Source organism: Drosophila arizonae, chromosome 2, assembly GCF_054131065.1.
Source record: "Drosophila arizonae isolate 15081-1271.41 chromosome 2, UAZ_ARI_1.0, whole genome shotgun sequence".
Taxonomy (NCBI): Eukaryota; Metazoa; Arthropoda; class Insecta; order Diptera; family Drosophilidae; genus Drosophila; species Drosophila arizonae.
Genome location: NC_142922.1, coordinates 2,777,880 through 2,838,827, shown reverse-complemented (window position 1 = coordinate 2,838,827; position 60,948 = coordinate 2,777,880). Strand labels below are relative to the sequence as shown.

At 39.7% G+C, this 60,948-nt stretch overlaps 5 protein-coding genes across 11 annotated transcripts; 2 read left to right on the top strand and 3 right to left on the bottom strand.

Annotated features, from left to right (window-relative positions):
* Positions 1 to 213: 213 nt before the first annotated feature.
* Positions 214 to 5,358, bottom strand: rin (ras GTPase-activating protein-binding protein 2). Of its 6 annotated transcripts, none has more exons than XM_089463032.1 (5): positions 4,979 to 5,358; positions 4,705 to 4,903; positions 1,759 to 3,248; positions 1,451 to 1,698; positions 214 to 1,384 (listed from the first exon to the last, which is right to left on the bottom strand). In XM_089463032.1, exons 3-5 carry the CDS (start codon positions 3,158 to 3,160, stop codon positions 1,076 to 1,078), a joined length of 1,959 nt encoding a protein of 652 aa, XP_089319158.1. In that variant the 5' UTR covers positions 3,161 to 3,248; positions 4,705 to 4,903; positions 4,979 to 5,358; the 3' UTR covers positions 214 to 1,075. The 6 variants fall into 6 exon arrangements, with proteins under 6 accessions (XP_089319158.1, XP_089319161.1, XP_089319159.1 ...); XM_089463035.1 differs by having other exon boundaries at positions 4,705 to 4,882; XM_089463033.1 differs by having other exon boundaries at positions 4,983 to 5,358.
* Positions 5,359 to 5,651: 293 nt separating this feature from the next.
* Positions 5,652 to 17,527, top strand: sqd (RNA-binding protein squid). Of its 2 annotated transcripts, XM_018017740.2 has the most exons (8): positions 5,652 to 6,061; positions 8,787 to 8,827; positions 8,893 to 9,167; positions 9,234 to 9,471; positions 9,544 to 9,669; positions 15,048 to 15,155; positions 15,622 to 15,768; positions 15,834 to 17,527. In XM_018017740.2, the coding sequence occupies exons 1-7, from the start codon at positions 5,892 to 5,894 to the stop codon at positions 15,690 to 15,692; spliced, it is 1,029 nt and encodes a 342-aa protein (XP_017873229.1). In that variant the 5' UTR covers positions 5,652 to 5,891; the 3' UTR covers positions 15,693 to 15,768; positions 15,834 to 17,527. The 2 variants fall into 2 exon arrangements, with proteins under 2 accessions (XP_017873229.1, XP_017873230.1); XM_018017741.2 differs by lacking the exon at positions 15,048 to 15,155 and having other exon boundaries at positions 5,668 to 6,061; positions 15,834 to 16,808.
* A 70-nt stretch (positions 17,528 to 17,597) lies between these two features.
* Positions 17,598 to 21,082, bottom strand: LOC108620787 (uncharacterized). The gene is made up of 9 exons (XM_018017730.2): positions 20,869 to 21,082; positions 20,647 to 20,773; positions 20,432 to 20,575; positions 20,203 to 20,375; positions 19,494 to 19,700; positions 19,053 to 19,434; positions 18,777 to 18,987; positions 18,272 to 18,709; positions 17,598 to 18,204 (listed from the first exon to the last, which is right to left on the bottom strand). Exons 1-9 carry the CDS (start codon positions 20,902 to 20,904, stop codon positions 17,736 to 17,738), a joined length of 2,187 nt encoding a protein of 728 aa, XP_017873219.1. The 5' UTR covers positions 20,905 to 21,082; the 3' UTR covers positions 17,598 to 17,735.
* Positions 21,083 to 37,248: 16,166 nt separating this feature from the next.
* LOC108621534 (uncharacterized) lies at positions 37,249 to 37,949 on the bottom strand. Its single transcript, XM_089469298.1, has one exon. The coding sequence runs from the start codon at positions 37,822 to 37,824 to the stop codon at positions 37,309 to 37,311; it is 516 nt and encodes a 171-aa protein (XP_089325424.1). The 5' UTR covers positions 37,825 to 37,949; the 3' UTR covers positions 37,249 to 37,308.
* A 16,826-nt stretch (positions 37,950 to 54,775) lies between these two features.
* Positions 54,776 to 55,529, top strand: LOC108621547 (uncharacterized). Its single transcript, XM_018018954.2, has one exon. The coding sequence runs from the start codon at positions 54,894 to 54,896 to the stop codon at positions 55,326 to 55,328; it is 435 nt and encodes a 144-aa protein (XP_017874443.2). The 5' UTR covers positions 54,776 to 54,893; the 3' UTR covers positions 55,329 to 55,529.
* The last annotated feature ends 5,419 nt before the right edge of the window (positions 55,530 to 60,948 follow it).

Sequence of the window (60,948 nt, the reverse complement as noted above, 5' to 3'; positions counted from 1 at the left end):
TTTTCTCTTTTTTCATATGTTTTTAAGTCTTTATTTTGCTTTTTTTATTACATTTTTAAAAACGTATTTTGCTTTTTTTGTTTGTTTTTAGTTGGTTTTTTAGCTAAGTTTTATCTTTTTTTTTAGTTTTTAATTGTAATGATTCGCAATTAATTTAATTTAATTCATTAAGTGCTTAAGTAATTTGTAATAAAATCAAAACAAACAAAAACATGCGCTTTTGCATTTCCTTTCTATTTTTATAGCATTTCTCTTGTTAACTTATAGTTAAAATTTTGAAAATTACGAATTTAAATGATAGTTGAAAATTAAAGTTTACATTTACACTAAGTTCTGTGACACTGTGTGAGTGTATGAGTTAGTTGTTTATATGGGTGAGTGTGTCAGTGTGGGGGTGAGTGTATGTGTGTGTAGGCGAGTGCAGATGTGTGCATGTATTTGTGGTGAGTTTACTTATAATAGACATGTTGGCGCGATCTTTTTATTATATAAATATATTTCCTTTTTTTTGCGTAGTTTTTAATATTTATGGAGGTCGTGCTGCAACTTGTTTGGTTTTTAGAATTAGGTTTACAACAAAAATTTGCACAGAATTTAGCTTTTTGGCACGAGCTGGCTTATAAAAGGGAGAAGAGAGGAAGGGAAAACAAATTGCATAAAAGCAAGCTTAATTAAAGGACGATCCAATTGCATAAATAAATTCATTGCAGCACGACGCCTCCTCCAATGGTTGCTATTGTTGTAGCTATTAATGCTCGAAGGAGCGCGTTTAACATGAAGACAATTCGTTAATATATTTTATCCATTGCGTTGTCTGCTGTTCTTGCTGCTGCTGATACTGCTACTGCTGAGTGTGCGTGGATGTGTAGTGGATGTCAGTGTGTGCGCATATGTATGTGTGTGAGTGTGATTATGCGTGTGTATGTGTGAGTCGATGATGGTAATTGATTGTTTGCATTATGGAAGAAATCGATGCTGACGTTGGGTTGTTGTTGTTGCTGTTGTTGTTGGTATAGTTTTGATGTGTCGGCCATCGAGTGCCTGTGGCCAACTAGTGCAGATTTTACTCTGCATTTTAACGGCGTCCATAATTGCCGCCACCGCCGCTACCGGTTTGTCCATTGCCGGCACCGCGCAGCGGTCCGTTGGACTGATTGCCACCGCCGCTGCGATTGTCATTGCGCTGTCCAAAGCTAGCACCATTATTGCCGCCCATGCGTGGTCCGTTGTTGCCGCCACCGGCACGCATATTGTTACGACCCATATTATTCACATTGTTGCCGCCAATCGGTTGACGGGGTGGCATGTCATTGCGCATGCGTGGTTTCTTCTCCTCCACGTTCAGTTTCTGGCCCTCGGGCGAGTTTTCCGGGAAGTACAGGGGCTGCAAATGTAAGTAAGAGATGATTAGAGATATCACCAGGCTATATGAAATTCTCTAGCTACATACGCAATTGGCCAGGCACTTTTGTACCGCCTCGGAGTCATCGTAGGTGATAAATCCATAGTTTAGTGGACTGCGCGTGCCCGGCATCATCTTGCCGACCTTCGATAGAATACGCAAGTCAATAACATTGCCGAAGCGAGAGAAGAGCTGACGCAGCTCCTCTTCGGAGGCATGATGTGGAATATTGCCCAAAAAGAGCTGCTGATTATCGCCAAACTGTTGTGCGTTGCTCGGACGACGTTGCTCAAATTCTGTAGAGGATAAGAATAAAATGTAAGCAAATGTTTTTCACTCCTTGGAGTGTGACTTACCCTTGTTTCTAATCAAATTGTTGCGCTGTGGCAGTGGACCGCCGTTGTCTAAGCGAGAATTGTTGTTGGTGTTGTTGTAAGAGGAAGATGCAGTTGTTGAGTAGCTGGCCTGGCCGCCACTGCCGCCGCCAGATGAAGACGTTGTGTAGACAGTGCTCTGAGTCTGTTGCTGCTGCTGTTGTTGTTGCTGCAACTGCTGTTGTTGCTGCAGTGCTGCATTTACGAAGCCACTGGGCGACGATGAAGTGGACTTGAACAGATTGGCATAAGTCTTGGGCTCGTTCTGCTGCTGCTTAGCGGCTTCGTACTTCTCCTGCTGCTGCTGTTCATGAATGGTCTTGAAGTCCTCCACTGGAGTAGTTGCCCTCTGCAAGTGGCTCACCTTGGCGTCATTGTTGATTGGCTCCTCTGGCTCTAACGGCTGCTGCAGAGTCTGCGGAGGTTGCTGCTGCTGCTGCTGGGTCTGATGCTGCTGGGGTATTAGCTGAGGTGGTGCTGAGACAAGCGGCGAATGCTGGAAGGCTGCAGCTGGTTGCACTGGCACTGGTTGCACAATACCCACATTGGACGGCATCACGGGTCCACTCGGCTGCTGCTGCACCAGAGGCGAGACATTGGCCTGAACCAAGGCCTGTGGTGGTCCTTGCTGCTGTGGCAACTCGTCATGTGGCACAACTCCATTCTGGATTGGCGGCGGCGGGTTCGTGAACTGCGCGGGCAACGGCACCGCTGCAGCTTGGGGTGCAGCTGGTAAAACGGCCACAGGTCGTCCAGTAGCAGCGCCCGCTGGCAGTGAATAAAACAATTGCTGCGGCGCTCCAGCAGCTCCGCCAGCGGCAGCAACGGGAACGACCGGCTGTGGCAATACCACTTGAGTGGACAGCTGCTGTGGCTGTTGAGCGGCCTCGCCTACAACCTGGACGGCCTGGTCAACCCCTTGGCCCTGAACGTCATGATCCTCGTCGTTTTCGGAACGCGATTCGCCATCCGGCTCATCCTCGATGTACAGATCCTGGTAGCGAAAGATGTCATTGTGCACATAGTACTTCTTCGGCGATTGGGCTGCAAGGACAAATGTCTGGGTGAAGCGACGCATCGGCTGGCCATCGTTGGACAGCTCGCCAGTGACCTGGACGACAACGCCGTTGCCGAGCGTGGCCTGGGCATCCACCTGACTGATCTTGGCATGACAATCGTTGAAATTCAATTGCTGTATGCGATTGTGTATCTCGCGCTGGCCCACAACCAATGTCGATTCACCGTGAATAAAAGACGAGTTATTGTTGTAAAAGCGATGCAAATGATTGGGCGCCTTGTTCAACAGCGTGTAATACTGACGCACGAATTCGCGTCCCACCGATTGCGGCGAAGGCTGTTGCGATTGAGTCGCATCCATGACCATTGCTAGAGTTCCAAGCGTTTGGCTAAGCGGCAAAGTTTAGTCCCGGTAAGAGTGAGATGAAGAATTGCCGAGTTGAATTTGATTTAGTCTGTAAAACAATTTATATATATAAATATAAATATATTTATATATATTTAATATATAAATACATTTATGTATTTATAAAAAAATTATTAACCAGTCGAGAATTATTTGTAAATCAAAGTCTACTTAGTTGCTGAACGAAGTACATATAAATCTTACAGGAATGTAAATGTATTTATTATTCAGTCCAATTTTAATTCCTTTTTGGTGACATTCACAATCTTCGTATGTGTATATTTGCAATAACAGTAAATGTAGTGACGGAAGATCGGCAACACTGATTGATTGTGACATATACAGTTAATGGATATTCGAGCACACACAAAAACGTAAAAGGAGCCCAAAAATTTTACTGCAGCGCAGACAAAAAGATTCAATGCAGTTGCAGTTTGACCCACTTTCGTTCCCAGCACTAACTCACACACACATGCACGCATGCACCTATACACGGTCAGACGGCCCACAGAAAATGCATAAATGGGAAAATTTCGTGCATACTCCAAAACAAGACCAAATGCAGCTGTCACTGTCTCTGTCATTATTTTTGTTATTATTGCGATTCATACTCAACAGAGCATTTCATACTCTCTCATTTCTTGTAAAAAAATTTAAGGACAAAATTGAATTATTTTTAAAGTAAATGACCTCATACAGACACAACAAGCAACAACAAAGCTACCAGAGGCGCAGCAATGGGAACGTGAGCTGAGTAAACTAGTTTTAGGTTATGTTTGCGCTTCAAGGTTGTGTCGCAGCAGAGGATAGGACATTTTTGTTGAACGTGTTCGTGCACGTGCGCGAGTCTGCTGCGTTTTTGCTCAGGTAGCTGTTGTTTCATTGAACTCTAGAATTGAAGCCAAAAACTCCCTACCTACCTAAACGGCCAGCTGCGATTTCGCAACAAAGGCCAAACGCAAAAGAAAAAAAATAATAATAGATTAATAAAACCACTGTATGCAGGTGTGAAGTAAGCAGCACCTTGCACCTTGATTTTAATTCTAACAAAATTGATAACAATAACTCTCACAAAAACAAAAAAATTACCAGCAGACAGAACGCGAATATACGCACACATACACACATACGAAAAAAAAAGCACCGCCAAAAGTGCGTTGAGCTGTATGCGTAAACCGCGTGTGTGAGTCCGAACAAAGAAAGCAATAAAAAAAAAAAAGAGCAATATTTAAACAAACTTACAAAAACAAATGAGCGCAGCCACTTTTAGGTTATGACTCGACAAGCAGAAACGATAAAAAAAATGCCACTAAAGCGAAAATTAATACGTTTACCGGTAGCAAAGAAACAGGAAAGTATTTCTATTTGTCGTATATGTAAGTCAGTCAGTCGATTCATTTAATATTTGCCACCCCAACTGGAATTGATACATTTCTTTTTTCCTACGCGTAACTATGTAAATGTGCGGCGGCAGCATGTGGCGAACACCGGCAGTTGGTACTCACCTTGGTAGCAGTTGCTCGATGTCTGTTTCTAATGCACAATATTATTGCTTATGTGTTTTATGAGGTCTTAGTTTTCCTTTTCGCTGTTATACTCCGTCGCACTGGGATTTCTTTTGTTTTATTTTTTATTTTATGCTTGTGGTGTGTGGAGTTTGTATGCGGCCTAATTTGAGAAATGCTGAAATATATATATAAGTATCTATATATATGAAAATTTAGTTTATACTGTTATTTATTATTGATGTGAAGATACACAGGCACACGCAAAACATACACACTCACACGCGAAGCTTGTTGGTTTGGAGCAGCCGCTTTATTCTGCTTCTTCCTTTGCCGTCGTCTGCTTTGTTGCAATTTTTTGTTCAAAAATTACAAATTTGGCAATTCTTTTCGCACATTACTTGCTTGTTACTTTAGTTGTTGGCAATCACAGTTAAAATATTAAGTTTGAATGCGTTGTTTTTGTTTAATTTATGTAAAAAAGAATCGCAAACGCAATGAAATTTAACAAGTGTTGAATCAAGAAGAGAACCGACGTTTATTCGTTCCCCTTTTTCAGTTTTATTCTCGGTGCATTTGCGTTTGTGTATGTGCGCTTTTATGATGGCGGCGATGTCGTGTGTCTCAGTGTGACCGCAAATCGCGAATGGAACATAACCAAGCATTCAAAAGATACCAAACAAAAAAATATACGTTTTTAATTTTAATAAAAAATGTAGTCGTCTAATTAAAATAAAATTAATAACATACATTTTTGTACTAATTGGCAATGGAAAGCAAATCTGGAGTATTATATATTCTTCCACTAATTCGTGCCATATAGCGTTGCCAGACTGCTTATATTTTTTTACAAATATTCGATATTTCATTTACTTTATTGCTAGTAAAATTAAAAAGAATTACTTAATATAATTGTGTTTTATTACTTATGGTTGATTGGTATTAAAATAGGAAGAATAAAAATATTGCAAAAATATATTTAATTTCGGACTATCAATTCATTCAACTTGCTGGCAACGCGTCTACCATATACACACGCTGTCTCTGAATTTGTCATTTTCCGGTCGTCAGCGTTCGCGCGAGTTTTGGCGAGTGTGCTAAGAAAAAGATTGCTGAAAATCGCTAAATAGTGCTATTTAATTAAGTTTTAATTGACAATAGAATAAACATATACACCACCAACCAAAATGGCAGACAAACAAGTCGATAGCGAAATGAACGGCGAAGATTTCACCAAGGATGTTACCACCAATGATGTGGCGAGCCCTGAAAATGGTGAATCGACTCCCGCTGCCGGTGCTGCAAATGGCAGTTCTGAAAATACAGCCCCTGCGAGTAACCAGCGTGATGACGACAGGTATTTTAAGTAAAATATTAGACATCCAATTCGGTCGGTAGTCTGACAGCCTCAAGCGCATAAAAATCATGTGCCTAAATACAGTTTTTTTTTATTACCACCTACTCTTTGTTGTTACGTAAATGCAAAGTTAACGTCGTCGTCGTCGAGTGTAAAAAATGGTGTTTGACGTAGCGGTGGCAGCGGCGGGAGTTAGCGCGCCGCTGACGCTGACCCCTTCAGTATTTGCGCGCGTGTCTGTGTGCGACTGTACTTCGCGCACAATAGCCCGTCGTCCAACTAAACATGCATAGTTATAATAATAGAAGCTGTCGGAAAATTTTTGATTGCCTGTTTCTAGGAAGATATTAATTTGACAGATCTAAATGTATGACGCGTCGTATTTCATTATAAATTACGTTTTATTTATTATTGTTATATTTACATTACTGTGTATGTATGTACATATGAATGTATTCGGAAATATGTGTGTCTCTATACCATATCGATACTTATAATTGTATTGGCAATTTAAACAAAAGCACAAAAATTCCAGTCTCAACAAAGATAATTGAAGCACATTTCCCGCAGTTGTGAGGTTATGTTGATCAGACACATATTCATACACATCTAGGTACATATTCAGAAGTATCCATGTATGTGTATGTGTATATGTATGAGTGTATTCATACAGCGAAAGACGCAAAGCGTGTGCTATTCCCTCCTTCAAGCCCCACGTTTGTCCCACAACTGCCTGCCTTTCACTTGTATGAAGCTTTGTTTGTATTCGTACATATGTACATATTTTTTTTTGCAATATTTTGTGATATTTTTCGTTCGTTCGTTTTCGTGCTCTTCCAGTTTTGTACCCAAAATGGCGGTTTTTGTGTTTGCTACGCAGCGCGAGCTCGCTACGTGCGTATGTATGTATGTATGCAGTTTCTTTCGTTTTCTCAACATTCATTCCGTTTTGCTTGCCGGCTTCGCGCTCTGCTGTTGCTGAGGCCGTCACTATGCCGGCAGTGTTGTCGAGGCAATTCAAATACTACAATATTGTACCTTGTTTTTTCTTTTTTTTAATTTTCTTTTTTGCCCGCTTAGATACATATTTGTTTTTTGTTAAAAAACATGCGAGATCCATAGATGTTTAAAAATAATGTTGAAGGTTGATTATTGAATACTTTTCTACTTCTTATTTAGTTCAATTGATTTAGGTCGAGTTTTAACTATATGTCATTTAATTGCATATTTATTAATTGTTAAGTTAACTTTAAGTCACAGTCTACCAGTTGTACAGTAAAGAAATAAACAAAGGAAGAAAATTAATTAAATGGAATCAGCATAAAGCAGATGGAGCCATATCGTGTGTGATAATCAATAATAAACAATAAAAAAAATCCAAAAACAAATTCATAGCTTATCCTGTTGTGTTTGAGCGAACTAACCTTGTTCCTCTCCGGCAGGTCTTGAGAGAAGTTAAAAGCCATGTTAAGCTATTCTCAAGCAGCCGTGGCCCAAAGGAATTTACCCAAAGGATGCAGCGTGTGAAACGGATGCCGGCAATGTTGATGATGGTATTTATCTAACCAAAATAATACAAAAAAAAAAAAAAAAAAAAAAAAAAAAACCAAAACTTTGTACACACAAAATTATCAACAAATTATCTCGAGTTCTCAATTGGATCCTAAATAATATATTATATATCTCTATATACAAAGTATAATGCATTTTATTGTTTACCAAAAATTAAAGAGAAAGAAAGACAGAGAGAAAGAGAGAGAGACTCGCCTTTTTTGTTTGTTTTTGCCTACTTAAAGAAGCGCATCTGATGAACGTAACGTAACGATATTGATAATGATACCGATAACGACCCCATATATACCGAATCGCAACCGATAACGAGTCTAAAAACGTTTCATATAATGCCTACACGCGGTTACCGTCTAACTTTTCCACACTCTAAATTCCGCCGCCGTGATGAGATTGTTCCAAATTGCATTCCCCCGCAGTGATATTTCATAATCTTTATGAGTAACGTACGCCAAGAATATTTTAAGTGTATCAATAACAAATTATTTTTTTCTTAAATTTAGTTCAAATAAAGCAATTGCATAAATTTAAAATCAGCATAAAAATCCTTGCATTTTCTCATATTTAGAAATAAACAAAAAAAAAATTTTAATGTATTAAAAAACAAGAAAAAAATCGATATTTTTATACTAAAGCTAAAAATTCACTCTGCATATATTTATATATATTCACATATTATTCGCCCGTTTTGTGACTCTACTCCCTCGCCGTATCTTTCGCTCAGTTTTTCGATGCACATTTTCGAACCTTGATTGAAAGTTTAACTAAATAAAGTACAGTAATTATAAGCTCTATATTCACTTTGAATTTGGTGAGTTTACTTTCTTTATTTTTTTATTTTCGTCTTTTCTCTTGCTCCGACTCTAATTTATTTTTGCAGCTATTAACAAAAAAAACAAAATCGTAAGACAAAATGTAAAGTAACGTTTTTGTAAGCGCCAAATGTGCGGGCAGAAAACAAGTTCAAAATATTTTCTGATATGTGCAAACACAAATTTTCCACACTCATAAAAGAGAATAAATAGTTTTTGTCGTGCCATTTTTTCCAACTTTATGAAACCAGAGTTTTCTGTGTAGCAATTATGAATTTAATTTTGTAAACGGTTATATTTTTAATAATTGAACTAATCAATACTTTTTCCGTCAACTTTCGTAGGAAACTATTTGTTGGTGGACTCAGTTGGGAAACGACTGAGAGTAAGTATATATATCTTTCATATTATTGACAATTAATTAATATAAAAATTCCATTCGCTTTGCAGAGGAATTGCGCGATCACTTTGGCAAGTTCGGTGAGATCGAGAGCATCAATGTAAAGACAGATCCTCAGACGGGCAGATCACGCGGTTTCGCCTTCATTGTGTTCACAAACACAGATGCAATTGATCAAGTGAGCGCCGCTGAGGAGCACATCATCAACAGCAAGAAGGTGGATCCCAAAAAGGCGAAGGCCCGCCATGGCAAGATCTTTGTCGGTGGACTGACCACAGAGATTAGCGATGAGGAAATCAAAACCTACTTCAGTCAGTTTGGCAATGTATGTCTGCTTATTAATTTAATTATGTAGAACAAAACTTATTGACGCTTTACGTTGTTCTCACAGATTGTTGAGGTGGAGATGCCATTCGACAAGCAAAAGTCACACCGTAAGGGCTTCTGTTTCATTACCTTCGATTCAGAGCAGGTGGTTACCGATCTGCTGAAAACGCCCAAACAGAAGATCTCTGGCAAAGAAGTTGATGTGAAGCGCGCAACACCAAAACCTGAGAATCAAATGATGGCCATGCGTGGTGGAGCGCGAGGCGGTATGCGAGGTGGACGAGGCGGATACGGACGTGGTGGTCAGTACTATATATTAGTTTTACACTGTTTGAGATTTACAACAATTCTTCTAATTTTCATAATTAATGTAGGTTATTCCCATCAATGGGATGGCCAGGGTTCGTATTCGGGCTATGGCGGCTATGGCGGTTATGGTTCCGGTGGCTTTGCCGATTACTATGCCGGTGGCTACTATAATGGATATGACTATGGTTATGGTAAATACAACAAACAACATAATAATACTCATAACAATTATTACAATAACCCAACGTCAAGTAATTATCATCAAAACAAGAACAATAGCAACAACTATCAGCAGTTTTAATATAGCCAAATGCAGGCAACAAACAATGCAAATGAAAGCAAAAGCAAAAACAAAAACAAAATCAAACAAACAACAACTACAACAATAAACAAAAAATGCCATGATACAACATTTTGAAAACAAATTTCCCTTCTACCATACACAAAAGAAAATTATATATATATTTATACATTGTTGTTTGCCGTTAGCAAAAGAGACAAGAAACAAACAAAACGGAGAGAAAAACAAAAACAAACACGTTTTGCTGCATTTCTAAATAAGAACTTAGAAACACAAGAACATCCAACAACAAAACAACGTCGCTAAAAACAAGAAAACTTTTTAACTACAAATATATAAATAATAAAAAAAATATACAATATATTTTTAATGCCTAAATATAAATTTTAAAATCATTTTTAAAATTGCAATTATATGTTGATAAACATAATTTTATATACATTCAAATCAATAATTTTATATATGAGTTTATACTACCATAATTATTTTTAAAGTCTATTCAACAAAAATGCATATTTAAATTTTTAAAAGTCTTAAAGTATAATTTTAAAACAAGAATTCATTGAAAAGCTATCTATTTTTCAAGAAATTTAAAATCAAATATGATTTATTAGTGGTTTAGCATTTAAATATTATATAAAACTGACGAAGCGTGTGTATTAATGATTGTGTTGTTTAAGAAGCAAAAACGAAAGTTAGAGAAGCGTAGCGAGAAAGCTAGAGAGAAAGAGAGAGCGCGAGTGAGAGATAGAGATAGAGAGAACGAACGGAGAAGAAAAAGTAGACGGGAGCGTTCATCCCCTACACTTTGTAATTATTGTATACCAGACCAGACCAACAGGAACAACAAACAAAATTAAGAACAACAAACAGCAATGTGTGCGGCCGCCAGAGGTCGCTTTCAACAGACTTTCCAAAGATGACAAATACCTCAAACGCGAAGGCAGCAGCAACATCAACAACAACAACATATAGAAATGAAGACAGCAACAATCAGATAAGAACCTTAAATAACAAACAAACGAACACATAAACAAGATCATGTGCCAATTATGTGAAACAGTGTGAATCGCCAGCGTTTTGGCCTTTTGCATAATTGCAACTTGTGCCTTTAATTATTGTTAACTAACTGTTATTGTTTGAACAAACTGAAACCAAAAGCTGTTGACACACTCAATATAGGTACCACACACACACCCACACCCACACACCACATACCTTCACAAACACACACACACACACACACCCACACTCACACAAACACATTCAATCATTCATATTTATATATGTATATATGTAAATGTGAGGATCACATTACTCCATTATACCCGTTATCTTTATAATAGTTATTTAAATAGTTTTTCCATTTTGTTTTGTTGAACAAAACGCTAAACGAAAAGAAGAAAAGCAACAAACAAACAAACCAACACACATAACCAACAAACGAAACGTGTAATCAAAGCTTTGATTCAACTTCTATTTAAAATATATATATACCTATATATAGCATATAAATATATTTTTAGATGTATATTATTATTATTTCGGCAACGAGATAATATCTACGTTTTTGCAATGCATATGTTTTCGTATGCGAACGTCACTATATATGTGTACATATATATATACATATAGAAATGTTGATATATATATGTGTATATATGTATAAAATAAATATACAAATGTTGTATGTATATTTATGCATAATGATCACATTTTTACAAATGAGTACTATTTTTGATAGTATTATTTTAAGGCAAATCCTTGTAAAAACAACAAACAACAACAAATACCAACAACAAACACGCAAAAGCAACGTGACGTCAACCAACTTTTAGGGCCAGGCTTGAAGTTGAAGTTGGCTTGAGCAATTGATTATAAATCGATTGCTTAAGTCGATTCCCACGTCCACTTTGGCCTCGTCCTTTAATATGTTGCTTGACCAATCATTCTTTTATTTGCATTTCTGCTTTTTGCTTTCTTGACCAAACAAACAAACATGCATTTTGCTGACAAAAAGAGAACAAACAACAGTCCAAGAATAAGAGACAAAATTAGCAAAATTACAATGTGAGAAACATTGTAAACAACTGATGAAACGAAACAAACGCATGACATTCATTCACTTTGATTTGAAATGTAACGTGCGCACGCACAATGCGGCATTTGTTGATAACTAACTAACTAACAACAACAACAACAACAACTAGAGCGACAACAACTTTGACAAACACAAACTATACCAACAACAACAACATCAGTTAAAAACAACAAAATCAATGAAAATGTTTAAATACAAAACAGTAAAGAAAAACCAACACACTTCGTCAATTTTAGTAACTTTAATTAATAAATTTAGATAAATATTAATATTTCTTATTGTTCTTTTTTTTTTTAAAGTATTAAGTACAATAATTCACAATTATACACATACATACATATACACAAACACACACACACACACATACATAAATATTTGCATATATCTCTTATGTTAAATTTTGAATGTGGAATTCAGACCAATACCCTTTTAAAAATTATTGTCAATATAAACCATTCAATTTGACGTATCACAATACATATATACATATTTTTATGTATGTATATATATTTTACTAAACAAAAAATAATAAGATATGCATAAACTTGAGTAAATTATTTTAAAATTTGCATGTTTCTCAATGTTTTTAGCTAGTTGTCTATACAAAGAAAAAAAAAAAAATCTAAGAAAAAAAAAAAACAAAATTAAAAATTTACAAAAAAAAAAAGTAAAAAAAAAAAAAAAATACATATATGATTATTATAATACCACCATTTATATTACAAATTTATATTTATGCTATATTTTATATACCAATTATGCTGATTCGTAATCATATAACAATGTTTTACTGTGCAACAAGTTCTTTTTTTATACAAACAAAATACTTTTTGTATATTTTATAGCAATAATTATGTGCCCACTTTATATTAAAACTATAACTACAATATATACATAATTTTCTTTTTATAATTTCTCAACTAACCTATCACCAACAACAACCAATATAACATCTGCCAATGGGAGCCATAACAGAGGGCGAGCGCTGTTAACATAACATCAGCTGTTAATATACGAAACAAATGTTAACATTGCGCTAGTGACAAACTCGTTATGGGCCCCAAACGGCAGTTTTTACAATTTAAATGTTAGAGAAATACCCAATTGTACTATTTTTATTAACTCTAAATATTGTTACTTTTTTAATTATGATTTTTGAACTTAACGTGTTATATATTTACATTTTACAATATATCTATTGTAATGCCGAATTTTCCGATGTTTCGCCTCACAAAAATACTACAAGAAAAAAAAAATCACTTAAAAAGAGAGTTAAATTCAAAACATACAACAACCGACTACTCTATACCACCACTACCAAGCAAATATCCAAAAACGGTCTTGACCAATTTTCCATAAAACTTTCGTAACAGTTACCGGCTAGTGGTAAATGGTTATTGGTTAACGGGTCTCTGGTGTTTTGTCTGTCTGTGCGTCTGTTCGACTCAGAAAGCAATATCCAAGAATAATCACGAAACGAGATACAGACTAAAACAGCAAACAACCTGCAACCAACAGCCAAGAACCACCAAGTACCAAAAGAAACAACGACTACACAAAACAACAATTATTTCATTTCGCTTAAATGTAACGTATATTTTTTCTTATTTACTCCTTTTTATTAAATTTAAAGGTTATATATTTACAAGTAATTTAGCGTAATTAATATCTGTTTTTAGTCAATGAATTGAAAAATCTAAAAAAAAAGAAAAATAATAATAATATATACATTTAAAGTAATTTTAACCATACTTGAAAAGATATTTTCTGAAGCAAATTTTTTATCAATATATAAACAGTTTTCTTGTTTTTAACAACATATATTACAACACTAAGAGTAAATGATAACAATACCAATATTAACTCGTATCAAGTCAAATTTGCTGACAATTTGCATTTGTTTTTGTTTTTCGCAAGACGTTTTTACAATACTAAAATTTTGCGACAAGTCCCACACGAACTTCCACCCGCCCCCGAACCCGAGTCCCAATCCCCTTTGAAAAACTAAAAAGAAAAAAATTAAGAAAAAATGATTATAAGAATATAAATATTTGATTACTTTTTGCTGAGGTGAGACATTCAAACACACACACACAAGAGCAGCAGATTTATTCAGTTTAATTTTTTGGCCATTCAAATGAAATTTTTTGTCAAAAAACAAAACCAAATTTTCGGAAATTTTTTAACGAAAAGTAAAATCTAAAATTGAAATGCTGAAATTGTTGTGTGGAAAATGAGGTAAAAAAGAAAATTAGAACATAAAATGCATAAAGAGTGCGTCAAAATGAGAAACAAATTGAGAAATGAATTGCAATACATTGTGAAACATGTTTATAAGTCAAGAGTGAACAACTAACTAACAACATATACCCAGAGACAGCAGCAAATTAAGAGATATAACATCTGAAATAACAACAACACCAACAACAACAAAATCGTTCCGCATGTATGTGTGAGCGCCGTGTTGCGCCTGATTTTTGTTTCCCCACACTCAAATGAGGGAAATAACTAGATAGAAGGAGATGAACAACAACAACAACAACGAGACATGAATGTGTTTTTAAACTAAAACATTTTTTGTAATGCCTGTGCAAGAGTAAACAACAACACCAACAACGACAACAAACAGCAACAACAACATCAGCAGCAGGAAAAGTAGCAGCCGCAACAGCAGCCGCAGCCGCAGTCGCAACAGCAAGATCTACCAGATTAGATCATAATTTATACATTATTGATCTACAGTAGCAATCATTTAACAGCCAATCAATCTTATAATCAAAATCCGCAAATCGAGAAATGAGCAAATAAAAGAAAAAAACTAAAAAATTGTGTGTTTTCAGTGGAATTCCTTTTCCAGCTCTCTGTGGTGTGCATTTGAATTGTCTCGCCTCGGCGCGGTGTCGCCTCCAACAACGTACCCCAAAATCTCGCCCCAAACCCGAACCCAACTCCACACCTACACGTACATCTAGAACCATTCCTATCTCTGCCCACAAATTCTTAAAGAAATTTTGACCAAAACCAAGCAAAAACCCATTTGTAGAAAATACATATTACATATAATTTTTTTTTAAGTCTAAGCTTTGTTTGTGCTCACGATCAACAACAAATTTTTGTGTTTAAACCCCTTAAAAAAAATGTATCCAAACTCTGATCTATAAACAAAGACTACGGTTATGGCGGCGGCTTTGATGGTGGCTTTGGCGGTAATGGCTACGGGAGCGGCGGCGGCGCTGGCGGGCGCGGTGCCGGAGGTCCGCGCGGCGGTCCCAAAGGTATGCCACAACACATGGCCGTAAAAATAAAAAATAAAAATTGCAAAAAACAAAAAAGAAATCAACCCCAACAAAATTGAACTTTGTTATCTCCCATCCCATTTGTTATCTTTTTTCATGTAAGAACTATTATCCCTGCCTCTAGTAACTATTTATAACTGAGCATTTGTTACATTTCTTTTTGGTACTTTTACTAATATTTCCTTGTCTTTTATTTCGAGCATCCTCCATTTGGAGTCCAAAATTCTGTTACTAGACATTGTTTATCCTTAGATTTGGTCAAAATTTTCATCAGTCGCTTGAATCGCTTTGGCGTTGTAGTAAATCCTAAATCCTTAAACCAAAAACAAAGTGAACAACAAATTTACCCCAGCAGCACCTGTGCATGCCAATTATACAACAATCATTACTGAATCCAATCGCCAAATGTATCTCTAATTATTTTGTATTCAATTTTCTGAAACAGGCGGCGGCGGTGGCTTCAACGGTGGCAAGCAGCGCGGCACTGGACGCCAGCCACGACACCAGCCCTATTAATCGGGCGGCATTTGGAGCCCGACATCTACTTATAACTGCAAAACTATTTGAATTTTACTTAGTTTAGTTTGTTATGGTAAGGACGATGGAATTATTTCTTAAGATTCAAATGTCATTGTAATTGATATCCAATTTTAATAGTATACAACAAAATCAACAACTACAATAACAAGGAGAAGAACACACATACATACACTTTCGCATGCGCATCTATAAACTTCTATAAAGCGACTGCTGGGCAGAACCCGTATTCCCATGGCAAATTGCAGTCCAGAGGAACAGAAATACAACAACCATACACACTTTGTTGTGTAGCACCATTCCAACAACAACATCAACAACAAGAACAACAACCAAAACTACTATAGCAGAAGGCAGAAGGCAATTACATGTCCACAAAGCATCTATATATAATTAAATATATATATATATACATATACACGCAGCAAGGAAGAGAGAGAACTTAGAGTTAGGCTTGGAGAGATGTAATTTTTCAGCATGTGGCTAATTTTTCATAGCCACACGCTCGTTAAGCCAGCATTGCCCACCAAGAGAACCCACACTGTACCACATAACATTATGCCACACCTACTTATACTGTATGTGTGCGTAAGAAGAGTGTGTGTGTGGGTGTGTGTGTGTGTGTGTGTGTGTGTGTGTGTGGGGTCAAACTAATTTGTTTTTTCTCATGTGAAGTCTAATACATTATGCGAGGTAATTGTTTAACTTGTAAGCAGGGTCAAACACACATACATACACACACATACGCATAACGAGATAAATACAACACACATACAACAAGCTACACACACAAACACATAGAGATACGAAATTCAGAAATCATATACGGCAACCATGTTTAATAGTAACAGTAAATACATTATATAAAATACAATAGTCGTTAAGTATTTGTTTAAACTTAATTAATTAATAATTGTAATATGTAATACATAATAATTATTATCATAGTGCAACGCTAGGCAGCTGGCGCGCCAGCGGTGCGGGCGGGCGATCTTTGAAGCGGGCAACCGCCGCGCATTGTCCAAGTCCGCATTCAACTACAACAAACAACAAATCCACCAAATTACAAATAACAAATGATTTTTCCGATATAAATGGTAAACGTTTTTTGTGTATGTATTTGCGCTCATTAATAGTCTATAAAGTACACATATATATATGTATATGTATACAAATTAAAAGAGAATTTTATATTTTAATACAAATCTAATGCAGCATGACAAGAACAAAGTAAACAACTATTAAAACTTGCATCAAGCTCTATAATAATGATGAATAATAATAATTATTATTAAATCCAAACTGAACTACATAATGTATAGTTTTTTCCACGAGACTATTGCGAGTATATTTGTTAAACCTAAATAGGCATATATCTATATATACCTACATATAACTCTATACAAATAACTATAGCTATATAAAAAAAGAAAACAAAACGAAAACCTATTGAACAAATGTTATGCTAAAAAGAGAAGAAAAAAACAAACGTCCGTAAAGAAATGAAGTATGTCAAGATAGCGTAGAATGGGACACAATCGGTGTAGGCGTGGCAGCACCGTGTTCAGTTACCAGCTGCACATTTGCAGTTAATTGATATATACATATATATATATATATCTAAACTAGCAATAGTAGAATTTTCAGATTTGCATTCTACTTCAGATATTTTTACATCCGCTGCTGCTCTTACGGCAGCAGCTAATCGAGTCAGCCTCAAGCTAAAAAGCGATCAAAGCAAATGTTTCATTTCACACTTAATAATAGTTATAGTACATTCTGAAATTGAATAAATATTTATGTTTACCTTGGGATTTCAATATGGACCGGAAAATTCAAGCAACAAGTTTCAATTAAAAAAATTAAAAAAAAAAAAAAAAAACATCAAATAAAGCAATTTTTATTTACACATTTACAAACATGCTCAAAATGGGATTTCGATGTCGAATGCAGAACGCAGGGGACTTAAACGTATACGGAAAATTTTGCACTCACAAAAAGCGACACGGGGAATTTTTTTTGTTAATAATTACGCTTCATCTGGCCAGTGGCATAGAGCACGTCCAAGATTTTGAGGAACTCGCGATAGTTGAACTCCAAGCAGAGTCCGCGCTTCACAGCGAAACACTTGACAATCGCCTCGAACTCGCGACTGCTGAGCATGTTGTGCATTTCACGTAAGGTGATGGCGCGCAGGAATTGGTTCTGGGTGACCGAGCCGCAGCTCTGGCGATCGAAGTCCTTGAACACCTGGCTGAGGTTGGAGATCTCGTCGGGGCGTCGGGCGAGCTTCATCAGCGCCTTCGAGCAGGTGGTGCGCTCATCAAAGTTGAGGAAGCAGTCGATGCAGTCCAGATTTGGCAAGTGCAACAGCGGCACAGCCGTAACCAGCTTGTCGCCCATATTCGTATCGTATTGTATAAAGATCTCGTCCAGGGCTTTGCAGAAGTCCTTATACATGATGCAGGCACTGCGAGTCGGCGAACGGAAGCTACCCCAAAAAGCAACCCACATTGAATTGAAGGCTAGTGTTTATGGGGATTCCTAAATCTACTTACACATTGCACAAGATGTTGGCGTCCTCCTCGCTGAGTATGACCAAGGCATTGTCCAGGGCGCGCTTAAAGTCGCTCTCCAATATCAGTCCCTCGCGATGGCGATCGTAGTCGACCAAAAAGTCCAAGACCGAAGCACCCTTGGTCAGAGCCTGTCGCTTGGCGCTGGTCAGGATGCGCGTGATGACCTCCTCGCTGGCCTGCTCCGGCGCCTTGTTGTCGCGCGGGAACGGCGGGCACTCCTTCTGATCCTGCTTGGCCACCATGTTGGGCATAGCATACTCGGCCGGGTCGACGTCCTCCAGGAATTTGGTGTAGTAGAAGCCCAGCTCGTTGCCATAGCGATGCAGCACAGCATTCAGTTCCGCATCGGAGAGCAGTATGCCATTAATGCGAAAGATCTGATTGGCCTGGTGACAGTTCACATGGCCACAAAATAGTCTGGCGGGGTAAAAGAAGAAAGAGGAAGTAGCATACGCCTTCACTAGGCATTCGCTTTGTTACTCACTTGTCGTAGTTGCGGAAGAATGGATGCAGATATAAGCGACGATTGCGTATGCGTATACGTATCTTGGCTATGGCCTCCTCGCACAGCTCCCGCACATCCATTGGGGCCGCCTGCCAGTCCAGTGTGCCCGGTCGTGGCATCTCCTTGATATGCGCCAACGGGGACTCGACCACACACTGCGGCATCTTGTCCAGATTCTTCATGGTGAACACTGAATGGAGACAGAGTGGTTAGAGATTTGGCCAACTTTTTTTGAGGATATCATGCTGCTCATACCCGTATCGATTTCATCGACAAAATTGCGCCAGCGTATGCGATTCGTGTCCACCGGATCCACGTAGCGATCCATCACCAAGTCCAACTCACGGCGCGACAGATACTTGCCCACGCCCATGAGCGAGAGCCCGCGCTCGAATTGATTCTTGGTGATGCAGCCCACCTGCAGCGCATCGAACTTTTCCAGGAACTCGCAGGTGCGTATACGATTCTTATACACATAGTTCTGTATGCAGAATATGATATCGCATTCGCCGCGGTTCTTCTTTGGATGGTTACACGTATCTGGAAATATGGGGTGTATCATTTGGCAGCCATTGATCGCTGGCAGTTGTGACAGCTCCAGGTCCACCAGGCGACCCGGGAAATTCTCAATCAGATCCTAAATGGAAAGAGCTTATGTACTAACTGCATTCAAAGGCAGGTCTAAACGAATCTTACTCCCGAACCGTCAAGTAGATTGTGCTGACGCAAGTATTCAATAATATTGTCAATGTGCTTGAGAAAGGCCACATAGTTGACCAAATAGCCGTCCTTCATGTAGCGCTTGAGCAATAGCAAGTAATCGGCTTCCGATAATGGTATCTTCATAAAGTGGAGCACGCGCGAGAAGTGCGAGACGGTCACTACGCCCACATGTTGAGATACCTATAAATAAATTGTAGCTTTAATTTATCTTTTGAATAGTTTAAACATTTGGGGTTCCAGAAAATATGAGGTTTGGTTGTAACTCGAGATTAGCGTTAATGTATGTACTAGGCAGACAGATTCTATAAGCCAAATATTTGCTTGATTAGCATGATCAAGTTTAGTTGAATCAGTTATCGGTCTAAGTCCGTCCATCTATTCGCCCTTTTATATTTCACCCGTTCCTCCGCCATTTTACCTATCTTAAAATCTGTATTTCGAATTACTCTTTCGTTCTTTCCTTCTTCCCCCTTCTTCCATTCATTCGACTGCAAAATTGACCACTTGTCTGTCCGTCCTTTCGACTATCCACTTTGACCATTTGTCTGTCTGTCCGTCTGTTGGGTCGTTTGCTCTTTAGCTTTAGCATCCGTCGATTCGCTCACTTATTATTACAAAATGCATTGTTTTAGTTTTTAGTCGAAAAACAAATGAAAAGATTTTGGATACACTGCTAACTGACCAATTCGTAGTCCTGAAAGTAGGGCATCAATGGCAAGTGGGTTTCCTTGGCTATCTTAAACAATATCAAGCATAGCTTGCGCCGCTCTTCCGGCTGTACAATGACATTCAGATGCCAGGGATCATTCCACTCCAGTCCGGTGGCCAGTTCCTTGTCGGCAGTCTTGCTTAGATCTATGAAGCGAAAGTGTTACCCATTGTATCAATGCAGAATACCAATATGCACCCACTTTCCGAACAGACTGTCTTGCAGAACTGGCGATAGGCGACGCGTCCATCGCGTATTTGAAAGTAGTCGGTGACATCCTTCAGCTCAAACTCTGACATGCCCACCACCTTCCGGTACTTGCCCAGCACCGATGTGAATATAGACTCTGTCGGGGTCGTAAAAGGGACATAAAAACGCGGCAAGTGCATTGAAATGTGGCCAAAGGCTGGCGCTTACCCGAAACATAGCCGGTGCAGTCGGGATCGTGTTGCTTTAAATCGGCGCAGATGTCAAAGTTATAACGAAAAATGGCGCCTTGGATTTTACGACAAGCGCGCCAGATTTGATTCAGTTCCATCTCCTCCTGCATAGGTAGGTAATGTATAGACAAGGACCAGGGAGGGGCGGTGAATATATTTCATTTCATGTGACGAGCATGTGGCGCCAACTTCGACTTACCCGCTCATCGCCCTCCTTGATCTTGGTCGTGTGCATGCTGATGTGCAATTTATGAACTCTTTTTTATTTTATTTTTAACTGTAACTTAATACAAATTGTAAATAATAAAAACATCTGCTGAGCAGAATAAAATCAAAGCTTTGCTTTAAATCGTTTAGACTACACAATTGACATTGTGTGCTGTGTGGCCTTGTGTGTGTGTGAGTTTGTTTTGTTTGTAATGCGACACTGAGACAAACACACACACATACACACACACACACAAAGATATCATCCAACATAAGAAGGACAACGCTGCAGCACTAATCACTTCCTCCTCAGCGTCCTCCTGGCTAGAAGTGCAGAACAGCGTCATGCAATCACGCGCTCATTCAACGAACAGTTTGTCGTTATGCCACCAGCACTTTTATTCAATTTTCTATAAACGACGCAGTAGAACATGAAAAATGAAAAGAGAGAAAAGAGAAAACGAGTAAAAGCTGCGATTGAAAAAAATAAAAAAAATAGGGAAAAACATATCCTGGCATCATCAAATGCAATTTCATTTTTATTGGAAAATCACTGGGCAACTAACCAAAGAAACGCTTGAAGCACAGGAGTCAGGCAACTGGACACAGACACACACATACACACGTACAGAGTGAGCCGCTCACCTGGCCAAGCTGATTGGCAACGACAGCTGCGCCAGTCACCTGCATAGTTCACGGCGGATAAGTAATGTTTATTTAGGATGCGCCCCGTTCTTGACTACACTACGCTACCTTGATTTACTTTATTTTTTGGTTACACTATTGTTTATTGAGCGTGGCATCGAGTGGATTGAAGTGGCACTAGCGATTTGCAACAGTTGCTGCCACTGCCACTGCCACCGCTTGATGCCTCGACGTCAAGCCACCTGACCTCATATAGCCCACATGCTTGGCGGCCACTTAAATGTGTCTATATATATGTATACACATACCTATGTATGTATATATGGCAGCATATCCTTGATAATCTTCATTGATGCGTGCCAAATTGCACTTCAAAATCGTAACGTCCGACCGCTTAGTGAGGTCATCAAAATGAATTGCAATCATTATCGTTGACTTAGATGAGCTTTTGCCATCCGGCTTGGCCGTGCTCACCTTTCTGCAAAGTTTTATTGCACATTTTTGATTTACTCAGCGTGTTATTTGCTCTGGAGCTGAGAGCGGGGGAATGCCCATTGGATGGCTGTATATAAACCTATACATGCATGTGTATACACATATTTCTATATACATGAGTGTGTGTGTGTGTTTGTTTGTAGCTAATTTAAAATTATACTAGTTTTGAGCGCCTCAATGGCATGAAGCATAAACAGATGGCTGTTGGCTCACCTGCGCTTATCGCGCACAAACAAATGGCGTTTTGTCAGTCCGACTTTGCAGCATGCTTACTAGTTTTTCCTTAACAATTTTCCTCTTATTTTTTGTTTTGTATTTTAATTTTATTTTTCCTGCACACACACACAGAGGCAGACAAAATGCTGGCATATATTCATGAACCTGCTGTACATCTGCATAATAGATGGCAGCAGGCGGCGGCAGGTGACGGCACTTGGCGTACATTGCCTTTTATTTTAGTGTTTGGCTGGCTAAGTTCGCTGTCTGTGCCACTACTACTAGCTGCTTTTTGGGTGGCAAGTTTCACACGCACGCACACACACACACACACATACACACTCACACACCATGGAGAAAAAGGCAAACAATGGCTGGCAACCTAGTTATCGCCCGCCATCTTTATTGCATGCAAATGTGCGAAAGGCGGCGGCGGCGGCGGCGGCAGCAGCAGTGTCGGAACAGGAGGCGTGTCTGTTGAAATGGCTGACGTATATGCCATACGTATACGTAATGCACCTTTGCTATGCCTTATAAAACCAACCGCATGCATATTTATCTTTAGTCAGAAGCAGCCAAAGCCAAAGGCCCCAGAATGTGTGTGTGTGTGGCATGCATGCATGCAGACATGCAAGCTGAGTGTATGCATGCGTGTGTGTGTGTGTGTGTGTGTATAAGAAATACGATATCTTAAGTGTTAAACAGGCGCTTTGCCAAACAAACTCGCACTGGCTCCAGCTACAAACGAGCCACTGCCACCTTATCTACGCCGCCCTGCCACGCCCACCTCGTTGCAATTGCAGTTGTCCTCGTTCCCGACTCGGAATTTGAGAAATACATATTTGGCAGCGAGTAGAGCCCAAAAAAAGAAAAAAAAAAAACACAACAACAAGAGGGAATACACAAATACAAATAAAGCAAAAAAATGCCGAAACTACGCCGCAGAAAATAAATAAAAATGCTGCTCACTTCTGCTGCGGCGCGTTTTATGCGCACTTGAACACATACACGCACATACACATACACTCACATTCATACACACGCACACACCATGCACGCACGCATACAAAGGCGCAAACAGGTGCTCCTGGCTCACCTGGCTGCCTGTTTACCTGGCTTGTTCTCGCCCGCTTCGCCTTTCATCCTTCGCCTTTCGTCTTTCTTTGGCCAGGAACGAGCTGCATTTTTATAGTGCATAGATTCCGGCGCTGCTTATAATTCAACGCCAAAGTTCAGAATGTTTGCTCAAGTATTTATTTATGTACTCTATGCCCATCTCACTCTAGCTCTCTAGCTCTCTCGCTCTCTCTATCACTCCTTACTTCTCGGCATATATTATTTCCATATGCAGAAATTGTGGGGTATATTATTTGTAGACTTTTGGGCAAATGACTTGGGTAAGCAGCATCTGGCATCTGCTCGTAAGTCAATATGGAAGCCAAGAAATTGCCTGCTCTTTGTGATTTTGGGCAAAAATACAAGAAATTTGGGAAATATATTTCGAATAGAATATTTGATGCAAAATATGTGTATTTTATACCAGAAACACATACAAGAAATTTCTTGGAAATTTGTTTTGGGCAGATAAAATAATTGTTTAAATACATACAAATCTGAAACGGTATTTTCGTATATTTACGAGGCCTTTTTAGACTATTTAAATATATTTATATATTTAGATTATTGAAACAAGTCTGAATCAAATTGATTCGGGCATTAGAAGTCGAGCGTATTTCAACAAAAGTTGGCCGAAGTGGAAGGATCTCCTGGGAAAATTCCCACTGGGGAATTTTGTATCAGTGAATCTTGAGAATTGGGGAAAATTGATTGTCCATAAAAAATCATCCTACACCAAGACAATTCGATTTTTTACATAGCGACTGACACATGAGACACAATTCCAATTTTGTAGAAAATAAATTTTGGGTATTTATGTATATTAAAAATAAAATGTGAAGTTCAAATTTTGTATCCACTTCTGAGTTGTAAAGCTGCTCCATAAGACTCCATAAGTCTCTAAGGGGACAATTTGGACAAGATTAAAGTTATTTCGTTATTATTTTGACTAAGTTTTTATTATTGTTAGTTTCAATTAAAGTCTATCCTTGCATTATCACGTATACATACATAGTATATCATGATCATACTAAGGAGTATTTCAGTGCAGGACTACCCTCCTGTATATCTGTGGCATTTCGCACTTAAAGTCGTTTTTGTTGAATTAGTTTTGGTGTGCGGGTTAAATGAGAATGCATTGCCCTCATGGCTTGGATTTATTTTTTTTTATTTTTTTTATTTTTTTGCGATTTGATGCGACGCCAAACATACAAGCGAATAACAGCGCAGCCATTGCCACAAGCATGTTCATGTTGGCGGCACAACAACGAGCAGAACATCAGAAATATCAACGAGGGCCGTAAGTGGGGAGTGCTCGACTAGTAAATACTGTCACAATTGAAATTATTGAGCTTGAGTGTGTGTGATTGATATGCATAATATGATAAATGATAAAAGTATATACAAATATCTATGTCTTTCTCTCCCTCTCTCTCTCTCTCTTTCTCTATCTCTCTCTCTCTCTCTTTCTCTCTCTCTCTCTCTCTCTCTCTCTCTCATATAAGAATATGCACATAGACGCTCATACACACATATACATATATACAAAGACTGCTACTTCAGGCGCCGCCCGTTCCTCGGTTTTGCAAAGGCAATTTTTCTTTCTTTCTTTAGCTTCTTAATATGTGAGCTGCATTCTCGAAATAACTTTGTGACATGAAGCTTTAATATATTGTATATAAAAATAAATATTATCTAACGTTGCATAGTTTTATTGTAATTTTTGATAATTCTAACAAGTTTTAACATAATATAGTTTGATGAATCCATGCATCAATAAAATAATTACATATCGATATCAACATCTGCATTGCACTCTACCCCATTGACAATGAGTTGAGGGTATAGAAAACAGCTAACCTTAATCAGAGTGCGCTGCTCGTAGCTGGCATTTTCAATTTTTATAATGGCATGTCAGCTCCTGCTACTCCTGCTGCTGCTGCTCCTCCTGCTGTTCCTAGTGGTGATGCTGCTCTTGCTGTTGCTGCTGGCTTTTTATGGCCGCATTCAGCATTGAAGCTTTGCGCATTAAATTGAAAAATATTTTTGGAAAATTGCGCGGCTTCGCGCGCCAAGATGCTTGGCCCCTTTGTCAATTGCATCAGTTTTGCAGCAATTAATTAGCATTGGCGAATGTCTTGCCCGTTGTCACTTTTGTGCGCGAGCTTTCAGTCAATGGCCGAGGTCGAGTCGAGGCGCAAAGCATAACTAATTAAAAGTTCTTTGTTGGAGTGGCATTCTAAACGTCTGGGCCAACTTTCACTTCGTATTGGAATTTATTGGCATTCGCTGGGAATCAGATTTTCTGGCGAGCAGCGAATAAAGCATGCTCTATAAATGAATTATAGCTTTAATTAGGTATTCCTAATAGGCATTTCGAATTATGCTCTGCAGTGCATTTGATTTTGTCATGTCGCTGTTGTTGTCATTGGTGTAGCTTCTTTCTTTTTTTTTTTCCTGCACCATGGTTCATCAAACATCCAGCCATTGGGACATTTCAAAATTGATTTAAAAAACTTTTTTAATTAATTATGATGAGGTCTAAGTGCGCGATGTGGGGTGTTAGTCGATGCCAGCGTCAAAGTCGCCAATCCGCTGCCAGCAGATCCAGCGCCAGGCTCCCCCACACAGCCTCGCCCACATTTACAATGCTGTTGGCGTTGCTGTCGAGCTTCTTGCTTTGATGCTGCAAATGATGTTCAGAGTTGAGTTGAGCAATTTTTTTTCTTTTTTTTTTTATATTTCATTCGTTTCTTTATCATTGGAATGTTTGAGTTTTCACATTTCAATTTCTGGTATTTTGGAGCTCTGTCACTTTTTTTTTTCTTCAACCAACAACTTTGAGCTGGCTGTGTGTGTGTGAGTGTGTGAGTGTTTTATTCGTGTGTCTCAAAGTTAAAATTAACAAAAATTGGGCAAAAGATGCTGTCGGGGTGTGTTACCGCCCCTCCCTACCCGCGTCTTTCTCACTCTTTCTCCGGCTCAGTCTCTCTTCAAACAAGTTTTGTATTAATGAAATTGCAAATACTATGTAAAACTTTGGTACATGTTTCTTTATAAACTGTCAAACTAATAGACTGAGTTTTGGCATGTCGAGTCACTGCCTGTCCCCGGTTCGGTCGGTTCAGTTCGGTTCGGTGTCAGCACCGACAGAAGCGACTGTCAGTCGAACACACAGACACACAGACACACACACACACACTTGCACACTTACAGACAGTTGTATTGCTGCCTTGCTGGCAGTCCTTGCAGTCGGTTGGCCTGTTAGTCTGTCATGTTATAACTGCATAGCTGGGACCTGCACTGCACTGCACTGCACTGCATTGCATTGCCACTGTACTGTACTGGAAATTTTACAACGTCCTCCATACAGGAGCCAGCGCACTGGCCTGCCATGTGCGCAAATATTGGAGCAACTTTCTGCAGCAAAGTTTGCAAATGTATTTCAATGCATAGAAATGAATCTAATTTGTAAAATTTCATACAACAGTTGAAAAGTTATAAACGCGCACTCTGCACACGGTTTCGCCTGTCGCACCATTGCCCGACTCAGTCACTTACTCTATATAGAAATACATATATGTATATATATTATATATATTCATATATATATATATATATTACCCTTCCCTAATATGCAAGCCACTTTCCTGATGGTTTGTGTGAAAATGTCGACAACTTGGCATGCAGATTGCAAAGTTTCAAAAAGCAGCATCAGCAGCAGAAGCAGCCCCACCACCAGCAGCAGCAGCAGCAACAACAACAACAACAGCAACAAGAGCAACAACTGTAACAACAACCAAAATAAAAAGAAGCAGCAAAAGGAGTAAGAGAAGAAAGCTGAGCAGATTTAAGTGGTGTTTTGTTATGCATAAATAAAATGCTTGGCAAGAAATAAGCAGCCAGCCAAACGGCTGGCAAATAGAGCAAAACTACAACGACTCGAAAAACATATTTTCAGTTTATTTAAAATAAATTTTACATTACTTAGCCTGAACTGAGGGCGACGACGGCATGGGCGTGGGCGTTGGGCGTGGGCGTTGGGCTTCCCCATTGCAAAAAGTAATTTACGCTCAGACGGGTTACGAAAAAAACTTTAACCCTGGCGAGACACTGAGGCTTGATGCTAGGCCCAGTCAACGACAAGCAGCCAAAGACAATTTTGTTGGCACTAATTGAATGTAAATACAATTTTGCTTTGCTGTCAAGTCTTGTGTCTAGTCGACGTTGAGAAAGCCAACAACAAGAGCAACAGCAGCCGGCAGCAGCAGCAGCAGCAGCAGCAGCAGCAACTCCATGTTGGCGCCAACGACGACTACGTTGGCAATAAAATGAAACGAGCTGATTGTGTGCTACAAACAAGTGCAGCTGTTGTTGCTGGCTCTCTTGCCACAGTTGCAGCTGCAGCTGGCTGCCATCCTTGGCGCTCAAGTGTCGCTCTAACGTTTGGCACACAGATCAAGTGCAATGCAACGTGCAAAGTTCCCAAAAAGCGCAAAAATCAACAGTGTAAAATCTTTTATTTAGTGTCATCAAGTTGCTGGCGCTGCCTCTGCTGTCTCTGCCTCTGCTGCTGCTGCTGCTGCTGCTCAATTTGTAAGCACCCGCATAGCGCTCTAGTTTGTGCATAAAATCTCATTTGGTAAAAGCCTAAAATTTAATTAACAAATTGCATCACACAAGCATAAGCAAAGCACAGCACAGCAGAGCAGATCAGATCAGAGCAGAGTACACTCACTGCACGTATGTATTCACATACATATGTATGTGTAGCTTGGCTTGCCAGTTGTGGAGTTTCAAAAGTCCAATTCAGTTTTTAGCAATCAGTCCCCGAACAATTGGATTACAGCTATTTTCCATTGAACCACAATGTTGATACAATTAAAATGGGTTGCTTTAATTAATTTAATTTGTTTACGCTTTAAATTGCTTTCAAATTGCGTATACGCAGATATTTTTTAATTGCATTATTTGACTTTGCGGCAGTGTGAAATGCCTATGAAACTGGGGAGTCTAACTACAGGTAGGCATGCCTGACTGCATGATACCCTGTTCACAGCTAAGAAACGGCTATGTTAAGAGGCACAGTGAAAAGAGTTCAACAGACATACAGCTATTATATTTGGCTGGTTTAGCTGTAAGCCTCTAGGATGTGTGGATAGATGGATTAAATGATTGATAGGGTATAGATTGATTAATGACAAATTGATAGATTGATATATATATATAGAAAGAAAGACCGATAGATAGATAAATAGATGCAGAGATAGATGGAGAGATAGAAACATGGATCGATAGATATATAGATGTAGATAGATAGATAGTTACATAGATAGAAATATGAATAGATAGATAGAGAGATGGATAGATAGATATATCGATATAAATTGATATCAAACTTCTATCTATAATCTCTAATATGCTTATCATTCATACAGCTAGACAGCTGCTCGAAGCTCGCAATAAACCAATATGCCCCTTCAACTACACAAACAAGTATCAATTGACAATAACAACAAACTATCACATACATCAAAACATAACACTAGCAGCTGGTGTTGCTTTTGTTTAGCAGAAACTGCCACGTAACGTGGCCAAGGGCAAAGACCACATTTGATACCCCTTACAAATGGGATTAAATGCTAAGCGCATAAGCCTGCCAGGCAACTGGCATTAACACTCTAGTATATTTTACAATTCAATTTAAGTGGCGTCACTTGCATAAAAAATTATACAACACAAGTTGAGTGAATTATTAAGCAATAAGTAAACAAATTGAATTCTATGTCCTCAAGCAAATTAGAAATGTTTGTTGAAAATTCCTATTGTGACAAAATTTTTAAAGAATTTTTTAAAATATGTAATATGTAATAGGTAAGAAAATTATGATCATTATCATTCCCTCTGCTCTACCGAAGAATCAAAGGTATTTAAAATAGCTAAATATAAGAGCTATTGCATAAAAAAATAGAAGTAATAATAATAATAATAAATAATTATGGAAACAGAAAATAGTCAAGCTCTAGTTTAGGCAATCAGCAACCGATATATATCTTTTATTGAAATGGCCTTTATGAAAAAATATAATGGCATAGTATGCTAAATATCCTAATTAAAATTAAATGATATATCATTTATATATTAACCAATCCTCAATTATTGCTCTTTTGTTATTACTAAATGATCAAAAGGCATTTCAATTGTATTATTAAAATAATTAGACTTATTAGCACATATTTTGTAGGGTATTTTCACTCATTCAAACCCGAACAAAGCTGTACTTGTATTTAATTGAATTTAGCATATAATTAAAAATCCGATTGACTGCAATTGAGCTTAAATACTATTTGTTTAGCTCTGTGTGAGATATAATAACAATAAAAAAAAACAAAAAAAAAAAAAAAAAAACAAAGCGTTTTAGCTAATTAAAAAATTGTTTGTTGGCAATGTCAAAAAAGCAAATGAATATTTGCATGGCGTATCAAAATTATAATTAATTCATAATTAATTATTATTGTGCAATACACTAATTGAGCACTTTGTTTGTTTCTTAACGGTAATTAACAGCACAGGTAAACGTCGCGGCAAAGCTGGGAGAACTGTGAAAATAAAACGACCATTTAATTGTATTATTAACATAATTGTTTAACGACAGAGTTGATTTCCCTGCTCCTGCTGCTCTGCTCCTGCTGCTGCTGTTGGTGCAGCTCTTCCTGCCTCCTGCATGTTTACAATTTGCACTCTCATCCGTTTGGTTCATTTAAGCGTCGCACTTGTGGAGCCTTGTAAATGCGCATATTACCATTGCCCCATTAGCATGCATATGCGACGCAATTTGCGCATGCAGCGTTGAGTGGCATGCCACATGCGCGATGCATGCCCGATGCCAACAGCTATATAGCTACAGAGCTCCATTGTATTGGAGTCGGACGACAGGCGTGTCCTTTATGCGCTGCTTGACTTCCAATGCCAATGCCAATGTACAATGCCTGTTAGCCAGTTTTGTGCAATCAAATCAGCATTGCCATCAAATCATAACGAAATTTGAGTTAATTTTCTCTCCCATTCCACTCAAGCCAGTCCCATGCCAACTGTCCCGCTCTCTCGCTCTCTCTTTCTCGCATTGTCGCAATGGCATTGCGGTTTTTGCATTTTAACTAACGCTGAAATTTAAATGCATTGTTGTCGCCACCTACCAAGGGGGCGGGGCAGGTTGGGGTGGGGGTCGCAAACAATGCGGCGAGGCGGCAAAAGCAAGGCTTGATTGCGTTTCCGTTTTATGCAATTTTGTGGTATGAAATGCAATAATTTGTCGCGGCCTATGCGCCGCTGGCTGTGTGGCAGCCACAATGGGTGTGCGTGAGTGTGAGTGGGTGTGCGGGTGAGGCCTGCCTGGTCACAGAGTGCCGGCGGCTGTTTGAGCCAAATGCGGCAGTTGACGCGTTTGCATCACTTGTGTGTTAATATTTTGCCGATTGGCGCTGCAATATTTTGTCATTTGCAAACCATTATGAATTTATTTATTATTTTCCTGTCTGTTCTATGAAATATTTTCGCGTTGATTGCGTTTGTTTATGTCTGTGTGTGAGTGTGTGTGTTTGCGTGTGTATGTGTATATCGGGGCGTATGCGTGATTTTCAATTTTTCAGGCGAACGTGTGTTTTTAGCATTTTGCGTTGTTGCACGCAAATTAAAGTGCAGGCAAGCAGAAATTCAATCTCTTATTTGGTGATTGTGTTTTTTTTTCTCGTCAATATTGGGCCCGAGTTCAGCGCAAAAGTCCCTTACCAATTTTTTTATTTTGGTTGTACTCTCGGTCTGCTTTGAATTAAGGAAAGCGCACGTTTTATTGTTTGTTTCAATTGCCTGGCTGACGAGCAGCAGCAGCAGCAGCAGCAGCAGGACGAACGTAATCAGCAAATGTGCCAAGGCTGTTGGCTCCCCAAAAGCGAAATTAGTTCAATTTGTTGAAAATCAAGCTAACGTTTGTCTGTCCGCATGTGTCAGACGAAAGTAGCAGACAGACCAAAAAAGCGAAAAAAAAAAAAACAAGAAAAAATGAGAAGCTGAAGAGCAAAAGAAGCGACTAATTCTATTTAGCATTTTGCAGAGCGAACGACAACGACTCTGACGATGGCTAACTGGAATTATTCGCCTTTTTTTGTTCGCCATGCCGTGCAGTGTCCGGGCAAATGAACTCCGGCTAATTACTCAATGCAAATTAAAATTCATGTCAAGCAGATTGGATTATCCTCACGCAACATTAAATGTCGCGTTTAGCCTGGCAGCGGGCAGTCAGGCAGGAGGCAGCGGGCAGACGGCAGGAAAGGTGCTTGGCGCCAAATGGACAACCGGAATCAAGAGCGTAAAGGATAAGGGCGGAGCTGTAGCCCGAGCTCGAATGGTGGGTAGGTAACAAAGACAGCGTGCGAAGGCAGCGAAATCTCTTTTGAAATGCTAATGTAAAAATTCTTTAAAGAAAATTACGCAATACATTATTTTGGTTTATTTTGCATTAAAAGTCAATTTAGTGTTAAGGCACAGCAACAACAACATTAGAGACAGAAAAAAAAGAAAGGGACGAGAACAAAGCAACAAAAAACATGCGAACAGCAGAAAAAAAGGGCCCCAGCAGCAGCAGCAACAACAACTACAACAACAACAACCTGAGCAGAACAAAAAGGAGCTGTAGAGCGTAAAGAGCGCAACAGGATTGGGCCATGGCCGTGGACTATGTGGACAGGGGCGACGTGCAGGAAACGTGCAAGGCTTTCCGGGCGTGAACCTGGACGCGAACCGGCCGGGCCATGACAACGCAACTAACTACAGTTTGCCTCCGTCGACGTAAATAACAAACGACCGAAAGTTAGCATTTTTATTTTGCATTTTAAGTTGATTTGCCGCCTGCGTGCTGAGCGTAGTGTCAACGGCACTCAGTCCGCAGGATCCCAAAAACAGAGCTGGCTCTCAACACAGGGAGCAAGAAAGAAAAAAAGACACACACCCACACGTTCACATATTCCTCAGGGATGTGGGTGTGAGCCCTGGTCTACGGTGGGCTAAATATGTCATCTACTACTTAGCTAAGTGGAGCTACAGTCTAGTGAAGATCCTGACATTTGATTATTTTTGAATGAAGTTGCTGAAAAAGAAAATTCTATTAAACATGGGATGAAGACACAACATGTATATAAATATAAAAACATTTCCCAGTGAACTTGAAACGATGCAACTCAAGCTTGAAATTTATATTTCTGAAGGAATCTCATTAAAATAAAATTAAAAAAAAAAATAAATAAATAAATAAAATTAAAAAAAAAAAATTAAAGTAAGAAAAAACACGTCTTATATAAATATAAATAATAATGATAATATAAATATTGCGAGCAGTTAAATTATACAATACAAATTGTATATAAAATATATAACAATTAATGAACTAAAGTATTCAAAAATTCTTATATTAAAATGTCAATTTTGATATCGAATTTAATTATCTTTATGAGATACTGAAAGAGAAAATTTAAATAAATTGTATCTTAAGCTGAATCACAGTCAACATAATTTTTACCCTTTGCTGCCTCTCTTCCCTTTATTTATGACATTCTTTATTTGTAATTAATTAGGAAATTAAGTACGCATTTAAGTTCAATATGGGTATTTTTAAATTTCGGTTCGGTTTGTGTTCGCTCAAGCATTTTTTGTGTGGCAAATGGGATAATGAGCTTTCGGCACCTCGCCCCACAATGTGCAGCAAAGACATTTCTATGGCTACTTTTCCCGTTTTTGTTTTTCTTTTCCCCTAATAGAATATAGATATTTTTTGTAGGTTTTTTTGCAGATTTTCCACCATTGTGCATTGGTGTCCTTTTTTCGTCTTATACTTTGCGTGGGGGCTGCTGCGGCACGCTGCTCTTTATCTATTAAAACGCCTTCCAATTTGCATATTTCTGCAGCTGTAACAGCTGTCAACGCTGGACAGTGATGATGGTGGCTGCGACGGCGACGCCGACGTCGACGTCGACTGAGCAGTCGGCGCAGGACTTATTGTAACAGCAAACGAGGAGCAGCTCTTAAGATAATGTACTCCAGCTCTCACAGCCCCAGCCGCTGCTGCTGCTGCTGCTGCTGCTGCTGCTGTCGCTGAGTGTGCGAGCAAATTAAAGCTCTCGTATCGGCTGAGGGTAATTTGAAAAAAATATATATGTACATATATATATATATATACATTATATAAGAAAAGTAAAAATTGTGTGGTCGTTGACGCGACCAAGAGATATGCTTAAAGCCAACTATTTATAGTCATATATTTACTATGATATTGTGATTTAGTAGGCAGAGAAGAGGAAATACTTTAAAGAGAAGAGCTGTAAATTGAAATAAGACAAGACATTTTTACTTACTTGAGTATCTTCCTGAAGTGAATGTACTTTAGAGGACTCAGTTAGCATTGCCTATTTTTTAATGATCTTAAATGTTGAGATTCAACTTGGGATTCAGCTGAATGTCTCAAGCTAATAAATACTTGGAAATTTGGTTTTTATTCTCGCAGAAGCCACACTTTTCATTTATTTTCGTATATGTCTGTATGCCTGGGTAGCCTGTCCATGGCTATTAATGCGCTACACTGCAAGGCATATTGGCTGCGCGGAGTGGCAGGACTACCAGTGTACACATGCCATTAAAAATGAATTGTGCAATTTGTTGTAAGTTGCTCTTAATTTGAATGCTAAAAGTGTGTTTGCCTGCGCACATTCCGTGTGTTTACTGTAGGGCATTTGCCTGGGTCCCACTGCCAGAGCAGTCGAGCTGCCACTTGGGCTATTTGATTTCGTTTTATTTCATTTTGTTTCATTTTGTTTTATTGTGTATTTCCTTATTCTTATTCCTTATTCTCTCTCTTTTTTTCTCTCCCTCTATCTCTCTCTCTCTCTCTTCTATTTGGCTTGTTACGCTGTCGCATTACCTACATCAAGTGTCACTTTAAAACGCATTTTTCTTTTGGCACCGCGCCCCCGATCCCGTCTCCGCCGCCGCCTCCGCCTGACCCATAGCTTTGAAGTGTTGCTCAAAGCTGTCGGCTGTTGTGCTTATCTAAGGTCTATTGTTCGGTATGCCCGTCGCGGCGCTTGTAAACAATTCCATGCACATTAAGTTCCAATTAAGTAACATTCAAGCCAAATCGCTGCCCGTCGTCGTTGGGCCGTTGTCGTCCGTCTATGGGTAAATTGCGGTTTGTTTGGTTTTCGAATGGCAACAACACGAACAGCAGCAACAGCAGCAGCAGCAGCAGCAGCAGCAGCAGATTGCTTTGTTAATATTAATTTGTCATTAATTTCAACGACATCAGCTTACAAGCAGCTCGTTTAAAATGCATTGATAAGCCAAGTGGCCCGGCTGCTAGCCGTTTTCCTATACCAATCCACACACACACACACACACACTCTCACAGCCATCAGATAAATTTAATGCGCTTTAAACTGTTTGGCTACTGCTTGAGGGCTGTCTTTGTGAGTGCTGTGCAGCAGCAGCCGCAGGAGCAGGAGCAGGAGCAGCAGCTCCTTGGTCAAGTCCTTTCAGAAAACTAAACACAACTGTTGCTTGCGCATTTGCACGCTGAAAGGGTGCGAGGTTTTTGGTTGCGGCCTGACCGCGGCCATTTGCTTCACATCTTAACCTGTGTCTATCTGCCCATCAGTTGAGGGCCAATCTGCTTTAATACCCAGCACGCTCGTTTCAAAGGGTCGCTTGCCGCCGGCACCGAAGCTGGGCAGGCACATTGTGAGCACTCTTTGAGGTGCCACATATTACGTGATATATCGCAGGCGATGCACAAGACGTCGATGCGTCTCTGTCGGGCCCCGTCTTGGCTCTGTCAATGGATAAACTCTTGATGTGTTCTTAGCCTCTATTTTTATTTTTTTGTTAGTATCCAGCATTGTAAACATTGACAGGCTTAAATCTCTCCACTGTCGATGCTTTTTATTTGTAGCTACATTTTGTGGAGAAATTTACAAACAGAAACCCTACTATGTGGACCGCAAACCGTAAGAATAAAATGATGCTTATATTACCTGGCAACGCGGCAGCCATTCAGTTGGCCAGCTTAGTTTTGGCCCGGCTTTCAGCAGTCTGTATAGGCTTTCAATGCTTGCTGGCCAGCGTCAAGCGCGTAAAAGGTAAATGCAGTCCACTTTCAATGAAGCCGCAGCAGAAGTAGCAGCAGCAGCAGCAGCAGCAGCTGTAGCTAAAAGCTGAAAGGGCACACACTCTGTTGCCTTTTCAACAGAGAAAATAAAAAAGTGCAAAAATAAAAACAGGTGTTATCTGATTGCTATTTTAAACACAGCTGACGGCTGAGAGCAGCTAAACAAATACGTGCAACATAAAAAATTAAATCACATGCATACGCTATTCACTCCATATTCAACTGGTTTGCACGCTCAAAGAGGTATTCAACCAAAAAAAAAAAAAAAAAAAATACTAGTAAGAGTGCGCTAGTTGGGCGTGCTAGACTAGGAGATACTCTTAATACTGTGAAGAACTAGAATGAAATTTAAAGTAAAGATAAAAAGCCGTACAGACAGAAAATCAGGCGGATAGAAGGAACGGACAGACAGACGGGCGACTAGGCATGGGTTTGGACGAATTGACAGATGGTCAGAGGAATGAATGAACGGAAGAACGATTGGCAGATGGATGGATAGACGGACGTACAGTCGGGCTGATTGATGAGTGGTTGCACGAAGCAATAGACGACGAACGGGCTAACCATAAATGTGTAGAAGAGCTTGGTTGGATTGACTTAGCTCGTCGTTCAGATCAGCATGAATATGCTTTTAAAGAATATATTGTATACCCCCTATAAGCCCAGGGCTCCAAGTGCCAGTGCCTAATATTAAAGTTTTTTTTGTTTTGTAATTTTACATTAATTCTAAGCCCTAATAAATGAATATATATACATCTTCCGCTGTTACATATGCAATTTCAAGCCATTCTACCCTGCCTTCGCAGTTCGCATGGGCACAGGGTATGCAAGCTGCATAGAAAATATTTGCAATTGCAAGCGGCTTAGAGGATAGAGACAAACATACACCATTTAAGTAGTTGGTCAGACTCTGAAAGCAGCTAGTTGCAACATTCAAGTAATATTAATATTTTTTCCTTGGCTACGGCAGTATTTATTAACAATGCATAATTTATGGCTGTGGATCGACAGCAAAATTGCATTTAATTAAAAGCTCTTTTACAATTCTTGAGCAAGAGCATTCGAGTTTTGTGAATGCCCAGGTCTCTCTTTAGTCCACACTTCCTTTTGCAATTGGTCTGTCGCTTTGAGCAAGTTTGTTTGCTTTAAGCTGTGCAGGAGTTGGACTCGGAATGTGAGCTGGTGCAGCGGTGCGTATGAGCAATGCAACTTGTTTAAAGTCACACTAATTAAATGCCACTATAGAACTTGGACTTAGGACTTGGATAATGACGCTACACTGCTCCTCTGTGTGTGTGTGTGTGTGTGTGTGTGTGTGTGTGCGTCGTCCTGTCCTGCTGACACAGTGCTCTGTCGCAGTATCGGTAATTAAAATCTAAAAAGGATACAGTTCTTCCTGTTGCGCGCACCCCGCCCACCCCCGAGTCGCCCGCCGGCACTCAGTGCTATTTGCTTAAGCTGCAGTTATCGCCAGCTGTGCACGCCGCGCAGCCAGTGGGCGTGTGCCACAAGTGAGTGCACTTGTTAACGTCGGACTAAGCAAATAATGAGGTGAGCCATACGAGCTTTTAATGAATGAAAGCGGTAATCGTTTTGAGTCGCAGTGTATTTAAGCGTATCAAAGGACCATGAAGACATGCAACGCCTGACTCGTTCGCGTTTAGCTATTAAGATAAATAAATCCGTACTCAATTTTCTCACACAAAACGTAAATATGTATTTCGCTTAAGAGTTTCATATGGAGCATGCTGCTCAAATGCCATAGCCATAACCATAAGGACGACCATAATATCCGCCGCTGTATATACTGCCATAGGAATTATAGGGATAACGCATGCCATATCCACCATATCCACCATATCCACCATATCCACCATATCCACCATAGCCACCGTAGCCTAATCCTCCATATCCGCCATATCCCAGTCCACCATATCCCAGTCCACCATATCCCAATCCACCATAGCCGCCATATCCTATGCCTCCAATGCCGCCAATACCTCCAATGCCTCCAATGCCGCCAATGCCGCCAATGCCTCCGATGCCTCCTATACCTCCACCATAGCCACCCAATCCATAGCCGCCATAGTATGACGGATAGCCTCCATAGCCAATTTGTCTCGCTACGCGTTGTCCGCCGGCCGCTGGCTGTGCCTCCGGCTGTGCCGCATCCTGCTGCTGCTTCGGGCCTTGGCCAACTGTTGCGTCCAATTGGCAGGCAACGATTAGCAGCAGCGCATATAATCCGAATATGGCGCCGTTCCGCATAATGTCCGGTGTTCCTTAAGCTGTTTAACTGGCGAACTGCTTCAACTTGTGCTTATTTGGTATGTGGTGTGGCGGCAGCCGTGTTGACCCGTGTGGTTTGTATGTCGCTGGTGGAGACAACTGTGGCCCGGCCAGCGAGTGTTTTCGACCATTTATAGCCTTAGAACTTTGCGCATAAAATAGAAACTTTTGTTTCATTTTTTTTTTTGCTTGGGCGCTTGTTAGCGAAATGAGACGCTAATGTAAACGTCATAAAACAAACTATTTAAATATGCGATTGCGGCACAAAATGGAACAAAAAGCCAATTCATATAGCTACCAGTTGGCAGTTGCCCGTTGCCCGTTGCCCGTTACCAGTTGGCAACACCATTAAGTCGCACGCTAAGTGGCGTTCATGAAATCGAATGGCTCAGTGGATGTTTAAAGAGCAAAACATTTCACTTTGCGGTAGATGGCGGTGGCGGCGGATGGTGGTGTTGGTAGTGGTGGCAGGCCCACCAGGTACGTTCAACTTTTTCGCCACCTGCTGACCCAGCGCTTAACCAGTGCTTGCGGTCAGGTAAGCTGTGCAAATGTGCTAATTTCATTTGAAGGTTAGTTATGCTATTGACCAGGCCAAGACCTCTTCGGGCCGTACCGCACAATGCTCGCCGCACGCACACGTCATAAGCTTCAACTTTTGGTGCGTAAGTGTAAATTGCTGTTTGTTGTTGTTTGTTTGTTGTTGTTGTTTGCTGGTGTTGGCTTTGCTGTTATTGTAGGTGTTGTTGCTGTTTGTTTGCCTATTTGCCAGCCTGTTTGTTCGCATGTTTGTTTTTGTTTGGCTAGCTGTTTGCTTTATGCGCGGCCTGGCCATTAACAATACTCGATGGCTCAATGCCTCTGTGCAGCTTTGCGGCCTGCCGCATGTACCACGATTTTTAGTTGTTTTTTATTATTATTTATATATTCTTGTTTTATAGAACATTCTATACAGCCTAAGCTAAATCCACGGACAGAGATAAATAAATAGCAATGGCCAAGCTGCCATCAGCTCCATATTTATTCATTTATGCAAAATGATCGCGTCATGGCTGAGAAATAGTTTGTCCAGAGTGTCGTTGTTTAATTTGCTTATTCAAATTTAAACGCTTTAAGCCAGTTTAAAAACTGGGTCAATTAACGACGCGTCGTCCACAGCCAAAGCTGCGGCACAATGTGATGTGCTGTCCACTGACATTCCGGAGAACTATCGCACTCAAAATTTTGACTAGACTCGTCACGAACTGCCATTATCTCCGTCCCCATCGTCCGGCTGCATAAATTAGCGCTTGGCCAAAACAATAAGCCAGCTCGGATTAAAATTGCATTAATGCTATGCAGGGGTTAAATGTGCGAAGAGAAGCGCACATTTCAGAGAGATTTAGATATCAGGAGAGAAGGCTATAGTGAGAATGAGAGAGAGGTAGCAAGAGAGACAATTAGAGAGAGAGAAGTAGGGGGAGAAATAATCAGACAGAGAATGAAATGATAGAGCCGGCAATGCAGAGAGTATCAGAAACAGGGACAGAGGCAGGAGAGATAGTAAGACTTAGAGCTAGATACAAAGAACAAAGACAGATAACTTAGTGAGAAAGGGAGGGATGATAGAAAAAGAGGTACTGAGAATCATGGAGAGAGAGGGAGAGAGAAAGAGAGAGAGAAGGAGAAGAAAGAGAAGAAAGAAGAAGGAGAAGGACAGATGAGACTAGGAGAGGGAAATATAGAGAGCTTTAGAAAATAAGAATTATGGAGAGATATGGAGAAAGATAAAGGAATTTAGAATGAGAGGCAGCGAGTGGAAGAGTTGAGGATACGCAAGAAAAGGATATAGATTTAATATAGAGAACAATAAAGAAGAGATAAAGAAGGAGCTGGAAGAGAGGAATGAAGAGAAAGACCGAAAAGATAGCAGAAGAGAGAATGAGGCGTACAGAGACTGATTGATTGAAAAATGATTTAAGAGTCATCTACAATGTAAAATGTATTTAATTCATCGTGTCCGATTTAAAAGTCTTGGTCTCAAGCGTTAGTTATTTTGTTTTAACTGCGTTTATAAGTATATGTTTATGGGCTTGTCTCCTTATATGAATGAAGATTTTTTCAATGTCTTTTGTGTCAATTAAAAGTTAACACATTTTAAATTCATAAGCAAGTCTTCATAATGACTGGGGCTGGCGAGCCTTGGTAAAACCGTATACTTTTCCAACTCAGGTATTTAAAATGCAACTTTAATTGATATTTTGGTATTAAGTTCTGGAAAGTAATTACTTTCGTAGAAGTTTCGCAGCTTACACATTTGAATTTCTGTCTCGTAGCCACTTGACCAGCTGCCCTGCGTGTATTGCGTATGGGGGCAACTTAACTGGACTTGTCTAGTTGCCTAATAAGTTTCCGTTATTATTATAGGGCAAGCGATTGCTGTTGTTGCCGTTGTTGTTCACGCTTAGCCAGACAGTTAATATAAAATGCTCGACTCGGAGTATACATTTCATTTGGGAGTTACTGCAGCGCTTATGGCCGGGCAAAAGTTCGGGTAGCCCGAGCCCGAGCCCGAGCACGAGCCCAGGCCCAAGCCTGAGCCAAACCACTTCTAGTTTTATGGCCCCGGCTATCGTTTAGCTAGACTGTTGGTGAATTCATATAAATTGGTTTGGCCATGAAGCTGAGATCCTGTGAGGGCAGCCTCAAACTTTCTATTGCTATTCGAGTTTGGCACAGAAGCCGTGCTCAGATTGCCCGTAGTTGGCCAATGAAAATTACTAAATTAAATTTCGGTTCGACTTAAAGTTTAGTTTCGGCTTAGCTTAGTCTTCTTAATTATAGAGTTCATTTATGGCTTAGCTCAAAACATATTTGTAATCAAAGCCTTTTAAGTACCTTTTGTGCATACACATATATGTAATGTATATAAACTGCCGCTATTGATATAACAAATAAATGGATTGCTCCTTATCGGGAACGCTTTACTCTCTTAAATTGCCACCGTTTGACGTCCGTCGATAAAGATTAAATGATTGCTGTTAAATTTGGCTTTTGACAAGCGGATTTTATTGTTAAAAAATTAACTCGGCTTTAAATTTACGCCTTTTGTTATCCCTTGACCTTAGCGTGGTCGCTACGCACACACACACACACGCCGACGCACACACATACTTAAGCACGCCCCCACCCGCAATTTATAAAAGTTTTGCTCAAAACTCTATGTGCGCTGTGCCCTGGCATAAAGGAAAAATGTCTTTATATTGAGGCTGGAGCTACTGAGGGCAGGCATTTCATTGCATACCCTTACCCTGCTTACCCTTGCCCTTACCCCTACAGATGCCGCTGCGATGCTACGCAGCTACGGCAAACATTTTCCGAAAGTTTTCGCAAAGAATAAATGTTTGATATACAGTTAAAAAGGATGTAACGGAAAAAATTGTTTATACATTCTGGAGCGACATTAAAAGTTGATAGCAAACAAGACTCTATATGTAAATAGCTGGCCATGGGCGTTGGAGCATGAATGCGGCTTGACTTGACTTCACTTGCCCTGCGTAGCATCTTATCAGGGGCGTGTCTCAATAAATCTACACCACCTTGATGATGGGCCATGCTCGCATCGAGCCCAGCTCGCAGCTGGCAAAAGCCATGCTAACTGATTATCCTTGTTGTCCGATAGAAGCTGTAGCAGCAGGAGGAGTAAAAGCAGGAGCAGAAGCAGAAGCAGCCACAGCAGCAGCTGATTGATTTGTTATTGAAAATATTAGGCCTCTTTCGAAACTGGAATCGATTTCGGCAACGGCAAAGGCAATGGCAAAGGGGATAAGGCAGGGCGAGATGGCTGCGGTGCCGAAACGTGCTGTTGGATACGCTTGAAACTTTTATAACTTTATGAGGGCGTTGTAATTTGATATCGCAAAGTTTTTTATTGCCTTTTATAGGCTTATAATTTGGCCGCGATGCTGTTTCTGTTTGCCGCTATATAGCTATATAGCTGCCATTGTTGTGGCAGCAGCAGAAGTGGGATCCGCTTGGCAGTTGCCCACAGGGCGTATGCTTGTTATGGCATCTCTTTGTTTACACGTTATTTATGGCTTATAAATACGAGTACGCCTGTTTGTAAGCATGTATCATTTGCGTTAGAGTTGGGTGGGGTGGGAATGAGGAATGGAGGAGGGGAGGGGGCACTCGAGGCATTGGCTTTCCAAATTGTAAGCAACTTACATGTGAAGTGTGCACACGAAATCTCTTAATGAGCATTAGAATCGGCATAATGCTGACGATGAAATTGCGTATACGTATAATTGGATTAGTGGTCTATGTACTTGGCTTGGCATTGTTGTGCTTCGACGACATAATTAGCCATCCACTGAGCTCGGGAGCTCAGGTTCATTCTGCCACGAAGCGAACAAACAACAGCAAAGCAGTTAAAGAAGCAGTTGGGCTCAGTACTCAGTACGCGCTGGCGGCACTTTAAGGGGATTTTTCTTGGCCATTTGATAATGCTCAGGAAATTTAATTGCTCGAAAGGGTCAGCGGCTCGTTAAGAATTAACAGGCATGCCAAGCACCAGCAGCAGCCCCATCTATACATATATAAAGAGTCGAGTCGAGTGCTTGTTACATTTCAGTATTGCAGAGAGTCGGTGCCCTATAGCGAGGGTGCAATGCGTGTTATTCATTTATATCTAATAGTGCTGAGTGCTCTGCTGCCCGTGCTGGCAGTGGGCGCTGCTGCTGCTGCTGCTCCAGCAGCGGAAATGAAGCAACTGTTGTTGGCGGATGTAAATCAGGCAGCGGATCAGCAGGAGATGCCGGCTTTGCGCTTGGCCAGGCAGTTAGGCAACATCGGACGTTTTGGACGTTTCGGCGGTGCTCGGTTTGCTGGCGGAGGTGGCCGACGATTTGGAGGCGGCAGATTACCTTTCGGATACAGCAGGCGTCGCGTTGCCTTCGGCAGACGGCGTTTAGCCAATCCTGGTTCCTTCTACCCACAGCCATTTGGCTTTTTTGGCTAATTTATTAGAGTTTAATGCAAATATGCGATAAAGTATTTAGCGTTAAATAAATCCAACTATCACTTAAGTAAATATAAAACGCATTAATTAGTTTAAATGCCACTCCTACCGGGATGCCACATAAACATATGCACGCCTATGCCTTTGCGCGTCTCACACATTAGATATTCCTTGACTCCAGTTGAGACTTTGAGCTGGAAGCAGCAGCGGAGTGCGTCGCGGGAGTTGAAGAATGTCCCAGCAGAGGCAGCAAATTGTCGTCGGAGAATTGAGGGTTTTATTGGCTACGATTAGCATATTCTCGGCTGGCGTAGACCTGGTCGTTAGCCAGATAGGCAGCCAGCAGATGTAGGACTAAGGCAGATGTTTAAATAAAGGCCAACAGAGAGATAATAAAATAAATAGAAAAATATATAAAAGCAGCTGGTGCAGCAGCAGCAGCGGGTTAATGCTTGCCTGTTTTAGCCTGCGGGCTTTGCTTTGGTCTGGTAGAATTTTTATTTCAAATCACGTTGAGTGACACAGGACAAGAAACTTAATCAGCAATGTTAACGATGTTAGATGGCATCGCCGTCTGGTGGTGGCCAGTGGCATAAAACGGGTTTGTTCCGGGTCGCGTATTGCCGTACTTTTTTCTAATTCATATGCGTTTCAAGTTTTAATTACGTGGTGGAAAGACAACAACAGCAAAAACGAGGAGCCAAAGACGAAAAAGGAGCAAAAGGAAACGAGCATGCGAATGGCTGGACGTCTTCTGACTTGGCTTGACTGACAGCAGATTCAGACAACGCGACGTTGCACCAACATGAAAATAACAAAATACGCCCAATCAGCGCAGCAAGAACGGAAGCGACGCGATACACACACACACAGAGATACAAATACAGAGCCAGAAACAGAAACAGATACAGATACAGCAGCAATGGAGGGCAGGCAAAAAAACAAAAAAGAAAAGGGCGAAAAAATTAAGTAGCGAAATCAGCGGGCGAAACAAAAAGGAAAAAGTAAACCAAGTAAGCAAGAGTGCTTACGCAGTATGCATGACTCTAAGATACCCTGTAGTCTCGAGCGGATTACGCATCGATTGCCCAATAAGCCATGTTGCACAATAGACTTGCAAAGATATGCGGTAAGCTCCATTGGAGGCAATGAATCATTTTTTAGGGTATTTGAAGAAACAAAGCAACTGAACGTTAAAGCTGAAATGAACAGCAATGTACAGTGTACAGTATACAGCGTACAGCGTGGAGCGTGGAGCAAAGGAGAACACAAGTCTAACAGGATAAAGGCGTTGCATGCCAAGGATTATCTGTGGCAAAGAGAAAGCGAAGCTGCTGGCAGGAGTAAAAGAAAAATGGTAGCACGCAAAATTGTGAACTCACTTGACGTGGCTCATTCTGGTTGAGTTGCCTGGCTCTGCTTGCCTGGAGTGGGCTAGCACTAGCAGGAGAAGAAGAAGCAGCAGCAGCAGCAGCAGCAGCAGGAGGAGCAGCATAAGCAGCTTCAGCTCTCAACGTCGAATATCAAGCGGCATGACGTAGTTGTTTTGGCGTTGACGGGCTCGTCTGTGGCATCGTTCCTTAGCTGTGCGTGTGCCGACCAAATCAGCGTCTGCCAGCAACAGCAACAGGATGAGTTACAGAAAGCACAAGCATAAATATGCACAGGCCACTGGCAGCAGCTGCGATCGGACCTGAATAAACCAATCTTCAAGTATTTGGACAGCGTGCGTGTGCCTGGTCAACCTAAGGCATGGGTGGGTGAGGGCTATAACAATTTTGGTTCAGTAATTAACAATTACATGGATGGGAACCAATGGCAGCTTGACTTGCCTGCCCACTGCCGGATGCCTGAATTGGTAACGCAGCGCTTGATTGACCGTCAGCTGTTATCAAATTGAATGCCCGTCCGTCTATCTATGTGTGCGTGTGCGTCTATCTGAGACTGTCCCTGTAAGCCTGCACAGACTCAACCGTCAATTTATTTCCATGTTCATGCCCGAACAAATACAGAAATTAAGTTTCACTCCATCATATTTTTGCAAACTGCGCCAAAAGCTTATTTAGTTCATTGCGAATGCCGTTTAGCCACTGGGCATGCATATTGTAGCTGCATTTGCTATATCGCATTGATTTCAATTGCTATGAATGCAATTTGCGTAGTTGCTCAGAAAATATCTGTTGCAATGCTTTTTTGTATTTTGTCGACTTGAAAGCAAATTGTTTATGACAAAACTTTTTCCTTTTGAAAATTAAATAAATATTTGTATGCCCCGAACCCATCGAAAATGCGAAATTGGAACAGGATTGCATTTGCTGATATGTGTCAAACAGGCAGAAAGAGGCATGGCCTTAGGCTGTCTTAAAGATTGTATACATATAAGCTTGATGTGGGCCTGAGTTGATCTAGGTCCCCAAAAATAATGAAATCTATAAATATTTCCCTTTTAATTATATAGACTTAAATCGTAAACAAATTTTTGTTTTTAATTATTATTATTATTTCTTTTAACTCGAATTTTATTTACTTTCACAAATTGTGAAGTATACTTAAGATCAGTCAGGGTATCGCCAAGTCGGATTTGTTCAATTCGTCAGCGTTTGGATTGTGTGGGCATTCTTTATCATTTTTGTTCTTTAATTGTATTTGTGGCTGGAAGTTTGAGTGAACAGATCGAGACAAAACGAATGTTTGCTATGCTGAAAATCTAGAGAAAATCCCTAATTAAACAGTTTGTCAGTAATGCAAATAAACTTTGTTAAACTTTTGCGTACCGCTAACGACTGGACCGGGCACAAAGGCAATTGCCCCGCGCTGCACTCTCTTCTCTTCCCTTCGCTTTTCATTTTCTGTGGCCAAACACACAAAAATGTAATTATTAAAAAATTATGCTAAACACGCAATAAAAAGTTGGTAGAAAAAAATTAACGAAAAACTCGAAAAGTCCAGCGGCAGGAGGCAAACAGAAATTAAAAAACGAAAAACGAACAAACACAACCGAAGAAGAAAGAAACCAAAAAGAAAAATGTATTTTTAAAAAGGCAAATGGTCAAGTAACAATTTTCATCTTTTTGTGTGTTAAGGAAAGAAAAGAAATGAGAAAAAAAGAAGAAAAAATTAACAATTGTTAATTTGAAAATTGCACACAAATGCGTAATGTGAAAGTTTTTGCGTGCCGCTGCCAGAGTTTGTTGGACTTCGGGGCTCTGCTCTGGCTGGGCCACTTGTTAAGTGTTAATGAAATAATTATGCCAACTTTTGTTGGGGCTGTGGCGGTGCACATGACTGCCCATTCGCACCAGCAAGCATATACATATATATACTATATATACATATACATGTATATATGTGTATATGTATGCTGAGTACCCGGTGGGGGCGTGTAACATTCTCTTCAGCTACTTCAGTTTTATTGTGCGCCTCCCCAGCGCACAATGAAGTGTGAGCTCCCCCCGCTCGTGCTCATGACTTGCTTTTTCTTGTTGTTGTTTTTTTTTTGTATTTTTTTTTTAATTCGATAAACTGCCCTCTGAAGGCGCCACAGCCGACCGACGACAATGAGCTCGACCTTGGTTAGGGAATGGCTGGAGGCTGCGCCTAAAAGCAGGCAATGCTTTTGTTCTCGCGTCTAAGCCGCTTAATTACAATACGTTGAGCCTGCGGGCGTCGACTGCTATTTACTTAAGACGCGAAAATGTGATTAACAAGTGTGAAAAGCCGTTTGGCCCCTCAGCAACAACTTTAACTTGAATACCACTTTTATTTTTATATCATTTAATTTTATTATATGGCGCCCTCGGCTCTGACTCTTACTGTGGGCGGAAGTTTCATTTTGCTTGAATAACTTTAATTGATTTAGTTGCTCTTCGTGTGTGTGTGTGTGTGTGTGTGTCTGTGTGAGTGTGAGTGCGGCTGTGTGTGTGTTCGGGGATTCAATTACTTAAAAATCGCATGGCAAAGTGTCGGGGAGTTTGACTTAAAAATTAGCGTAAGTTTTGCCCGGCAACAAAGCAGAGCGACAATGCAGGACAAAGTTGCTGCCACAAAAGTTTTTTTCGTGGCGTTGCCTGTGGAACCACATGCATCATTATCAAGGCCCAATGACAGGTGTGCGCATGCCAATTTGAGCAGCTCTAATTGAATTTAGTAAACTACATATATATATGTGTATGTATATGTGTAGGTATGTATGTATGAATTCGTGTCGTGCCTCGCAGTCTGCTGACTATTGTCTGCACTCAACTCTCTGAGTGTAGGGCGTTCTTTGGGGGCGTGCCGCTGCCGAAAAACTTTCACGCTGTCATTGTAATACACACCTTATCAGAGCGTCAGCTGGGCGGCGGCGGTTCATTGTTTTGTTGTTGCCGCAGCCGTAGCCGGAGCAGGAGCAGGAGCAGAAGCCGAAGCAGAGCTGTGGCTGTGGCTGAGTGTTGCTGCCGTAGCTGCAGGCTGCGTGTCGTGCAAATCCCAGGCAAGTTGTTTCACCCCGCCTGCCGCCAGCGCCGCCAAACAATTAACGTTAATGGATCATGGTAACTTTTTCGCCTTTTTCCACTGTGGATTCCCAGCGGTGCGTGTAAACTGGCAAAAGTAGCGAAAGCAACAACCACGAGCAAACGGAACCGAACCAAAGCAGCTCAGGCTCCATGGCATGTGAGAAGATATGACTCCTCTCTCTCCCTGTGTATGTGTGTGTGAGTGTCTTTCTCTCTCTGCATAAGACTGGCAAGCAGGATGTCTTTCGACACCGTCGCCTGTCTTTGCCAAGTTTTTCGCTGTCTTTTGCTGTTTTGCGTGCTCTCTCTCTACAACTTTCTGCCACTTTTCACTTTTCTTTGCTCTTTCCTTCTTTCTTTTACTTTTCGATTTGTGGGGCAGGCGAGCGAGCGAGCGAGCAATGCGCTCAACTTTTAACACACTCAAGTGTCGTAATTTTGGCTGCTTTTTCGCACACAAAACAATATTAATGCTGGTAGTTTGCGGGGGTGGTGTGGCTGTGGAGCTGGGTGGGTGGGTTTGGTTTCTGCGTGCCTGGGGGTCAACCACCCAATAGAAGTTAAATGAAAAGTTTTGCTTGCGCTGCAAACACGTCGCTTCCTGTCGTCTGCCGCTTGTGCTATGCGTCGCTGATTTTGCTGACTGACTTTTAGGCTTCGAATCAAGTTGCTCAACACCCACCCACACACACACACATATATATACATATACAAATAGAGGAGTGGCATGACGCACTGGAAGCGGGTGCGTGTATACACATGTAGGCAATTGGAGAATGTATGCCAACTATTGAGCAGGTTTTCAACAGGCATCGTTGGCCAACCAAAACTCCCAGCGCGCTCCCAAATTAAGCTGAATGGGGTAAAAGCGGAAGTTGCGTCGTCAGGCACGAAGGATCAGCAGAGCACCAGAGCAGCCAAAAGGTGGGCCGCCAGTTGGCTGAAGCTAGCTAAAGGCAGCAAGCAGCAACCAGCAGGCAGCAGGCAGCAGGCAGCAAAAAACTTTTTTGGGGCGCAGCTTAAAAGTTATTAGCGTTTTGGGGGCAGCAACTAAGCAGCGCTCTAGCTCGTCCCCCTCTCTCTTTCTCTCTCTTACGGTTGCTGTCTCTTTCTCTCGCTCACCACTCCACTCGCGCACTTGTCTGGCTGGCTGCTGACTGAGGTGAGACCAAAAATGCGAACGCTGCCAAGAGTGGAATTTCACCGGCAACTTGCTTGCTATTCATATTTGTGTGTTTAAGGCTTAGTACGTTATTAAGTTGTTACGTTTGGTCTGCTACAAGCAGCAACAACAACTACTACAACAACAACAGCAACAACAACTACAGCAATAACACCCAGCAAAGTCGCGTGGGCCGCGTTCTGCGCTCCGTTCTCTAAGGTATTGCGTGATATTTCAATTTGTTTTTAGTTGTAAGTGGCTTAAAATGATTTAATAACTCATCAAGGGATTTGCTTGTTGTTGGGTATTTGCTTTAGCTTTCCCAACTCATTCACAATTGCCGCTGCCATGCACCCATTTGCTGTTGCCATTTGCTGTTGCCGTCTGCTTTAGGCTGTGGCGCACCTCAGCCACGTTTGAGCATGTCAAACTTTTTAAGTAGTTTTGACGTTTCATATTAAAGAAGTTTTATATTAGTTTTTGCGCATTTTACCATCATTAATACAAATAACAAGCTTAACTATGCATATTTACCATATTGCCTAAATACACACACACACACGCATGCAGAAGTGTGCGTGCGTGTGCTCCACAGCCGCCACATGTATCTTATTTACCATATATAATGAGCAATATGTGTGCCGCATAGTTTTGCGTGCTGTGTAAATATTTTAAAAGCAGCTTTAGCCCTAAATTGGCCCCAGGGATGAAGCAGGCGAAATAAAACTATTTGTGTTTATAGCAAAATATCAGCACATATTGATATATACATACATGCATTTCTATTTGTATCTCTATACATTGTGTGCTTAGTCAATTTAAAATGTGCACAAATTAAGACAAATCAATTTCGGACTCACAAATTGTACATTTCGATGCGATTTGGTTTGTTTGTGGGCCACGTCACGCAATGCCCCCAGAGTGATATTTACCTTCTACCCCAAAGAACCCAGTGTGACCAGTCACGTAGCACAAATGTTTCGAGTGGGTTGTAAATGGGCAGTCGACTGCTGACCATCTGCCAGCTCCGACTCCACCACCACCACCACCAGCATCAGCATCAGCATCAGCAACGAATGCCAGCCAACCAACAGACCGACAAACTGAGCTACGTACTGTGGCAGCTTGTGGTAAGTTGGTAAGTGTGACTGGGGCCAGGTTGGTGGACGGGGCGGGTGGAGATGATGGGCTGCAGCAGACTGGGCATGGCTGCAACCCAAAATTTGACAACTTGTGAAATGCTCTGACAGCCACAGAGCGCACAAAACAAAAGTTTTTTGGCTATTCTTTGTGTATTTCTATGCCAAAAATGTAATACGGCTAATTACACAGCATTGATAAAGCACATGCCACTGTGGATGCTAGCTATCGAATCTGTTGATAAACATTTTTTCGTAAATATTGAATTAAACAAAAATTAAATTTGTTTACCTATTTCAATTTTCTATATATTGCTCTCATGTATGAATATCAAAGCCGAATGTATTTTCAAATATATTCAAATTTTATAATTATAAACTATTTTGAGCTGTATGTTAATATGCACTGTTAGAATAATATATTAAATTTAATATATATTCAACTCTTATTATAAAATTTTATTTACTTTCAAAATAAACTCTTAAAATGCGTATTTAAAAATCTCTTCAATCACCTAATCAACTCTTGAAATGCTCATTTCAATTCAGCTAAAAATTGAGTCGCATTTGCATCTGAAGTGCAATGCATAATCAGTTCAAAAGTTTTTAGTTAATGAATACTGTGCTAAATGTCAGAGCTGAATACAGAACATTAGGCAAAACAGCTGTTATATTTAATTATTTTCGAATGCCGCACAGTTTGCGACATTTATATTTAAATTTAATTTGGAATCTATTTCACATTTGTAGCTCTGTTGTCTCCTGTAGCTCTCATATTGTTTAACCACTTTCCGAGCTAATGGCTTTCTCTTTGGTGCCCATTGTGTTAAATGTTCCCTGGACTTTTGGGCGTCAGTTTGTGTGCATCTGTGTGTGTGTGAGTGCTCGAGTGTGTGTGTGTGTGTGTGTGTGTCGAGTGCAAGTTTCTGTCGTCGTCTTCATTGTTGCTATCCGTCCGTCTGTGCCGTCGTCGCCGTCGTCGTCGTGACAAAAGTTTCTCTTCCATGTGCCTGCTGGCGGCATGTGTTCAAGAGTTAAGTTGTTTCGAGTGTGTGGGTTTTGTCGGGGCGCCTGCAGTCTCTGTGTCCGCCGCTGTTCTTTATGTACAAATGTGCTGACTGTAGGAATTTAAAGCTGCCACATGGTGCCAAGCTGCTTTCTGACTTTTTGCACACAGCAAGCTGATTACTTTGGCATTTGTTTTGGGGCACGAGTGCGAGTGCGAGGGCGAGTGCGAGGGCGATGGCGAGGGCGAGGCGTCTCTGGCTAAGCCTGGCAAAAAAGCCATTCAAGTCGATTTGGCAAGAATGTGTTGCCAATATACAGCTCCTGTGCTAAATTTATTGCCTGGCTGCGATGTCATAAAAATCATAAAAAGCATCATTATTGGGGAAACCCCCTGCAATAACAGCAGACATCATAGACACATTAGCCAACACGAGTCCTTGGCCGTGACAGTGAGACAGTGACAATGACAACGCAAAGTGCCCTGTCATAATAGCAACAAACCCAACGAAAACAACAACAACAACGTCAACTGCGATAATAATTAAGTGATATTAAATTGAAAAAAAGTAACTTTGCCTCGTTCCAGCTGTCATGTAGCTTGACTTAAGTTGAGTGAAATATAAGCCTATATATATACATATGTATATACAAATATATGTACACGAACAATGACCTAACGAAATGCTAATAGATTGTACATAACTGAGGAATGTATGTATATACAAAGTTCATGTGACAAAAATAAATGATTTCGCTTAACTAATTAAATGAAAATTGCTGTCACGTCAGGGACGCAGCTCGCCGAGGGTGGGAGCGAATCGGCTGTCATCGAACGCATAAATAAGTCGACTATGAACTCTACTGACAGCTCTAATAAAATCGCCCCCATTTCACCAATAATATACAATTTAACCATTAAATATCAAAGTTAGACAGCAATGGGAACTTTTTGCTCCTGCCGCTGCCGTTGACATGCGAATGGAGCGCGCAGGAGTTTGTTTGCTTCCTTGACTTTGCTGCGCATTTCTTTTTTGGTCTATTTGTTTTTTATATTATAATATTATTTTGTCATCGTCTGGCATAAAATCATAAAAATAATGGCATTGTAATGAAGTGCACAAGTGGTTAATTTCGTTTTTTTTTATTTTTTTTTTTTATGTTTATTGATGTTACATTTATTTATTGTAATAAGAGCGTAACATAATTAATTACTTTTCAGAGCTGACCCGCTTAATAATAAAAAACAATTACTCAGCATTATTGTGCTATTAAATGAATTCATGTGTTATTTATTGTTGACAACAAAGTTATAGTTGCACAGGCAGTGAAGGGTGCAGAAGTTTATCAATTTGTGGCCGTGACTTGTGTAGCTACACTTTGACTTTTGCCGCTATTAATTATTAATTAACGTTATTCGAAAGGTCCTTTAGAAAAAGCTAAATTTATAATAATTATGTTGGATTGCTATCATTGTTTTGATTACTATATTTGAGCAACCGTAATAACTATTTATACAAATCAGCTTATTAATTATGCGATATGATTTGTCGTTTGATTTTAAGTCTGAATATATATTTATTTTTTTAATGTCTATACTCTTTATTCTGTACTAATAATTAAATGGCTGCAATAATATATATATATTTATTTAAACTTTTACTAAAACAAGTGCAAGGCCAGAACTTAAGTCATTTACATTTAATGTAATACAAATTAAATCGATTAATTTAAATATATTTTTTCTTCATTTTTGTCAGGCTATTATGTTTTATAGGCTTAACAGTCCTATTAACATGGTGATGAATTTCCAGCAGGGGTTGTCATTAATTTGGTCAATTGCTTCCATTGAAATATTGATTGACTACTCGTATGTCATTGAAGATTATATTCGCCTTTTAATCATTAATATTCAATCAATTTATATTCGTATTGGTTCTATTTGACATTCTTTTATACACTATCATTAAAAATCATGAAGTGGACTATTATAAGCCCAAATATGCAAAGCTACGTAATTATTGTTTGGCCTTTGGTTTGTAATAGATCTATCATCTTAAAGAGTTTCAAATGCGACTCGAAATTTCATGTCCTTATTCAAGCCTCATTTATCGATAGTTTATCTTTGAGTTCAACAAGTCAGTTACATTTAATTAGCTCAACTCAAAGTTGGAACTCACTTTTTGAAATGAATACATTTGTCTTGTTTACTTTGGCTTATTGGCGCCTTGTGAAACTTGCCAGACCACAACTATGCTGTGATAAGATATATCTGACCATCGCTCTGCTGGTCTTCATATATATATATATATTTAGTGAGGCCTAGTTAGATATAACACTGAACAAGGCATAGACCCTTATCAAGTTGCGCCAGTGCACTTTTGTAACTTTGCTTATAAATTTCATTCGAGCCATTTGTTGACACACAGCCTCACTTCACACACACACACACAACTACAGAGACTATTCGAAAGTCGCGAAAAGTTTGTGTTGCCTGGGAATGCTGAGCAGTTTCTTCTTGTTGCTATTGGTTATCGCATTGGAAAGAGAACGAAATCGCATTTGTGACTTTGAGTTGAATGTGCAAATAGAATTAAAACGCAAATTTAGTAACCCGCTATGAACTGGCTGCGTGTGGCGGGGGTTTTTGGCTTTCTTTGTTTCCCACTTTCCGGCTGGGTCGCTAATAGGGAAAAAACCAGCTTGACGACGGCGACGGCGGCGACGACGAAGGCGAAGACGACAACGAGTTGGGCGTCATAACTTTGGCCTGATGACAAATATATTCATTTCATGCTTGTACAAATCGCGTGACGCGCTGACGTCGCTACTTGTTTTTACTTTTGGTTTTGTCACTGCTGCTGTTGTTGTTGCTGTTGTTGTTGCTGGCAACAACGACGACACAGGCATCCGTTTGGCAAGTGTAAAATTCAACTATTGTCTTCATTTTTCTTGCAAATCATGCAACGCAATCTAAACCGTTGACACATCGGCACACATTGCCGCCCTGTCGCAGCTGCTGCTGCTGCTGCTGCCACTTGGCACTGTCACTCAAGTTCAAGGTTCAGGCACGTTTAAGGTTACACACATGTCTATGCATTGGCTGCTGCTGCTGGAATGTAACAAGTCTGTGCTTTGTCTCGCTGCTCTCGCTGAGCACAACAACAGCGAAAGAAGAATGAAAAAACAAATTACAATAATTGTTATTTACGCATATTTGAGCACGAAATGTGTCAATTGGCAGCCAACGAGACAACATCGGGCTGTCACCGAGCCACGCTGCGTATGCGTAATATGTTATAAGGTTGATGTGTGCTCTAGCTATGACAAACCTTGTCATGCTTTAATAACTTGATTTTGACTGATTTTAAACCTTGAAAATTCCAAGTACTTGAGCACGTAACATTTGTATAATATCATATATCTTAAGACAGCAATTTTAAGCTGATAAGTTGACAGGATTTTGAACTTGGATTTATTGATATCCTTGTGGGAAAAATTTAAGTAAAATAAGCATATAATCTTAAGGTAATAAATGACTTTTAAAGGAATTCAATGTTAGATAGATTTCGAAAATTCTTTAAATGGTGTTATTATATGAGAGATCACAATGTTTACATGAAGTATCTATTAGTTATTAGTTACTGTTAGTTGACATAGATTTAACAGTTATTTCAGAATTTTGGTTTCATGTTTTTAAGAGCCTGAGCAGGATGTATTTTTTTAATATGTTGTTGGACTTTTCCGATCTCTTAAGAGCATTAGCTGTGCGTTTCCATATATTGTTTATTTTTTTCTATATCCTCTATACGTTCGCCTTTCTATAAAACTTTTAGTGCATTGAGATTTAATCGCAGCGTATCCAACAAATACGTATACATTTAGTTTAGAATTTTTATGTAGTTCGTGAGAGCATTAGCAGTTCGTGACGCTGCTGTAAACTTAATAGTTTTTTTGTTGTTGGCTGCATTGATTGCTTCAGCCTTAACCGAATCATTCGTTAGCACACAATTTGTGTGTTCTGGGTTTTCATTAAAACAATTTGCGTTTAATAAAATTAGCGAACATTAAAAGAGATTTGGCTTTAAATGAAAATCGAGCTTTCATTCCACATATAAATAGCAAATGATATTTGGTGATATTTGGTGACAGTTGTGCGTTAAGCGTTGAGGCCGAGCTTTCGTTGGGAGGCCAGCAATTGAAATAAATTGAAATCTCATATTTTCCACGATTATTAATATTTAAATATGCATTCAGTGTACACGCCGCTAGCGTCGCTGTGGCCGCTGCTGCTGCCTCTGCTGCTGCTGGTTACGCACTTGAATGTGGCGACGGCGGCGGCGGCGGCGGCTGTCATCGGTGTCGGCGTCGACGCAGCTGTTGACAAGGAAGTGGCACCAGTTGGCGTTGTAAAAACGGATTTGCTGTCATTGGAGCAGGAAATTGGCGGCAATCCGGCGGCGGGGCAAGCAGCTCGTCATCCGCGCTCATTCTTATTCGGCGTTGGCGGTGTCGCATCTGCCTGGCCTGTTGGCTATGGCTACGGCTTTGGCTATCCCGGCTATGGTTACTACGGCTCACCATACTATGGCTATGGAGGCATTGGAGGCTACGGTGGCTACGGTGGCTACGGAGGCTACTACCCGGGCGTCTTTGGCTATAAGAAAATTATTATCGGCTAGGGCTAAAACACTCGAAGCGGCCTAAGGTCGCTCCTTCCGCCAGTTCAATGTGAGATTATAAATAATGTGCAATGCGCGCTGATCCTGGGTTGTTGCTCTTGTTGTTGTTATTATAAGACAGTTTTAAATTAATTTGCCGGACATAAAAAGTTGAAAAATAAAATAATCCAAAAAAGGCAAAGAATAAGCCAAAACATGAAATTGCACAATTTATATTCATTTTTTTGTGTTGTTGTTGTTGTCGTTGTTGGTTAGGGCACAGATTTTGCATAAATCATTTCACAGCCACCAAAATGAAACGCGTAACATAATTTTTAACCCTTGATAAATTTTTATGACAAGCATTTTCGTTATTTTCCCCTGCCAGATGGCCGTTGCTGTTTCTGATGCTGTTGTTGTTGTTGTTGTCGTTGTTGCTGCTGCTGCTGCTTTCTGTTTGTGTTTGCGCCGCAGTGAAATGCAAATAAAGCGGATCAAAAGTTTGCTGTTAAAAGAAGATTAATTGCAATTTGGTGGCAGGCTCAGGACCCCAGCGCCACGACCTGCGCATTCGCCATCATTCCCCAGCATAAGCGACGCCGCGGTCAGAGATGGTAATTAAATATTTTTAAGCTGTTAATGGTTTCCATTTGCGTGCTGTTGTTTTAAGTAGTTGTTTGAGTTATATATTACGAATTTTTTCAATTTAATTTCTTCTTCGTTTTTTCTTCTCGTTTGATTTGGCAATCAATAAATTGCAGCGCACAGGTAACGAAACAAATGTAAAATTTATGCCGCAAGCTGTCCATTGTTTTAAATGTTTTTATTGATTGTTGAAATGTGATCCAATTATTTTGAAGTGCCCTTTTCTAAACTATGAAAAGGTCCTTGTACAAAGCAAACAGGTATATAAATATTTCCAGGTATAAATATATATATAAATATAAAAATAAATATAAATATAAATATTTGTAAACCTTATTTGCGTTTGTCTTTGTCCAAGTGATTTCATTAATTATACAAAAATTATAATCAATTAATTTGTAAATTTTGTATTTGTATTGTTAAAAATATATAATTTTTTTTTGATTCAAATTCAAATGAGATGAAATATAAAAATACTAAATACGTTACAATATAGTGAAGATTTTATATACTTTAATGCAATAAAATATATATTTTTTTAATTGCCATCTAAAAATCAATTTTAATACAGAAATCGATATATGAAAAATTAAAATAATTTATTTAATTTAATCGCTTACCTTGATGTGAAACAAAGAAACACTAAGAGCTCTTATTAATGCTTTCACAATAATATATATTAAATATTTATGTTCAACATATTATCCAAATAATCTTGAAATATTAATTTTAACATATGTATATTTTATTCAAATCTTTATATATTGTATAATGTTAATATTTTTATTTTATTATTCGTTTTTACTTTTAGAGCATTCAAAAGTTTGGATTAAAAACATATTTAAGAAATTCTTAATTATAAATGCATTTCATTTTCATCAATTCAAATTTTCAAGAAATTTGAAAGCACTCAATACGTACCACTTTAATTAAAAGTTCTCGATCGACTCGCTTAATTAAAGACAACATTTTAAGTGCTCTTATTATTATTTTTATATTCTGCATCGGAACTTACCTTGACTGGAGCTCTCACCTGTGTCTGTGTCTGTGCTTTTGCCTGAGCCTGTGCCGGTATCCAGCTGGGTTGACCTTACACATACCAATGCGAGTCTGAATGTCGGCAGTGTCACTCTTGTTGTTCATAATTTAAATGGGGTCAACAATGGAGAAGCTCATTAAAAATTGATTTTTTTTTTTAGTTTTCATTTGATTTAATTAAGTTATTTGTTGGTCAATTAACCTTTTTTTGTGGTCTGATATTTCATTGTCGCTCCATATACATACTTACATATATGCATTTATATATGTATGTTTTATTCCCTAGACCGTTGTTTGTGAAGTTTCGTTTTATTTGTTTGCTCTGCATTTTATATGGCTATTGTACTTCCACATTACAGTTGATATATATATTTTGTTTTTCTCCGATGCTGTATAAAAACAATTTAATGACTACTTCCAATTATGCGGGGAAGCGCAGTGAGTTGACATTTTATTAATTAAAAATTGTTTTCAATTATAGTTAATGCGCTCAACAGGCATGTAATTCTATTATGTAACGCCGATTAAAGAGTTATACAAATATGCAGCACCACAATAACAGCAGCAATAACAACAACAACAACAACAACAAAGAGCAATCAGCTTAAGCCCTGTCCGTCCACGTGCTCTAATCTCAGCCGCATTGATTGCCGACAAATGCCTGAAATGAAATTCCAGCGCCCTCGAGCAATGGCTTATACATATTTATATTGTAAAATCTTTAGAGCGTGGCTCATCATGTGAATGAGCTTAAGTTGAGTTAGGCTACTTATTTAATGCAAACATGTTTGACGAAATCCACTTAAGAGCACTTGAGCTGATAAAGCGGAAGAACTCATGCAGAAATTTCCGCAAGTGTAGTGGGCCTAATGAATTATAAAGCTAATCATGCATGGATTTGCAATACAAAAACCATAATTATTACTATTGATAATTTTATAAGTATTAAAAAGATCTTTTAATTTAGTTAATATATTATAGAAAATTCTTCATAATCTGGAACATTGAAACTCAGCTCCAGCATCAGACCTCGAAGCTATAGTAGTATATTGAGCAACTTAGTCTAACTTTTAGCTAGCCGATCAAGCGATTTTACATTTATGTAACTGTTTGATTTGAGGCAGCTTTAAGACCGTGGAGTAAGGTCTAACAAATACAGATTATTTTGAGGCCAAAATAACAGTTTGAACTAAGTCAATTTAATAATGAGGAAAACATTAATTAATGTCATATCTAACCTGTTCTTTTTATCTTTTTATTTCTTGACCAAACTATCAGCTGGTCAAGCTGCTCTTGCTTTGTATTCAACAATCTTCCATAAACTAGAAATCAATCGAGAAGTGTAACTCGGCAAGAGTATATATTTATTCGACTTTTCGCAAATTGGCAATTCCTTCTCGTTTCATTTAAAAGGTCTCGCACTGGTCATAGATATGGCTACTACTGCTACAGCAGATATATGTGTATGTGTGTGTGCATACATATATGTATATATATTTTGGGGAAAAACGTTGTGTCCTTGCCGCAGAGGCCAACTGAAATGAAGTGTCATTGTGATAGAGCCGCGGCACTGCAGCTGTGCACTGTGCAATGCACTGCAGCAGCCGCAGTAGCAGCAGTCGCAGTCGCCGTCGCCGTCGCCGCCGCCGTTCCCGTCGTTGTCGAGTCACAGGACTCTGCAGTCATATATACAGGAATCGGGCGAGACATTTACACGCACTACTGGCCGCACTGGCGACTGCGGCAGTCAGCGTCGCTCACGTACTCAGCATTGTGACAAATGGATTTTCACCCGAAATCCCCAGGATTTCTTCAAGTGTAATTGCGCACGCTAAAAGCGAATTGCGAATTGCGAATTCCATGCGGCTGCGGCTGCGTTTGCGTTAGCGTTTGCTTTGCGTCTGTTGCCCACACCCAAAAAGGCAAAAAGTATTCGAAAAGACCATTAAATTTCATGTGCTTGCGGTTGGCTAGCATTTATTGCACTCACTAGATAATTTGTAGCTCTAACGCTGTAGAAGCTTGATTAACCAGGTTTGTGCACTTGCCCAGCTTCGCAAGAATTGACTCCCTTCAAGCATCAAATCGGACTGTAGTTGCAGCAGTCGCATCCCAGTCAACACGAAAACTAGTAGAGATCGAGACAACTTGAGAGTCCTAGATAGCAAGGCATGGATCAGCGCCGGCTGGGGTCGGTCAGCGTGCTCCAATTGGGCCTTTATCTTCTGATTAGTGTAAATCAGCAGATCAACGAATACCCTGAGAGAGAGACTCACTAACTTCACCATGGCCGCCATATTCACCAGGTACACGTGGGCCACGAATAAGACAATGCGCAAGGGCAAAGTGAAAATTATCCAAAAGTACACGACTTTAAGAGTCATGTGTGTGTGTGTGTGTGTGTGTGTCAGTCAAGGCTTCTCAATATAAATAAACTAAATTTGATGTCGAAATCGTATCTCACTACTTGATTTTCAATTCTCTAATCGACTTGCCCAACTTTGACAAATTTCACTTGCTTACTGCTGCTATTCGTAGTCGATAAGTCGCAATCGTTTTGCCCACGGTTGCACGCGATACATACATATATACATATGTGTGTGTGTGTGTTTGTGTGCTAAAATAAAAAGTTTATATTAGCCACATTACGGAGTGACATTACGATTGCCACCCCCCAGACGAAATCACGCCCATGATATTTGAACTGAATTGAAATTGATCAATTTGCGTAGTTGTGGGAATTCTTGTTGCTACTGCTCTGTGCCCCATTTAATGGATGATTTTACTTGGATTTTTTTCTGCCATTGGCCTCCCACACAGAACCAAATTAATGTGCGCCCTTGGGAAATAACAAAGAGCGGGAGAGTGAGAGAGAATCAAAAATGAAAATGTATTTAGAAATTATTTAATATGTTAATATGTTATCAATCAAGTCATTAAGTGCAAAACTCAATTACAATTTTAGATATTGAATTTTATTATTGTTATTTTGAACCAAATAAAGTGAAATGTGTGAAAATTTAAATTTAATGCGCTTTTCCAGTTAAGCCTATTGAAACTCTGATATTTAATGGAAATTATTGAAATAAAAGCATATAAGAATACGTCAAACAGGTTGATGCCGACTGCATAATACTGGTCTAAAATACATCCACTCTACTTCACAAAGAAATTGAAGAGTATAGTACCACCATTGAGTGACATAGTCTCTTAACAGTTGGGATAGCATTATAGTTAACTATTGATACCTGACTATAAAACTATCGATACTTAACTTGTTAAGGAAAGAAAAATTGTTAAAGAAAGAAAAATAAGTTTAAAAGACAACGCAAAGGCAATAGCATCAGAGTTGTATAAAAAACTATAATAAATTGATGTGTATTCATTCACAATATATTACCATTTTTATAAAAGAAAAGCTCTTTAGTAACTTATCAAATATCAGAGCTCTAGCTCCAAACCTGTAGTTAATATACATATATACATAGCTTTTATTACATATAAGTATATGTGTATGATGAGCAGGCATACATGCATAAGCACACAAGTCAGAAGACAAGAAACTTGCCGTTGGGATTTACATGCACAGTATCATATGTCCCAGAATATAATACAGCGGGTTAAGTACAATGCACCCACAAACGTCACTCCAAGGTGTACGGATTGGCTTTCACCTTGTCGCTCCCAATTGGAATGTGATCTATCGGAGTGAATGTTTGCCTTAGGCAAGGGTCGAAGCATTTAACAATTATACAGACATATAGATTAGTTTACATTTCAAATTACCACAAAATTGCCTCTATAGATTCAGCAATGGAACTGCCGATATACTCTCTAGCTATATACTCATTTCATCTTGTGAGCGAGTATAATTAATTACTATAATTGCAAATATGTAACTTTATTTCAAGCTATCATAAAATGTATTTGGCAAGAATTATAATTTTGTTTAACATTT

Excerpts from the sequence above, each read along its gene's own strand:
- rin (XM_089463032.1), bottom strand. The coding sequence starts at position 3,160 with ATGGTCATGGATGCGACTCAATCGCAACAGCCTTCGCCGCAATCGGTG. Across the intron at positions 1,699-1,758 it reads CAATTTGATTAGAAACAAGG|AATTTGAGCAACGTCGTCCG; the intron begins GTAAGTCACACT and ends TATCCTCTACAG. Across the intron at positions 1,385-1,450 it reads AAAAGTGCCTGGCCAATTGC|CCCCTGTACTTCCCGGAAAA; the intron begins GTATGTAGCTAG and ends TTACATTTGCAG.
- sqd (XM_018017740.2), top strand. The coding sequence starts at position 5,892 with ATGGCAGACAAACAAGTCGATAGCGAAATGAACGGCGAAGATTTCACC. Across the intron at positions 6,062-8,786 it reads AACCAGCGTGATGACGACAG|GAAACTATTTGTTGGTGGAC; the intron begins GTATTTTAAGTA and ends CAACTTTCGTAG. Across the intron at positions 9,670-15,047 it reads TGGATATGACTATGGTTATG|ACTACGGTTATGGCGGCGGC; the intron begins GTAAATACAACA and ends CTATAAACAAAG.
- LOC108620787 (XM_018017730.2), bottom strand. The coding sequence starts at position 20,904 with ATGCACACGACCAAGATCAAGGAGGGCGATGAGCGG. Across the intron at positions 18,988-19,052 it reads TGTCGATGAAATCGATACGG|TGTTCACCATGAAGAATCTG; the intron begins GTATGAGCAGCA and ends GTCTCCATTCAG. Across the intron at positions 18,205-18,271 it reads GCCAACATCTTGTGCAATGT|CTTCCGTTCGCCGACTCGCA; the intron begins GTAAGTAGATTT and ends TTTTTGGGGTAG.
- LOC108621534 (XM_089469298.1), bottom strand. The coding sequence starts at position 37,824 with ATGCGGAACGGCGCCATATTCGGATTATATGCGCTGCTGCTAATCGTT.
- LOC108621547 (XM_018018954.2), top strand. The coding sequence starts at position 54,894 with ATGCATTCAGTGTACACGCCGCTAGCGTCGCTGTGGCCGCTGCTGCTG.